The sequence below is a fragment of the Spea bombifrons genome, chromosome 2 (assembly GCF_027358695.1).
Source record: "Spea bombifrons isolate aSpeBom1 chromosome 2, aSpeBom1.2.pri, whole genome shotgun sequence".
Classification (NCBI taxonomy): Eukaryota; Metazoa; Chordata; class Amphibia; order Anura; family Pelobatidae; genus Spea; species Spea bombifrons.
In genome coordinates, this window is record NC_071088.1 from 92,659,464 (window position 1) to 92,731,552 (window position 72,089).

The 72,089-nt window shown below is 40.1% G+C and overlaps 2 protein-coding genes across 3 annotated transcripts in view; one reads left to right on the forward strand and one right to left on the reverse strand.

The window, feature by feature from the left end:
- Positions 1–6,758, forward strand: part of NIPA2 (NIPA magnesium transporter 2) — an 11,277-nt gene extending 4,519 nt beyond the window's left edge. The window contains exons 2-6 of the mRNA XM_053455193.1: positions 479–721; positions 1,691–1,747; positions 2,888–2,978; positions 3,507–3,667; positions 5,200–6,758. Coding sequence (XP_053311168.1) covers positions 583–721; positions 1,691–1,747; positions 2,888–2,978; positions 3,507–3,667; positions 5,200–5,840 — 1,089 coding nt within the window. The 5' untranslated portion in view covers positions 479–582 and the 3' untranslated portion in view covers positions 5,841–6,758. The remainder of the gene's footprint in view (positions 1–478; positions 722–1,690; positions 1,748–2,887; positions 2,979–3,506; positions 3,668–5,199) is intronic.
- A 3,561-nt stretch (positions 6,759–10,319) lies between these two features.
- Positions 10,320–56,432, reverse strand: CYFIP1 (cytoplasmic FMR1 interacting protein 1). Of its 2 annotated transcripts, none has more exons than XM_053455185.1 (31): positions 56,335–56,432; positions 48,722–48,845; positions 46,550–46,639; positions 45,948–46,025; positions 43,974–44,075; positions 43,354–43,535; positions 42,935–43,031; positions 42,128–42,256; positions 40,901–41,005; positions 39,910–40,001; positions 39,262–39,379; positions 38,432–38,554; positions 38,127–38,252; positions 37,057–37,223; positions 36,536–36,683; positions 34,836–34,989; positions 34,118–34,274; positions 33,838–33,934; positions 33,187–33,263; positions 33,001–33,109; positions 32,650–32,769; positions 31,130–31,329; positions 30,611–30,698; positions 20,536–20,679; positions 20,040–20,130; positions 16,000–16,130; positions 14,640–14,712; positions 12,730–12,824; positions 12,072–12,310; positions 11,490–11,637; positions 10,320–11,007 (listed from the first exon to the last, which is right to left on the reverse strand). In XM_053455185.1, exons 2-31 carry the CDS (start codon positions 48,836–48,838, stop codon positions 10,843–10,845), a joined length of 3,762 nt encoding a protein of 1,253 aa, XP_053311160.1. In that variant the 5' UTR covers positions 48,839–48,845; positions 56,335–56,432; the 3' UTR covers positions 10,320–10,842. The 2 variants fall into 2 exon arrangements, with proteins under 2 accessions (XP_053311160.1, XP_053311162.1); XM_053455187.1 differs by lacking the exon at positions 34,836–34,989 and adding an exon at positions 35,301–35,448.
- Positions 56,433–72,089: the final 15,657 nt, after the last annotated feature.

Genomic DNA, 72,089 nt, shown 5'->3' on the forward strand with positions numbered 1-72,089 from the left:
CTTGGAAAAAATCTCCAATGCTTTTTAAGTTATCCTGTAGCAGAAAATTTGGAAGTTATAATTCTCATTAAGTTGGGTCAAGCTCTTTGGTATTTAGGTGTTTAGATTTTCATTAAAGACGGCTTGATGTTTATCTGCTGGTGAGTGTCCTTCAGACATATACCGGCTACCAGGTTTGCACAATTCATGTATATTTTTAGCATGCTTTCTTCAACAATGGAACCGAAGAGTCAGATTGTAAAGTATGGCAGATGATGCAAGTGTGTATCAATGAACAGTGCTGGGCTGTCTAGCTTTACCTTGGACTTGGGACAATTTTAGACAAGCAACCAAAATGTGTGGCTTTTATTTTCTTTGTGTTTGCCATCAAACAGAATCTAATGATGAACAAACTAAAGAAGAACTAGTACAGATATGATATATTCTGGGTTTTTTTCTTGTCCAATACTATATATATATATATTGTTTGTTTTTGCAGCTATAAAGACGTACCCTACAAATGCTGGGATTTTTCTTGTAAAGCTAGTATTTTAGTCCAGATATAAATGTGACTGGATCAGTGGTCACAAAGAAACTTTCAAGATGTCTGAAGAACGAGGAAGGTATGACTTCTACATTGGGCTTGTGCTGGCCATCAGCTCAAGCCTTTTTATTGGTGGAAGCTTCATCTTAAAAAAGAAAGGACTTCTCCGACTGGCTAGGAAAGGCTCCATGAGAGCAGGTATGAACTGTGAATGTGATGTGAAACACTGCTTGCTCTTTAATAGTTCTACAACTTTGTTATGCTACCAGTGGGAATGAGAGTACAGATTTTTTTTCATTTTATTTTTTTACATGTAATTGCCAGCATTTGTGTGTGGTTTTTTTTGGTTTTTTTTTCTAGGCATAGTATTTTTGCCCTATAAAGTGACAAAATCAAAGTAATTGCTTTTGGCGTATGTTAAAAGTTTAAAAAGAAACTATTTATATGCACATGCATAAATATGTGTTTAAGAGATCCCCTTGATATGATCGTGACATTAATAGGTAGCCACTTTGACTGAGAAATGTGTGAGACAGGTTTTGGTTTTTAACTGCCGTTAAACTCAGCAGAGGATATTTCAGTGGTTTGCCAGATGAAGCCAATAAGTTGTTATTCCAGCCTAAAATATCTGATAGTAGTACTCCAGTCCACATGATGAATATGCTGATACTGATGCTGGCACTAGTTATATTCAGGGTGGATCAAAATCGATGACTTATTTTTGCTTTTAGTAAAATGTATTTTAATAAAATGCTTTTGGATGCAAAATCTATCTAAAGATAGTATTCTATTTAAGATACATTATAGTTCCAGTGGGTTTCAGCATGAAATAGAGCTTAGTTTTCTTTTTTTAAGATTATTTTATTTTACCACTCCAGTAAAAAAAAAAAAAAAAATGATGTTTAAGCAAGTACAAGAATATGCTTTATAATATTGTTTTACTTAAATCAATTGATGTAGTTCTCCAGATATGAGTGATTAACCTATTAAACTAAAATAAGTTCTGATATAGCTGTTTTACTAATGTGGCAGGTTATACTGCATGGAGACTGTAGTTTTACAGAAGCTAGATTTGCTGTTCTCCTTCCTCAATTTGGTTCTTAATAGCGCGTATGATAATAGGACTTTGTAACGGTGACTAATGTAAATTTTCCGTCTACGTCCTAGGTCAAGGAGGTCATGCATATCTCAAAGAAGGGTTGTGGTGGGCTGGACTTCTCTCAAGTATGTATCTTTAGCAATATATCTCTATAAAATATACTCAGTGGCAAGGAAGAGTAAAGGAACTGTTTTAAAGGAGTTACCTGGTTTTCTGCTTTAATTGTTCATAACATGTACTCTGATCTACATCTAAGTCTAAGTATAGACAAACACAATGTGCTTAAGCTAAGGACACAAACAATAATAACCTTTCATGTGTATATTGAACACACTCACTAAACACTTACAATGCTGGTGGAAAAAGTAAAGGAACCCTTGCATTTAATAACTGGTCGAACCTCCTTTGCTGGCAATAACCTCAATCAAACGCTTCCGGTAACTGCGGATCAGACCTGCACAATGTTCAGAAGGAGTTTTAAACCATTCTTCCTTACAGAACTACTTATGCTCAGCCATATTCTTTGGATGCCTGGTGTGAATGGCTCTTTTGAGGCCATTCCACACTATCTGTAATGGGTTAAGAAACCTCGATGATGGCACATCACCGAACAATTCAACTGTAGCTTCAGCAGTCACAAAACTTTCTCCCAGTGGTGTTGTTGAATACCAAGGTGCTCTTTGGCAAACCTCAGGCGAAAAGGGCTGTTGAATTGGAGAAGAGCAGCTTGCTCTGTGGTGTCCTGCCACTGACTCCACGCCCGTTCGATGTTGTTGCATATGTAGACTCATGAACAGAAGATGGTTCTGGAGAATAGCAAACTCAAAACGTTTGAGTGTTTGGGTTTTTTATGTCAGAGTAACTCTAAAACACACCTCCAATACCTTTTTCATTGATTGGACTAACTCAAAATTAGGTTTTAGTCTAGTGGTTTACTGATCCCACACTGAATGTTTCGACAATATTGACAAAATAATACAATCATAATTGTGTTATTAGTTAGAACAGATTGTGTTTGTTCATTATTGTTACTTAGAGGAAGGTCATATTTTAAGACAATTATTTCCATAAATGCTGGTAATTTAAAAGAATTCGCTTACTTTTTCTTGCCGCTGTATATGTGTGTCATTTTGTTACATTTTGGGTTTCTTATGGATTTTGCTAGAATCCCATGATATTTAAATGAAATAAAGTGTGGAAGCAACTACAAATAACTACATATGTTACAAGAAGCATGTATTAAACACACAATCTCTTTTTTTTAGTGGGTGCTGGAGAAGTTGCCAATTTTGCAGCATATGCCTTTGCCCCTGCTACACTAGTGACACCCCTGGGGGCTTTAAGTGTTCTAGTAAGGTAAGGGTTTTCATGTGTACAATATATTGGTATGGCACAGGTCTGTAGTGTTATTGATACACAGCATTATTATTCCACCTTGGAAGCTAATTTTGTAATACATTTACTAAGACTGATAAGCTGCAGAGCACTTGCACTGTGATCGAGTGGGTGTTAACATTGGCTACAGGAATTCATGCAGTGTATTCTGCCTGTAAAATCAGGGAGAGCTCAGAAGTGGTGTTTTGGCTACATTTACTATTCTCCAAATGCGAGTTGTTCAGTCTCGATTGAGCTCCTAAGTAGAAGTTTGTAACCCTAGAGTTGCAGAACTCTCGGAAACATGCCATTAGAATTGATTGCTCTCACCCTCTTTTTCCTCTTTTTCGCATGTGCAAGTTCAAGTAAAAATAATACTCGGTTAGCTTGTAACACATTGCAAGATACATTGTGAAAACAGTGGAATGGTGAAGAATTGTTTGATATTAGTTTTTGACAATCAGGATGACAGCTTTTCATGCGATCTAAAAAATGCATGTTCCCTTCTAGTGCCATCCTCTCATCATATTTCTTAAATGAAAAGCTTAATATCCATGGGAAAATTGGATGTTTGCTCAGTATACTGGGGTCAACAGTGATGGTCATTCACGCTCCCAAAGAAGAAGAGATTGAGAATTTGAATGCGATGTCAGTCAAGTTAGCTGATCCAGGTAAGGGCATTTGTGACAATTACTTGTGTTGGTGGTTTCTTCATGTATACTAATAGCAATTTAGGTTTGTATATACCTGCTTTTGGAGTCTGGCAAATTGCGTAATGTTAACAAACATCAGATTAACCCCTTAGTGCATGACCGGCAATTGTCATTAACATACAGTTAGTGACCATTGACATGTCTGGCCCCACCCCGGGGTGTCAACGTCCCGTTTTAAGAGTTTAGGAGGCAATCGTTGATCAATAGCAAGGCATTCAGCGACACCGAACAACACCCCTGCCCCCCCCCAGGACGCATTGCAACAGCTCTGGAGGGCGTCCTTTAAAAAAAATAAGAGCCAGCAAACTTTCCAAAAGGGGCTCTTCAGACCCTCCTGAGATCTCTGGCTCCACTTGCAGGTTGAATGCAGTACCTGCAAGTCAATGGAGCCCAGCTTTCTAATCAGAATGTGATTAGTAAAATAAATGTCAAAATAAATAAAAATAGTTTAAAAAAAAAAAATGGTATCGTAAAGATAATTTCTCACTGATGTCACCATCAGGGGAACCTTCCAGTTCCAAAAAAATACACACAGAAAAAATATTACTGTAAATTTTGACAAAGGCTGGTGGTAGAATTAGTGCATGGAAAGAGTTAAAATACTAGCATTTGAAATACCCTGGGGTGTCTAGTCTTCAAAAACATATGGTTTGATGGGGTAAATTGCATTGGCCGGCTTCGAAGAGACCCGAAATGGCACATGGGGGAAAAAATGGTTTTGAAATAGCAAAACGCTACTTGTATTTATTGCCCCATAACGTGCAGAAAAAAGCACACAAAAAAAAAACATTGGGTATTTCTAAACTCAGTACAAATAGTAGAATCTATTGGGCAGGTTTTTTATTAGCTTTTATAAATGAGTAAAATATTTTTCAAGTAAAAGTCAGAAAAAATCATTTTTTCTCAATTTTTCACCATACTATTTTATAGTAAATTATATGATAAAACCAAAATAATGACATCTAAAAAGAAAGAAAGAAAGCCCTTCTTGTCCTGGATAAAAAAAATTATAACTTGTGTGGGTCCAGTAAACGGGAAAGAAAAAAATTCCAGCTAAACACGAGCAGCTCAGAAATGTTAAAGCAGCCATTGTCACGAAGGGGTTAACCATTTTCTTTTTCTCCAGATTGTTCAACTTTAGGCTTGTGTGAGTTAGCAAAAAAGTATAGGGTAATATGTCTAAACAAATGAGCAGCTTAAATGTAGAGAAGTGCTAATGAGAATGCTTTATGCATTAAATAATGCCGATTATACACTACCTTCGTCAAAATCGTTGAGGCATCACTAATGTAAATTGTTCAGTGGCACGGATTTATCATTTAGAGAGAATAATTTTACTGAAAATGATCACAACTTGCAACTTTGTCAGTGGGATTGTGTATTCTATGGCTTAGTTTTTGGAGATGGGTCATCTTATATAGGTTCTTGACTATACTCAAGGAATGTCTGAGCTACTTCAGTAATTGTCATTTTTTTGTTTCCTCCCCTAGGCTTTTTGCTTTTCGCAACAGTAGTGGTCATCATATCTCTTATCCTGATTTTTGTTGTGGGACCTCGTCACGGACAGTCTAATATTTTGGTATATATTACAATTTGCTCAGTCATTGGGGCTCTGTCAGTCTCGTGTGTGAAAGGACTGGGTATTGCTATTAAAGGATTCTTTGCTGGGGAGCCAATTGTGAAAAATCCTGTATTTTGGATCCTGCTGATAAGCCTTGTAGTTTGTGTAAGCACTCAGATTAACTATCTAAACAGAGCCCTGGATATATTTAACACTTCACTAGTGACTCCCATTTATTATGTATTTTTCACCACCTCAGTACTGACATGCTCTGCAATCCTGTTCAAGGAATGGCAACATATGTCAGCCAATGACATGATCGGCACTTTCAGTGGTTTCCTAACCATCATTATTGGGATTTTCTTGTTGCACGCTTTCAAAGATGTCGCGTTCACACTATCAAACCTGCCCGTTTCATTACGAAAGGATGAGCGAGTATTAAATGGAAGTCTTTCTAGCACTATGTATGAACAACTCACCGGCGATGAGGAAAGCCAAATTTGTGACGATGAGCTACATTCGAACGAGACCCTGTCTTCTCGCAGGAACGGAAGTCTTGTATCCTTCTGAATGAAATCAATTTTTTTTTGCCAGCAAAAAGAAATGCGTACATAATCTAAATGTTTGATTCATTTTGTAAATATTCCTAATATAACATTTGTATTGCCTTTTGATACTTTAATACTTTGCGTTTTGGCTTCCAGCTGAACCAACACTGTGATATCATGGTGTTTCTATATGAAGTCCACTAGGCCTGATTGAATGAAACTTGTGGAGAGAGGTCCGTAGACAAAATGTCTGTAAAACAAGCAATGCTAAATTGGACAGATGTTCTGGTTGCCGAGGACAGTCTGCCAGCAATGCAGATATTTTCTGGCAGTTCTAGGGCATCTATGGTACGGATACACAATGCCAAAGGCTTATTATTGAATTGTGTATACTTTTGTATTGACACTAGTATCCTTTTATATTTGATTTCTGCTGCATAAGAGAGGGCGACGGTTCCACTACTAATGTACCATTCTGGGAAGTAGATACAGGAGCACATTTTAAGACAGTGTTTTTAATGCTCTAGTGGCCTGGTGACCGTGGTCTATATTCCTTGTCAGTTTATTGACTGCAAATGTGAATTCTTGTGGATGCAGTGACCTTTCGGGCCGCCCCAAGCTCGATCTAGATCAGACCCCCCTGTCGCCTCCACCTCTGTGCTCAATGTCCAGGTACAAAAATGGTGCTGTGCGAGCTTAAAAAAACGGAGCGCTGGCATATGATGTTTTAAAGGCCCCACGGCGCCTTTTAGTGAAGCCTATGGAGGCTAAGCTGAGCAGGCACAGCCTCCATAGCGTAAACAGGCCATTTGGGAAGGTCAAAGATCTCCCTTGTAAATGGTGCAGGGAACACCAAGGGGCTTGATCGCCCTAGTGAGTTCTGACCCACGATTTAGTACCATGGGGACTGCTGCCCCCTAGGCCAGGATATACGTCACTGTGTGGATGTGAATAAAATATGTATAGAGCTGTTATCTTGGGGCAGTTATTGACCACCTTGAGTTGTGCACTGAGCCTCATTTTAGAAAAAATCTGCTTGTCTCAAGTTGTAGAGATTTACTTATCAATGTATAGACAATCGTTCTTAGTTTGATTCTATTTGGACCAAGTTCACTGGGTTTTATTTTGCCTTACTGCTTTTTTTTTTTTTTTTTAAATCAAAAAAACTGTAATTACCTCAAATATATTTTGGGTTTGTTCTCCAATTCTTAATTTTAAGCATGTAAAACTGTAAATAAACTTTTAAATCGAATTCTAAAAATAAACACAAAATACTTGCACTTAAATGTACATCAAAATAAATCTCTGCTCTTTGAACTTATTGTATGGTATTGATCTCTTATTTGGTTGATCACTTGTGCTAATAGTGGTTAGCAAAGAGTTTTTGGCATAGGTTTGGCCTTATGTTACCTGTATGTGCATTAACTGTTAGCTTTATACGGTGCCCTCCACTAATAAGAATGCTGTGAAAAAATGTCTATTTAACCTTTTGATCTTTTCTTCACAAAAAAAGAACAAAAATACTCTACCATCAAATAATTTCAAAAATAACCCAGATTTATCATAAAATGTTAAATTTATGCGTGGCACAGTTTTGGGATTTAGTTAGTACTTTGTGACACCTCCTATAATGCCTTATGATATTGCAGAATACATGGCAAGGGATCTGAGACCATTCCTCTATACAGAATATCTCCAGTTCACCCCACAGGATTTCTATGGGGTTTAAAGTCAGAGGACTGGGATGGCCATGGTAGGACCTTGTTGTTCTGGTCAGTAAACCATTTTTGCGTGGGTTTACGTGTATGTTTTGGATCGTTGTCCTACTAGAAGATCCAGCCATGCACATTTTAAGCTTTCTGGGAGAGGCAGTCAGATGTTCATTTAATATATGTCGATAGCTGATTGGATGCAAAAAAAAACCCAGGTCCAATGGCAGAAAAACCTGCCAAGACATTAACCCCTTCAATCCCAGAGGTTTTTGGTACCTCAAGTCTAGGAGTAATTTTGCCATTTTTGCTGTGTCATTTCACTGATTATTCTCCTTTCCTGTGAATAGTGTACCCATGTGAACTCTATATTGTTTTTGCAAGGCAAGATAGAGCTTTCTTTTGATACCATATATAATTAGCTGAAGATTTTGGTTGAGAAATTAAGTAAAAACTAGCAAAAATTAGAACAATTTTCCCCTCCTCACAAAATTAAGTAAAGTGATGGAAAATCCCCTCCAAGTTTATCAATTCAGGTGTCCTGATTTCAGAAATACCTGTTATATAGGATTTCCATACTTTCCCAGCACTTATTGGGAACATACTGTAAGGTACATTATTTGTAGAATTTTTACATTAGGTATAATGGGATTGCAACTCTAATTTTAAATGTGTGTTTCTTGAGATGCGTTTTATGGATGTACCGGTACATCTACAGGGGACTGAAGGGTTTAAAGAGCCACCACCATATTTACCGTGGGCATGTGTGCCCCAAAGCCACCTCTGATGTTTATTGCCAAAAAGTTTTATTTTGGAAGCAAGACTGATGTTGGCCCCATCAAGGGTGGGTTGCTGCTTGGGTAAATAGTGGTGGGTGCCCTCTAGTGGTACCATGCAGAAACAAAAATGCTTTGACAAGTAAGCTGCTATATATTTAGGGCCAACAGAGGGCTGGAATGAGCACAAATAAAACATTTTTATGGGTGTATAATAAGTAAAACAAGGTTAGACTGTTTATGAACAGTTTCATAATATGGTTTACTTTGAGGTTCCTGTGGTTCTACATAAACTGGCAATCTACTATCCACATGCACAGAACACAGTGAGCTGTGGGGAAGTTATATTAACCAAACGGGCAACCCTAGAGTTTGTTGTGCAAGGCTGGCTACATTAGCCCTTAATGCACAACAAATTTTGCCATCTGTATTTACAGTAATTTTTTTAAATATATATTCTGTGGGGGTTTTAGCAATACACAATCTCAAGTGTTGTAAAGCACACCAGCACTGGACTCAGCAGCAGTGGAAGTGTGTTCTCTGGAGTGATAAATCAATATGAGAGTCTGATGGACGAATCTGGGATTTTGGTGGATGCCAGAAGAATATTACCTAATAAAATGCATGGTGCCAACTGCAAACTTTGGGTGAGGAACGATAATGCTCTGTGGCTTTTGTTCAGGGTTTGGGCTAGGCTCCTTACTTCTAGTAAAGGTTAATGGTAATGCTGTATCATGACAAGGCATTTTAGACAATTGCATGCTTCCACCTTTGTGGTAAGTTTCTGGAAGGTCATTTCCTATTCCAGCATGACTGTGCCCCAGTGCACAAACCAAGGTCCATAAAGACATGGTTGGATGAGTTTGGTGTGGAAGAACTTGACTGGACCACACAGAGCCCTGACATTAACCCCATTGAACACCTTTGGAATGACCTGTTGTTGGCTCTCTTTTCCAACATCAATGCCTGACCTCACATATGCTCTACTGAATGAATGGGGATAAATTCCTACAGAAACCCTCCAAAATCTTATGGAAAGCCTTCCCAGGCCAGTGGAAGTTGTTATACCCGCAAAGGAGGGACCAACTACAAAGGGTCTGAAGCTCAAAACAAAAACAATCCTGACCTCCATTACTATGTATTTGCTATCCTAAAAACACAACATAAGGTTTTATATGTAGCAGAGGATCCTAGGTATATGCATATGATCTACTCCTCTATACTGAATACACTGTAAATAAACTTTATAAAGATAAACTATATATACATTTTCTTATGCTAGTGGCCCTTTCAGAGCCAGTGTTAGAGTTCCTAGTCACTAAAAACCATCTGTACTAGAGCAATCATGTTTACATCAAAGGATCAGAAAGACCGTACCCTCTAACCTTACACAGTAGATACTGGGACTAGGGATTGACATTCCAGCCATTATATGCACTAATGTACATGACAACTAACTAACTGCAAAGGGGTAAAATGTTAAAGGGGACAAACGCATGGAGGAATTCATTAGAATTTCTCTATATGCATTGGCTCTCGTTTCCGTTATCCCATTGAATTCAACTAGCCAAATTATGTATATTGCTTTCAGAGTAATTTGGGATGCAATTCTTTGTTGGTGGGGCTGCATACGAGTCTGTGGATAATGGTCCGGGAGTTAGGTGCTTTGTAAAGAAAAAAATAAATAAAATCAATGATTTGTCGGAGTGAGAAGGGTTTTATCCCAGTGAATAAACAAGCATGTTCAAATGAAACATCTTCATTCTAGATGCTGAGCTCAAACATCTGGACAGATGATTCCCTGGTGGCAGAGATGATTCTGTTACTTTACCAATGATGTTATCCACAGGCAAGAATAACTTGGCAGGTTTTTTTTTTTTTACTGACATTACAGTAGTAATTACAAAAATACTTAACCCAGAAATCCAAAATACACATCATTTTACTGAACAAATTTTAAAAGACTGTTTACCTACTCAGATATATTATTGAGAAGACACACAAGGAACTGCAAAAGGCTTTTAATACGATTTTTATTGGAAACTCACCTTCAGAGAAAACAAGGCAACTGCTGGTTATTAGAGATTAAAATGTTATTTTGACAGTATTTGAAATTCATCTTCCTCCCAAAGTAAAAATGATTAAGGAAACAAAAATATGAAGTTTTGTTTTATAACTGCTAGTGTTACGCATATCATATCTAGTTTAATTACAATAACTTAGCCTCCAGTCACTAAACCCAAAAACAAAATGCTGCTACTACTGAGGTTTATTATAAGAATATAAAACGTCCCCATCAGGTTATTAGATATATTTCCCATAGGCCCAAAAGCAAAGAAAAGTTTGTGCTTACAAAAATAGGCTGCGCATGTACAACTCTATATATATATATTTAACAAAAACCGTCGTGTTACCGGTTGTTACGTTTGCCATATTTTAAAGACATAATGCTGAATATTTTGCACCTAAGAAAAAGTCAATTTACAGTGGCATTGCAGTGTGTATATGTTAAGACAGCAGGTAAAGGCAGCAGCAGCTCTCAGTTGCTAGCCAGTGATTGGTGGATGGGAGGCTGGAAGCATCTAACGTGTTCTACTGGTGTATTCTCTCCATCGCCTGACTTCAGGTACTTATCCAAGGTTGAAAAAATTTCATCATTCAAGATTTGGAATTTGCGGATGCGTTCTACCATTTTCTTCAAGGCCTACAAGGAACACATCAAACTGATATATTAAACATTGTATTGTAATTGCTTATTAAAATGAGTTGTGTAAAATCATGCAACACCATCAGTTCGAGTTTAGTGATATGCCCAAGCGTGATGTAACCTGTAACAAATAATATGTAGTAACCACACGTGGGCTGCGTCTGGGGCAGTCTGTTGCTGATTCCAAGACCATTTCCAACAACCTTAAGTCGTAGAAAGTAAAGTATTGAAATTCAGCTACTCCTCATTCATACAGAACTGGTCTGTTCAGAGAACGACTTACTGCTACTCAACCCAATGTAATACCTAAATAATTGCATTGTAGAAATGTTTTGCCTGCTTGTTGGGGATGCAGATAAGCTATTTATCTTGGTGCTTAACATGTACTAGAGGATGACAACTTTACCCGTCAAACATCTTGGATAAAAACAGAATGTTAAAACTGCAGTAGCAGCATTCAATCACAGTTGCATACGTACCACACTCTTGATTACTTCATCCTTGCCATCATGCTTTTGTACTTTCAGCAAATGGTAGCAGAAATCCAAGACATCAAATCGTCGTTCTTGGCCCAAAAGCACAATAATCATGCAACCTGCCCAGTGCAAGCCATCTCCAAAGCACTGCCTGAACAAGAAGCAAGACGCCCATGAAATGACATTTATTCAAGTATTGAAGTCATATGTCCCTGATATTACATTTCACACTAAAGTGCATCTGTAGCCCAGCTTAGAACTGTTCTCACAGAGACGCAGCAGACTATTGAATAGAATCTTTGAAAAGTGACCACAGAGAATATTAACACACTGACCTATTTTTTGTGTGGGTTCAAAAGACCCAGTAAACTGTTGAGGTGAATGGAAGAGGTTTGGTGTGATCATAACCAGACAAGGATTTGACCACTGACCACATCAGTATGTAACAGACAATGGCTTAGCATGATCACTTTTTTTTTTTTTTTTTTTTTTTAATGATCATGATAAAGTGGTCTTTTTTCATAGATATCTGATAATCAACCTCTGTGAGCCATTAGAAGTGGCTTATATGCTAGTGAAACTTACTCTACAGTGAACTCGTGGGTGCCCACAGGGATGCAGTAGACAAACTGCATGGCACTCCAGAGACGATGGAATTCCACACATTCGTCCACATGCATCACTCCATTACTAGGAAGCGGGCCACGCCAGATAGGATCATCCAGAAAGCTCCGAACCCGAGTCAGAATGACTTCAAACATGGACAGGCCACAACAAAGACGTTCCTTGGTCAGCAGGTCCCCTTCCCTTGCGATGGCAATTTGCTAAGGGCAAGAAAGAAACAACCAATTTGTTGAATGGCAAAACATGTACCACATCCAAGTACAAAATGTCAGCTTTTGAAAATGACATGGCAGTCATGAAGATTCGTGACTTTTAATATAAACACAGGATATTAATGTATAGCATTTACCTAATCTGCCTATTAAAACGTAAAAACAAAAAAAAAATTCTATACAGCTTAAGGCTTTCCAAAAATGCAAACCTTTAATGTCTTTCCAAACAATTGATAACATGTATTTACAGAACTACAGAAAGTCTAAAAAGCTTTGACTTCCCTGAGAGGATCCTGAAATGTAATATCAATAACACATCTTGAACTCAGACGGGATGGAAACATAATTCAATGGAAGCCCTACCGCTCCAGCAAACCATCAAAATCCGAAGCACTGAAGGGCATTACCTGCGGGGTACCCAGCCTCTCTATCAGAGGAACCAGGTGAAGAGGAGCATATTTAGACTCCAGCCTCTTCATCTTCGCTTCCAAGCGTTCGCCTTCTGAAAACGAAACCACAAAAGCAACGTGAATGCAAAAACCCAAGAAAGAAAACACCCCCCACCCAAAAAAAATAAAAAAAAAAAAATAAAAAAATAAAAAGATTCCTCATCGGGATAAAACCCACTAACATTATGGCTAAAGTGGTCAGACAACTAGCCGAATGAATCTAAAAACGCACTGTATGATTCTTTGGATCTTGATGACTTAACAGTCTACATTCATGTATTCAGATAAAATGCTTGCTTCGTCCAACCAGTCCAATCGCTCCTCACAACCTCCAACTCTATCCAATTATACTGTGGCATGAAATTACATAATACATATTGCAAGGAAGTTATCTTAAGTAAACATGAACAAATATACGATTACATCATATTAAAAACAGTACTGTGCAAAAATCCAAAAAAGCGACGCATCGTAGCATCTGCGTAGTTGGGCCAAGCTACTATTATCTTATTAGCTTTTTGTGCATCTATAACCTCTTCTCCTTTAGAATGCATCTTCCAGCAAATATACCGTATTTACTACTATAAGACATGCTCTGAAAATACCCCTCGTCTTATAATCAGTGTCATCTTATAATCAGACCTCAAATAGGTCTGACTATGAGACGACTAAGATCCAGATCCTCCGCAGAGCTGCAGGGCACCTGGATCCTCCTGTCTCCCCCCTCCGCCCCACTTACCGGTGCTTCTGAGTCCCTGGTGTGTAGCCGGGGTAGCATGTAGATGTCTACGCGATTCGCGTAGAGCTCTACACGCTGCCCTGACTAAGCACCGGGCAACGTGTAGAGCTTTACGCGATTCGCGTACACAACTTCCGCTGCAGACATGAGGAGGTGCGGCTAGCAGCGGGAGTTGTCTGCGTCCATCTCGCAGACCTTCCCCGGCTGTCAGAGATTAGAGTTCCCCGGACCGGTGCGGCAAATTCTCTCTGACAGTTGGGGAAGGTCTGCGCAATGGATGCAGACAACCCCCGCTGCTAGCCGCACCTCCTTCCGGCTGCAGCGGAAGTTGTCTACGCGAATCGCGTAGAGCTCTACACGCTGCCCCGGCTACATGACAGGGGACTCAGAAGCTCCGGTAAGTTGGGGGGGGCGGGGGAAGGGAGTGTTAAATGGGGGGCATAAGGCATTTCTGTAGGCAGAGTGCTCTGTGAAATGCCTTTTAACCCCCTTAATGCTGCTCTGCCTCCAGAAATGCCTTTTTAACCCTCTATACGCCACTCTGCCCCATAATATGCCTTTCAACCCTCTAAATGCCAGAGTGGCATATAGGGGTATAAGGCATTTCTGGAGGCAGAGTGGCACATAGGGAGTCAAAAGGCATATCATGGGGCACAGTGGCATATAGGGGTATAAGGCATTTCTGGGGCAGATGTGCATAACTGAGGGGCAGGTTGGAAAATAGAAGGAAATAAAACAGAAATATTTTTCTCAATCATAGCTTTTATTAAAAAAAATAGTTTATATGAATTAACATTTACTGGTAAAACTTTTTTCCTATAGGGTCGTCTTATATTCAAGCTTTTTTCCTAAATTAATATTCAGATTTGGGGGGGTCGTCTTATAATCGAGCAAATACGGTATATGTTCCAGTATATCAAAAGCGTGTACATATAATACTGGGGCTTATTATTATTATACTAAAATAGTACATAAAGCAGATGAAGGCTGCAGTTGACAGAGCTGGAAGGTTGCAGTGGCAGCGTAAAGGACTTTTTGTTACTGGAGAAGAACAATGGGTCCCAGATAAAGGGAGGCTTGTACAGGTTATTTAGACGACAACGTGCTTTCTTGCACCAACCAAACTTACCCTTAACATGGACCCTTGGGAGAATATTCTGGAACGGAGCGGCATGAAGCAAATCGCAGACCTCTTCTAGTGACTGAAAGAAAGTGAAATGGTCAGCTACACCACACACAATATTAACACGTTGCTTCTAAAATGGGAGATTTTGTTGCCTATGCTGCTCTCACAATACTCGACAAAAAGTCTAAATTCCCAGATTCCTATTAAAAAAACATTTTTATTTTTTTTAATGCTGAACTGCACAAAACAATTTAGAACAGCAACAACAAAAAATTGCACACAATTAGAGGGGGTAATGGCCTAGCTAAATGAAATAAAATTGCAGCACGCCAATTACTTGGTTAATGTGGTTGCTACGTTACACAGGCTTTTGAAAAGCTTGTGATTAGCCACTCATTTTTCTGGACCCTTTGGTCCCTGAATACTAAATCACAGTGTCTCCTGTAATCCCCACAGTGGTATTGCTCTTGGACGGTTAGGAAAGCAGAATAAAAGGGGACAGAGAGGGCTACTGCAAGGACACGTATAGCTCCATTCACAGGAATATCTGTCCAAGCACAACAGGCAAACGATCTAAAGTCAAGACCACTGTGTTATTCAGATCTTAATACTACAGATGTGTCTGTATTTAAAACGGCACATTTAATTGTCAATTGCTCTGGTCTGATCTATAACCTTATGCTGTTTAATTTCATCTCTTTATGAGCAATTATGTAGAACGATTACACTATAATAAAGTAAAAGCCTTTTTGTATTTGTGCATTAGTCACATTTATTTGCCATTATTACTCAGCTGGTCCCGTGATCACTGCATTTGGGTTTAAAAGAAAACTAAAAAAAAAAAAACAAAAAAAAAACAAAAAAAAAAAACAGGGTGAGCTTCTGCTGCAAGTAAAGGAACCGCCCTGTAGGAAGCCCGTAAAGCTGGTGACTTTCTGGATAGTCACCACACTGACTGAACAATACATTACCCAGGTACAGCTCAGCCACTATCGTTGAGAAATTTTCACACACTGAACCCAGGGAGCAGAAGCCTCAGCCCTCCTGCAACTTCCCACTTCAGCGAATAAGCCCCAAAGTTTGGGTGGAGAGCAGAGAAGGCTCCTTGCCCAATAATACATTAACAATCCATGTGAACATTCAAAAGATGCCCAATGAAGTAAAATATATCCATTATGGACATTATCTTGTGTACTATCCTTCCTGCCTGCCTGGAAACGCTTAGCTGTCAGATGTATTTTATACAATACATCAAGGATAATATTTCTATTACGTATCTAAAAATGGCCTTAAATTCATACAAACAAAGCAAAATTCCAAAGGGCTTGATTGGCTGTGGACTGTACATTTCTAAAGCACGTACCAGGCTCTGTTCAATGAGAAGGCAGAAGAGAAGAGCATTCCCCACTTCTCTCAGGTTCTGAAAGCACACGGTCTTCAACTCTGCATATTCTACAATGTCCTTCAGCTGGTGATGAAAAAACTCCAATATACCTAACATTGAAACAAATGAGAAAGCATGTCACAGAGAGAATGCAAACACTGGATGAGAATTTAATGTAATGCTTTACATTTAAACGCATGTTAACCGAGATGCTAACGAGGTCTTCTGATAAGAGGTTCTGTATATTTGATGTAAAATCATGGAAGTGAAATCTGAATGGCAACTGGCAATTAAAGGTGTCGCTCTACCTTTTACAACAAATTTCCAAGTACTATTGAACGCCTAAACCTTTCCCAGGCATAGACACTGAAAACATTAGAATGACATATCCACCAATATTCATTTGCTTAGCTGGAGAATTAATGTTGTGTCTAAGTGGAACAGCACCTTTAAAGGGGAAGCCCCATGGGGAAAAAAATGGGCATAAAATACAGGATTCCATTTATTTTTTTTATGAAAGGAAGACTTCTTCCTCATTTAACTCTTCCCCTGGAAGTGTACTTAAGTATGCTCATGCTTAACACTCCCATTGAGAGAGAGAGAAAAAAAAAACAGGTGGCAGCAAATCTATGACTCCCATTAACATACAAATTATTTGACAGCTTTCACAGTATTGCCTACAGCCAGGGGAAGAAACGATTCCTCTGAATACAGGTCCTTACAGCTAGATTTCCTGGGACCATACAGGCCATCATCCCAACAAAGTATTAGAGATGTATACAGATGCCTAGATTACTCTAACCTCAATTGATCCTAAAACATGGCACAAGATCTGTTGATGGCAGTCTCACAAGCCCTCTGCTGAATGTTCCATGCATTTGTGTCGTGTGCTAAGAAACGTTTCTGTTGTATATGAAATGTATCCAGTAACATGTACAGGATTAGTAGAAGGGATTAAGACCTCAGCCCTAGCTCCTCTTCACAAATCCCCTCTGAAGAGCTCACATGACAGATGACACATTTAGCTGTGTTATGGCTGCCTTGTTAAAACATAAAGGATACTTAGTACTGATACAGTAAAGTGTATATGGATGTGGCCATTTTCCTATCAGTATAGAAAAAGCAGCCAAAGCAACATTAGGGTTGGCTACTATAATTGCATAACCCCTAATACAGTAGCCCATTAGCACAAAAATAATAAAATAAATAATATTTGATAGCCCCCCCCCCATTCAGCTGGATGTTGTTTAAATTATTGTAACTTGATATAGGTTACCGTTCTCCATGAATTGAAACATTTTTTAGTTACTGGTCAATATGTAACATCAATCTTTTTCAAATATTTCCTGGCAGAACCCATGCCCAATGAAGCCTGTAAAGTGAATCATGTTGGATGCTGACACTGAGCCATGGCAGGAACATAATAAATAGATGGTCTTTCGATAGCACTTTATTCATCCCCCCCCCACTTTTTAAGTTATTTTTAATCCCTCCATACAAGTCTCCTGTTTTCTTCATCTTTACATTTTTTGTTTTTAGAATTATACACTTTACATCTTTTTCTATGTTGTCCCAGTGAAAAAAAAATTAAAAAAGCAAAAAAATGATTTATATTTATATATATATATATATATATATATATATATATATATATATATATATATATATATATATATAAAAAATAAAAATCACACTCTAAAGATTGTTCACATTTAAAGTACAGTGTATTTTTTTTTTCTTTTTTTTTTATTGTGGAGCACACCATTAACCCAACATGTAATTGTAGGACACAATGAATGCCTTCATTTATACAAGCCATTTGTTTTGCCACCTGCATTCGCTGCTCATATACGTCAAGCAAAAGTGCTCTGACCACCGAATGAATGAATGAATGAATGAATGAATAACCCAGGGAGAGGGAATATTGTAATTTGCAGGCGCAACGAGCCAGAAGCTTTCATACCTGCACTTAGAAAAGATGACAGCCTAGAAATCAAGGTTACCGTTTACATTGTATGTCATTGTGTTTGCAGCTGGGCTTCATCCTCAAATAAGAACATTACTGCTATTAAATCTGCACAGTTTGTTGAATGCTGCTTAATATATATGCACACAATTAGACATGTACATGACTGGAAGAAAAGGGGGGAAATCCCTTCTCCCCTAGTGAGACCATGATCCCTCCTGGTCAGAACCCAACCTTTTCTGCACGGTATGCAAGGAAATCAGTGTTGCAAAGTGTGTGGAAGAAAGTTTTTTTTTATTTATTATTTTTTACTGCCAACTTAAATTATATAGATGAATATGTGTTAAAAACAAAATCCCTACTGTGTGGGTACGCTGAATGAAAAAAAAAAAAAAAAAAGGAAATTAGACACGGACCAGTACATAGCAGAAATTATGAAAATGCGGTCTTCCAAAAATTGATTCTGGCAGAAAAAGGCAGAGTCTGTCAAATAAGTGGAGAAACTTGTTGTACCTTCATCCCAGATAATACAGGCCCCGACGGAAAAGTGACCGTGACTATTAAAAAGTTAAATTCTCTAGGAGACGAATTAAAGCACAACTCCGGAATCGACCATCCATGGGCCGAATGGTTTGGCTGGCTCAAAGGATGGAAACAAGCCCTGGTCCAGCTGGGAATAATTTTACTGATTATTGTGATTATTGTCGCTTTTATGCTTTTATGTGTAGTCCCTTGCCTTCGACGCCTATGCGATAAAATGCTTGCAGTAGGCGAGACTACCCCGTTAATGCTTTTTTTTTTTTTTTTTTTTTTTTTTTTAGAAGGGAACAAGCAATTTGCATAACATAGATCATTGTACAGGTAACTTAGCTTAAACTTACCCTATGGAAGGAGTGAAAAACACACAAGAGTTAAGCTGTCAGGGTGAACTATCATGATTTATCAATCTCAAACATGGAAGTTACAGGTAGAAAGGATAAATTCAGTCTTGGGAAAGTGTTTCAGAAACCTTATCTTCCTTTTTGGTTCTAACACACACGCTTACACCCACTAGTCTTCACAGTAAGCAAGCTCATTGACATTTCGGTTGGTGTAATACGTAACATCAAGGAGCAAAAGGTTAATATGGCGCTATTTTAGGAAGCTGTATATTGTGATAGGCAGCTCATCAGAGAAAAAAAAGGTTTCATAATGAGGATCATTTACTGAGCCGACACAGAAAATAAGCTGGATCTTTGTATCTGACAGGTACTCAGCTGTCAGGCATTCGAACTGACAAGTGCTAAAAGTGAAACAGAAGAGGATAGTGGAGAATAAAACAAGTCTGATAAGACTCTTTGTATAAAGAAACTGAACTCACTAAGGCCAGCTACATCCAAGCAGAGATCATTTTTACAGTCTGACGTCATGCCATCAAAGCAATAAGAATAAGCTCTAAACACAATTTCAGTAATTGCATAAAAACAATACAGGAAAAAAGGCTTTTCATTGTTTTCCACTGGGACAAAATGACTACTTGGAACATTTAGTCACAGTAAGCCAAGAAAGAATGTCAACCTGTGTGGCACCCACTGTGCAACACATTTTGTTTTTTGCCCATTGTCCCATCGCACACCACAAATCATTGAAACAGCTTGGCTCCCACATCAAAGTATGGACTAAAAATGGTTTCCTCAACTGTAGAGGAAAGGGGTGAATTATGATAATTCCTCTGAAAAATAGCTTAATTGACATTGCATTTGCTGTATTTCCATTCACACACTTTGATAAAGGAACAGAATGATAGCTACATATAAAACAATTTTGTTGTTCCAATGGCGAGTGCACCACTTTTACTACTTTTCTCCAGAATTTCACTTTAAGCAGAGTTCTGTTATTGTAACAGACTACCTGCATTTCTACAGAAACATAGAATAACAGATAAAACCATGCAGTTCATCAAGTCTGCACATTGTTCCCGACATACACCTTCCATGATTGTCAACAAGACACACTGAAGAGTAACAAGGCCCTTCCCAACAAACATACTATCTCTACTAAAAAGGAAACTTACCGGGGGAGCCATATTCATGCCTGGGTAGCCTGCAGATCTTGGGCATGACTTCCATCAGAGTTTTCACATATTGCAGAATCGTGCCTTGCAGCTACACAGAGAGCAGTAGTAAAAGAACATTTAAGGACAGCTTGACAACACACATATGTACGTTTTCAGAATAAACTGTGTTAATGAGATGCACACTATTAAAAAATAACTGAATAAAATCAGCTTTCTGAATGGTAATAAAGCGGAGTCATTTAAACACCATTTAACACCCAACACCTAAAAAGAGGGCTATAATTACATTTTACTATAAGAGATTACGTAACTATACCTTGCTCAAATTATTGCTTGGTGCCTACCTGCTCAGCAAATGCTACTTATGAGAACATAAGAAAAAAAGTCCTCCAACCAGATGAAGTAGCACTTTCATTAAGTTTTTAAGTTATCATAAAGGTAATTTGTATACAAAAAAAATAAAGCTTCCAGGTCACATGTGTTGTATACTCACCAGGCTCTTTACAACTTTCAGTAATTCCTCCATCACCACTGCAATGCCCTGGTACCCCAAAAGACGGCAGATCACTTTGAAGTGTGGAGGCCCTACAAAGTGTCGGTAGTAGCTGTAAATACTGTTGTAGGCCAAGTTCAAGTTCTGCGGAGACATAAGGTGAGATATTGCTGGAGGTGTATGAGAAGGTGTGGCTGTACCTAGGGCTTAGAGAAAACTATCTGCAGCTTACACGCATTAGTAAATAGGTATAAAAACCAGGAACAGAATTGTGTCAAATAGTAGGCCATAAAATTAGTCACACTGTACCTGTGGAATTTTATGCAGTCCTTTCATTGGCATTACGGTGTGGTTTTGACCACTATAAGTAACAGTGTGATTAATACACCCCATTGGAAATGAAAGATGTTTGGATTAGGGCTGCAACTAACGATTATTTTAATAATCGATTAATCGGCCGATTATTTTTTCGATTAATCGATTAATCGGATAAAAAAAACAATATGCAAATTTTTCGTTTATTTAAAAGAATTTAATGAACTGGATGTTAAAAAACAACTTAAAATTTACATTAACATTCTTATTTTGTTATGATGTAATAAAAAACAATATTTTCAAAGTACAAGAACCCAAACACAATATTTATGAAACAAAATAACCCCAAACATTCTGAAAAGAGGTGGACTATTACTGTTCAAGAAACTTTGCCCCAGCACTTTGCACTTTGCACCCAGCACTTTGCACCCAGCACTTTGCACCCAGCCCTGGCACTTTGCACCCAGCACTTTGCACCCAGCACTTTGCCCCAGCCCTGGCACTTTGCATCCAGCACTTTCCACCCAGCATTCAGCACTTTGCACCAGCACTTTGCACTTTGCACCCAGCCCTGGCACTTTGCACCCAGCACTTTGCACCCAGCCCTGGCACTTTGCACCCAGCACTGGCACTTTGCACCCAGCACTTTGCACTGTGCCCCTGCACCCAGTCTCTAACTCTGCCCTGCACCCAGCCCTGCCCCCACATTCTGCCCTGCCCCCACACTCACACTCTGCCCTGCACCCACTCTGCCCTGCACCCACACTCACACCCTGCCCTGCATCCCCACCCCCACTCTGCCCTGCATCCCCACCCCCACTCTGCCCTGCACCCAGTCTCCCACTCTGCTCTGCACCCACACTCACACCCTGCATCCCCACCCCCACTCTGCCCTGCACCCAGTCTCCTGCCCTGCACCCCCCACCCCCACTCTGCCCTGCACCCCCACCCCCACTCTGCCCTGCACCCCCACCCCCACTCTGCCCTGCACCCCCACCCCCACTCTGCCCTGCACCCACACTCACGAACCGCTCTGTGCGAATGGAGCCACTCGCACAGAGCGAACCGCTCTGTGCGAATGGAGCCACTCGCACAGAGCGAACCGCTCTGTGCGAATGGAGCCACTCGCACAGAGCGAACCGCTCTGTGCGAATGGAGCCACTCGCACAGAGCGAACCGCTCTGTGCGAATGGAGCCACTCGCACAGAGCGAACCGCTCTGTGCGAATGGAGCCACTCGCACAGAGCGAACCGCTCTGTGCGAATGGAGCCACTCGCACAGAGCGAACCGCTCTGTGCGAGTGGAGCCACTCGCACAGAGCGAACCGCTCTGTGCGAGTGGCTCCATTCGCACAGAGCGAACCGCTCTGTGCGAGTGGCTCTGTGCGATCCGTGCACATAGACATGAAGAATACTTACCTCCGGAACGCGTCACATCCGTCACGTAGCTAGAAGGCGGAGACTGCAGAGCGTGTAGCAGAAGCGGGGAACGCTCGCGGAGGTAAGTAAAAGGAGCCGAGTGCTCCAACAACGAATTGATCACTCGATTAATCGATAACGGAAATCGTTATCGATGATTTCCGTTATCGATTATTATCGATTTTATCGATTCGTTGTTTCAGCTCTAGTTTGGATGATATATTGATTTGCTTGGGAACAGAGAGACCCCGTGCCTGGCCCTTTATTTACCAAAGTCTAAGTGTTAGATTGTAATGTATAACAATAGGCTAACACTAACTGTGGAAAATGATATAGATTGCAAACCTATTAGACTGGTGGTGGGGCCCTAACAACAAGCTTTATTTTTCTGAATGTCAAGTTTGATTGTCAGAGTGCAACCTTCATGTACTGCTCATTCTTCCTCCGTACCATACTGTTTCTGTCAGGAGCACTACGCCGAAGATCACCTTTTCTCAGATGTGCACCTTAGTCTGCCTAACAGGTATCAATGCTTGTACATCCATGTGTGGTCAAGTGTTTTAGCGGAGTGAACCATTGATGGCTTGTTTCAACCAAGCCTAGCAGAAATGAGGCATAGCAACTCCAAAAGGGCCATTTGTATGGGCATAACAGTGAAAGTGAAAATTCAACAACGAAATCATGAAACTGCATTGATAAATGTACAAGGAGCAATGCCCACCATCACACACGTTTCACCAGCAGATTTACCATACAGCTTTTTGCCCGTGCCAAAGAATGGAAATGCTGGGAAGAGAAGTTCAGAGCTGCTAATCCCTTTTGCAACAACACTATTGCCTTGTCCAACAGGTGGCAGGCTTCACTCAAGTGTCGCACACACGGAAAAGGAGTGAAGAACCAAGGCTAATTTTTACAAAAGAACATAGAGGAGTGAGCAATTGAGCAGTTTTCTAGATTGTACTTTAATTTATCATGAACTGTTAATGCTGCAGATGCTGCACAGATTAAGCATGACCCTGTTCCGAAAAAGAGATTTGGCAAACTGTGCTTTGATTGTATTTAATTGAAAAATCATCATCTCAAAACTAACAGCTGCCTCATTTCCAAGGGGACGAACGACAAATGTTTAGGAACACTGTATAAATTGTCTGAATGTATAAAATTATTGGAGGACAATCATTGCCTGCACAAGTCCAAGACTCTCATTTAAACCAGGCCTGGACTGGTGTAATGGAGATTTAGGTTCTGTTAACTGGTGTGGTACATTTGTAGAGATGTTCTAATAAAGCCTGTAAAGTGCATTTTGATAAGAGATACTCTTAGGCTGTTCCACATACATGTGCGGTACAGTAGACCGAGAAAGGTAAATCTGTTCTTCATAATGTAGAGGTGACCACATACCATCAAAACGTCCAGAAGAGAATGTTGCCTGCTGACACTCAAGCACATAAGGTAATAAAAGAATTATGGCTATGATCATTGAGAAAATGTTAGAGGGTAATACAGAGGGACTCCTCTAACTACATTTTTTGTATGCAATCAAGTCCTACCCTTCCATGTATCTGCTTGAACTTAATCGCTACAATAGCTACTGACATTAAAATGGAGTGGGCTAGATGGAGTCATTTGTCCAGGCGTACAATAAGAACTGGCTTCTTGATTAAAACACTTATTTACTTATTGCATAGTTGGGTGTTTCGATTCTTGTTTTTAGAGGTTGGTTTCAGAAACAGAACGACGTATGTCTGCTATAAGATCGTGGGAGTAACATACACAGAACTGATCAGAATGTAGACTGTCGTCATTAAGAAGTTAAATCCCTGGCAGGTGCTACATTTATCAGTTCAGCAGTGGCTATAACTGCTACACCTGTTGCTTAGCTAGCCGAAGCAGTATGAAGGGAGCAAACTCCTACAAAATCATAAAGCTGCTCAATCAAGAACAGAGGGGGTACAGAAGTGTATACAATGGTTGGCATGATAAACAGGAGGAAGTATTGAGACTCCCAATAAGATAAGAGTGAATCAGAGAGGTCTTTATTGGTACCTGTAGCCAGGTTCCCTCTCTACATACAGGTCCAGCATCATAAAATAGAATTGCTCTTCTCCCCAGAATAATAATAATAACAGATTGCACAGGATAGCAAAAAGGCTGCAATACTTTCTATGCCCTAGATCTCTGATACGACTGGCAAAAAAGTGAAATCCCAGTGAGTGTGCCAGACTAGCTCCCATCTCTCTGCTGCATTGAGAGGATTGTGTTCGTTATCTCAGACAGAAGGACAGTGCCAGGAGTTCTCTGCTTCCCCATACAGAGAAGATCGAAGGCAACAGAGTGAGATCCAGAGGCTGCTGCAAAGGGGGAGGGTAAAGAAATCATCTTTTTATGTCTTTTAAAAACCAAGGCAACAGAGCACTTGGGGAGTATGCGTTCACACGTGAAATCATATAAGAGAGACAAAGAAGCAATTTCACCAGTGTCCTTGGAGAACGCATATAAGTGACAACCAAGGGATTTGAGGTGAAGGCTCATGTGCAAACCATAAACAAATCAGTTGAGCCCTTCAATTAACAGGACATCAGATCCCCTTTGGAAAATTGCCAAATAAAAGCAGGTAAGGACATTTTTTATCCTCGTGTTTTCTGATTCTCCATGGATGTCTATTTGTCTATTGTTGTGAATAAGAATATTATAATATGGTATATTCATGAATTGATAAGATTTGTTTATTACATATAACGTAACCTGAAATAGAAAACTTCTGGCTGTAGTTTATGGTGTGATAATGTACTATTAGCAGCTGTCCTACACTGGATTCCACCCATTAATTTATTTAAACTGCTGTATGTACAATGCTTCGATAGAATTGCCTGCAGGGGATTAAACATAGCGCTTACCTGAAGTTTGATTACATTTGCTTTGGATTTATTGCTCAGCAATAAGAAAATGAGTTTACAAAAGGCAAAGCAGACTGACTAGCTATATATCAAAAGGGTACCTGCTGGTAATTAATTTACTTCCAAGAAGCAGTGTCAGATTTACAGTCAATTCATCCACAAGTCTATTTTGCAAGTTTGCCACATTCTAGACGTGGTTATCATAGGACTGTGTAGCCCGTCTTTCACATAGCTTTAACATGGACAGTTGTTGGATGCCGGCAGCAACAACATTAATATTACAAAAATAAAAAGGTGGATTCGGGTCACATTGAAACTTGAGATCAGATGCTTAACTGCTTCACAACTGAATGGTGTGGGTTGTGTTTTCTGCACAATTCCCGGTATACTATTCCTTTACAATGCTATGCAGGTTTGTTTAAAGAAGGGACAGACAGACAAGAGTGTACAAATATAGGACATATAATATACAACTTAACACTAGGAGTTCCAGACAGCATAGCATGCACAGCACTGGGTACAGACGACTCATATTAAAAAAGCAGCGAAGAGGCTAGCAGCCCCCCCCCATATATTTTACATAGGGTGTAAAGTGTCAATATTACAACGAACACAGATAAATAATTTTTTCCCCAAGTGAACTAAATAGAATCAAATATTCTGCAGCGTAGAAACAAAAACCAAATATCAAGTTGCATAGACTATTATATTTTCAGCTTTTATATCACATTTATGGATAATGGTAAGAAAATATTGCTTGTAGAAAAACAAAAAAAAAAAATAGGGAAGCCTTTTTTTTATTATTTTTTTCCTTACTTGTATTTTTGACTTAATTAAATCACTGAATAATAATATCCAACATAATAACATTTTTTTTTTTTAAACAAAAAAAAAAAAAGAAGAAGGATAATGCAAAAATGTTGCTCATCAGAATTTATATGTTTCAAAATATAAGATTATATGATGCACATAGAAATCAAAACAAAATAAGGGGAGGGGATCTGGATAGCAATTCTTTGGGAGGTTTCTAAAATAAATTAAAAAAAAGGCAAAGATATAATCCAGAAATAACATTTTTGTGTAAAGTAATATCTGCAGCATAGTGCCATCTGCAAACAGAATGCCAGCCTTTACACATATCTATATTGAAACATAATACTGCCACTTCTGATGTGACAGTAAACGCTGTATAGTTTTGTAGCACTAGTTTATTATGGCATGATCATATGCCTTTTTTGGTCACAGATCTACTTTTCCGGATGAATGTTGCACAGGGCTGGGATCGCCAGATTCAGCCCAAGAGCATGTACAACCAATTGTCCCTAATAAAGGGAAGCAACCTCAGATTTTCATATAAGATCAGTCCTGGGGGGAAATGCTCCCTCTGCCAGCCCTTCTCTGATGTTACACTGCAGAAAAAATGTGTTGCATATTTGTTAATTGACCCCTATATGCTTTTCAAGACATTTCAGACAAGAGCAAGGACATAACCCATATAATACAAAAAGGCACCCACATTTTTGTGAAAATTTGCAATTAAATTATGCTTCTTGTATTACAGATTGTTTTCTTTACTAAACGTTCACAAGGGTAATTTCAATCCCACAACCTGGGAAGTACCTACAGACCCCACAACTCACAAAACATGGCGATCTCTGTCCAGAACATTACAGCAAACACTGCAATGGTCATTTGGCCATCAGTCTCCAGCTGTGCTGACAGCTTCTATAGCATCATGTATAAGTCTAACTGGAACACAATGCTGTCACAGTACTCCAAGAAGAACTTTCAGAAAGAAGAGAGAGTCCCGGCAAGCAGAACTTTCTTTACAGTTGAGAACCTGACACCACTCACTACCTATATCTTGTGTGTGACCTGCCAGTCTGCCAATCCTTCCAGCGACCAATGCAGAATCTTCCACACACCGGGTCAAGACCCATCATCGGTGAGCAGCAAGAAAAAGGACCTAGCCCTAGGCATCTGGCTGACCAGCAGCATCCTCCTCCTCATCATTGCCTGCATTTTGCTCTATGGCTGCTTACATATATGGTGGAGAAAACGTCAAGAAAGGGCTAGAAGAGAGAACCCAGTAAGCAAGGAGCAAGACACAAGAGAAGCTTGGAAAAAAAATGAAGAGCTGCTGGAAGAATATGACCAGCCAGCACCGCCTGACGACAACCAACATAAAGGCCACTGCACAGACATAAATCGCCAGGACGTCTCCAACCAAGAGTCTTTAGCCATGGGTGACACCAGTTATATCAATTCTACAGAAGAAGGGCAGATATCTGGGAATCTAACTGAAGTAAACTAGGCTTCTATGTTTCGGCCATTCTCGATTTCTCAATCAGCTAATAAAAAGGAACATTATCATGATTTAAAAGAAAACTTCATTCAAATTGGTAATAGATCAAGAAAGAAGAATGCATGATTTTATAAAAAAATTCAATGTCTTGTATCTCCTCTTCCCCAGATTTTATGCATTTGTTCTCACTTTCCTGCTGTAGACAAAGGAAAACGTGTGATTAATCTCTAACATCTCCCTACAGCCTAAAATGATTATTCAACACAGTTTGAATAACTCTTATTAAGTTAGATTTAGTTTATGTATGTTAAATGTTTCCTCCTAATTCATTTCTCGAATATGATTTCAAAATGGTATAAATAACAAAAAAAACATTCTCAGAGCTCAATGAATCTAATGAGGCACTGAAGTCTACCTCAAAAGGACTGATTCTAACCTGCAACTAACAGAAACACTACTTTCAACCAGGTTTTTCCTATTTTTCCATGAAAAAAAATGCTTTTTTTGTTTTATATCAGTTTTGCTGAATAGTAGCAATAGTCTCAAAATATTTGTAACAAGCTTTAACATTAGTAACACATTAAGGTGTATGAGTGCCTGATCAGCTACGTTATGCCATTAAAGTAGATCAAACTGTATACATTGTATATATTGTGATAGCTACTGCCACCCCCATTGATTTCACTGGGAGCGTTAACAAGGAAGAGCAGAAAGAATACTTAAATACACTTCATGGTTTCAGTAGAAGGGGGTCAGAGGAAATGTGAAAGAAGCATGCACCGACTGGAGTGCAGTATAATGTGCACTGGATCCAATGCATAAATGACAACGTGCATTAAAGATGGGGATTATACTGTTCCTTTAGGTGTACGAAACATTTTATAAGACCCCCTTTAACACTGGTTCCATGCAACCCAATTAGTTCAGCAACACATTCTGTATTTTATGTATAAATTTGTTAAAAACAAAAATTAAAAATGAAAAAAGGTTTCCATCTGATGAGTGCCTCCTGGCAAAACCTCCTCTAAACAACAGAAGTATTAAAAAAAAAAAAAAAAAAAAAAAAGAACAAATCTCAAACTAATCAAGCCAGAAGCTTATGGGCGATCTCACATTGCTTCATTTGATGAACTCGGTGGCAGATGCCGATATTGGCTTTTTAATCTCAGCAGAAAAACAAAATAAGATAAAAACTAAATACTACTGTTTGAAAATCAGTAAAGTAGTAGTTCTACTGGGAAGATCGTAAATGTTCTGGTTCCTTATTTAATACCCCTGCCAGCTGCTCTCTGTATGTTACAGTAAGGGTACTTAATCGATCATTTTTAGTTCTTGATTCGAAGTAGGAAGATGCATTAAAGGCCCATGTGTGACAAACGGTTGTGGTTTTTTTGGACAGCATTTTGATGTTGCAATTTAACAGTACTATTGATTTATGAGAGTGTGACTTAATACATATTTATAGTGGAGAAAGGAAACAGACCAACTCATGATACATTTTCCATATAAATAAAAATGTAAAAAGAGTATTAGCACAACCCCAGACTTGAATTATGGAAAAAATGCAGTTATGAATGGTTTTAAGCTTGCAGTTTCTGTGGTATTATTTTACATAAATGTAAAATGTGGTATTATTTTACATAAGCCATTACGGATAACGTAACTGAGCCGTGTGTGCATATATATTTGGTTTGTTCATGACCTGCTCAAAGCAGCACTCTCACGGAAAAAGTAAAACAAAAACAAAAAAACAAAAAAAGAGTTTTGTAAGCGTCGGCAGTAGATGTTTTATGAGACCCCTGCTATTAGAATTATTATTTATGGGATGATATAATGTAATATACACGCAAGGAATTATATTGAGGACAAACACGCACACCTCAAGGAGCACATTCCTCCACAGCAAAACGAAGACTTACATCAGGCATTTATCATGCACCATAGAAGGCCAATTTTAAGGGACAACCTTGTTAAGTAGATTGTACAGTGTTTCAACAATACGATGTTTTGCTTTTATCTGTGATGAGTCATAAATATTTTTGTGTGTCAGTGCAAATGAATACTATACATCTCACTTGGCATTCATGAGAAAGCTTATCCTTTCTATGAACCCGCAGCCCAGCTTATCCCTGAGAAAGTCAGAGGCAGAGTCACCAGCACCAAATCACAATTTCTCATTGCTTTTCTTGCCTTTTTTTAGTTGATATGACAAGATTTAGATAGATTAGTCTGTTAATCTGTACCCAAATCCAGTAAAATAATATATATGTGTCCATAAAATACAATATAAGCAGACACAGTTTAAGATTCTACTCTGCTGGTTCTAATAAAAACTCATGATGAGATTAAAGCCTTTTGCTAAAACCCATTAATTACAGGGAATGATGGACTAAGAGGCCTGGTGTTTTTATCCAAGTACATTGGATCAGATAAGTAAAGTGGATCTGCCACAATTCTCCTGGGTAAATTAAAATAATCTATGCGTATGCAACAAAAAATGTCTACAGAGTATAGGAAAGGGTCTGGATGCACGTGATTTTGCCTCCCATTATCTAACTTCGGTCCTGTTAATTTGTTGACTGTTTATTAAGTCAGGATACCTTTGTAAGGGTGACTAAGGAGAGGAGAAAATGTTGGGACAGGACTGCACCACAAGATACCCCCCAATGTCAATATCCCATGAAATGGCCTTTTAAAGTAAGCATCTCTAAACTAAATTTCACTTATCATATTAACGAGAATTAGTTTGGATTATGAGTGCCGAGTGCGTAGAACAAATTATACCAGCACAGAGATCAAACTTTCTTGTGTTCTGTCAAATGGCATTTCACTATCTGATGGACTTTAGTAAGTCAAAATCAGGACTCTCTTCCTGGGGAAAGGCCAGGAAGAGAGTAAAAATCTAAAAGATGTAATATGCCATTTGTGTGAAAGGTCAGTTTGGGAATGTTGTAGGCGATCAATTATCCCCCCCAAAAAGTTACACATTTCCAAGTCATCCTGCTATCTTATCACATGTCATTGTTTGATCTCTTTGCTGTTGCAATAAGCACTGGTTAACAAGCTCACTTAAACGGTGTTTTGCAAAACACAGCAAAGCATACCGAATAAGCCTAATTTATAAGAATGGACCAACAAACCTTGGAGCCATATAAATACTGTGGCTGGGCATTCGGCTGCTTGTCACGCTGAAATTCCTGAGAGAAGGGAAGCACGGTGCGCACAAACCTGGAGAAGTGAAATAAAGTACACCTTGTGAGTTACACATTCCAAAGGACACACTATTAGCAAATGCTCAGGAAAAGATCAATCAGGAATGGACCATGACAGCTCTCCTTTCATATTCTTGTTCATCATATCCTGCAAGCTGAGAACATACAGCTGGGGAAAAGGGTTATTGCGGCTTGACAAAAATATTGGTTTCCTCATTACACAGAATACAGACCGGATTGTTGTAAACTACAGCCTATGAAGTGTTTTAGGACTAAGCAATCAATTGCAAATTCCCTTTATAAGCATGCTTTTTGGACTGGACTGCAGCCTTTTAAAGGCACCAAGAAGGGCAACAGCTGACATTAATTTAACACAAAGTAAAATCGTGGCTACCCAGCTCCTGCATTATGACCGACCTGCATTGAACAACAGAAGGACCTTCTTACCTGTAGGTTGACCCATTGTAGCAGTAGTTAGGCAGAAAGTCATAGTTGAGCTCCCAGAAGACGTGGAGGGTGATCCTACCATAAGGAGCAGACACATTATGATTTGCCTCCCGAAACATGGCATCAAAACTGTCAAGGGTCAGGTATTTGCTCAACAGTTTGTGTGTCATTCGGTTTACTTCAATAAGACCATCCAGTTCCTACAACAACAAAAAATCAAGATTGCAAGTTGTCCAAGCTTTAAAAGTTAGTCTATAAATTTCACACAAACAAAACTTTGCATCCGCTCCCTACTCAACCATGGATATCCATGATCTCAACATGATAAAACAAACTTTACATTAAAGTATCGGCACTCTGTATAACCAAAGGAAAGTTTTCAAATACAATGATAGACACAAACAAAATTCAACTACTGAGGGATGCACAAAAGTTATCATACACATTAAAAAGAGTCCCAAGATCATTTATTGCATATTTCTTTTATTATTATTTTTTTGTCCCTGGGTACTGAATGATGCACACAGAAAGAAATACTCTGCAGCTGCCATGTCCACATACTGGGACACAAGGATTATAAAATGACAAGTGTCCAGTCCTAAAATTACAAGTGCTGCTAGAAAACTATTATTAAGTCACAAGCCTTGTAATATCAAAGATTACATTGCAGCAAATGTAACAGGGAAAACAGCTGCCGTGTAACCGAACCTTGAACATCACACAGTAAAGGAATGCTACACATGGACAACGCAATGTCCGAAGGACAGAAGCCCTATCATTTTAATGTAGACCAACTATTTTCATGGTCTTAAGCCATTTTAAAGAATGCTCACATTTCCATTGCAGTAGACGTGGACTAATTGCTTTTTTTTCCTGTCTGGGGATTAATAGAACAATCTTTATCCAACCTTATTAGAACACTTTGAGAATTCATGGCCCAAAACACAATACATGTTTCATTAACTCCACAAATCACGGGCTTAAATGAATATGAGTTTTCCCAGGAAAGAGTCTCAAGCACATTGAAATCATCAAAAACTATATGTCCCTTATTTAACTAATGTATACCCTGTTTTTATAATCATAAGACCAGATAGCTTCTCAGTGATCTATGTTTAGGGAATCAATGCCTGCTAGAGTAATACATACATATATATCTTTGATAACCAGTCACAAGTATAGCACTAAGAAAAATACTAGTCATCACAAATGTGTGTGTATATTAGGAGTGGTGGATATCCGAGGAGGTGAGAATAATGAAATTAAGTTAATGTAATGTAGATTTATGGGGAAATAGGAAATACAGAGATAGTGGTAATATAATTACATAAAACTGCTGACAGTTTGAAAGTCTCTAAATTTGATAAAGGACGTGTATGAAGCGAAAGGAAAAACATTTTGAATAAAATATACAATCGGCAAGTTATGAACAGACAGTTTATCATTTGCATCATAGGCACAAAAACTCGAACCTAAACAAAAGTAGGCTACTGTATGTACGACCATGCGCTGTGACTTACAACGATGGAAGTCAGGTCCTCACTCTCAAAGCGCCCAATGGCCAGCTCCAGCGACTTGTACATGGCTGCTGTAATCCTCTGAGTGATCAAACGATTCAGATCAATCGATCTACCTAAAAGCTAAAGTTACAGCACCGTGTTACCAATTAATGCAAATATAAAGTACAAAACATTAGGTAAAGTTTGATGCACAGGCTTTAACATTGAAAAACAAAGAAAATACTTTGCAGACAACATAAGGTGACAAAAAACGCATTTTTTCCACAATATTCATGGAACGTAAGGCAACATTTAGGCTAAACCCATTATTTCTTGCACCTTCTTATTCTTACAAGTTATTTAAACCCTCACCTGGACGTGCCGTTGCTTCAGCAATGTGTCGTAGCGATTGGATGTTGGCTGGGAGAGGTTGACTCCTTGGTTCTTACAATCTGCTCGTAATCTTTTATCTAGAAGGAGACTGCAAGATTGAAAGCAAGTCAGTCTGTAATCTCTGCAACTCGAGCGGGGCAGAATAACATTTATTGGGACACATACCTCCCGGCTACAGTTTTGAATTGGGCAAAGATCTGGTCAGCCAGCTTGTAGACAAACTGGTCAAAGCACAGATTGACCTAGAGAGGGTATAAAACAGCAAATTAAAAACAAACATGATATCAAATGCAGCTATTATGGTTTCTTGACTGTGTGTAGGACATACAGACTTTAATTATTTTAAATATTTATTCAAAAATCTTACCATTTTAAAGTATGACACACTTTAGTGGATTGATTATCTATGGGGGGGTGCTACAAGCATAATTAGATCGCCTAAATACAGATCAGGGAACATTTTTGAAGTTGGATGTTATTAACATGACATATTTGGATTACTTGGCCTGCTGCTTGGTGCATATTATTGGGTATTGTCTCTGTTTCAACATGTCTGGCCATGACATAACATGCACTGTAATTTGATCACTAAAAGACACCGTTGCCCCTGTTCTAAATCTTCTCATTTAAAAATGATACAGGAACACATTTTGGCTGATATTTTATCAGAGTAACTTGGATTTACCATAACTTTGGCGCATAGAGAATATACAAAATCCTCATCAACTGTACCGATACCTTAAATGCCTGGCGAGACAAGGGAGGTTTGTAAACCTTCCTTCCATACGTGTAACACCGCTCTCAAATCACATTTACCTCAGCCTCAATCTCATCGTAAAGGAACTGCTTCTTAAACTTTGTGAGGGCATAATTTGCACTGTCGTTGTACAGATCCAGTGAATATAGGACATATCTAGAAAAAAAAAATAAACCACGCTCAGAAAAGCTAACATTTTAAGTTAAATCTATGTAAAATATAGTACCGTACCAGCCATGATGATCTCATATAGACATATCATATGAAGTACTTTAAACGCTAGCATTTAGCGTGAGCAGAAAAGCGAACGCATTGAATGTATCATTTGCCAATTCTTACTCCATCATGGAGGCTTCCTTCGTCTCCAGAATATGATCAGTCAGTATCCAGGGCATGGACATCTCAATAGGAAACTGAATTCTGCGACCCATGGTTAGCTCCAGGAAGAACTCTCTAAACCACAGCTGGGACAGGTCACAACACTGCTGTAAGGTCTCTTCAAGAGGAGCAAGCAGAGGCAAGCATTAATCAGACAGGCATGAAGTCTCATTAGTGATTTTGTTTCATCTATTTATACATCAATTTTAGAATGCATAATGTGTTTAGAAAACTTAATGTATGACTTTTCTGTAGGAAACCTGTGAAACAGGTCCCTTTCTTTACTTTCCAGCTCTATGCATGCTACAGCTGGCATTACTTCTGCCCCAATTCTGGTATTAATAATATGACAGCATCATTTATCTTTATTCAATTCAGACTTTGCTTAAATAAATCTTTCGTTTTCCCGTCACAAAAACGACAGGAGGGAACTTTGAAGAGCACAATATGTCATGTAAAGAGGTTTTCAAAACTGCACCTAAATGTTGGTAAACTTATGTTTATTTAAATATCTCCTTAAATGTGCAAGCAGGTATATACTTTAGCAAAAAAGTTATATGCAATGTTTATGGAACAAAATGAAGAGCAACCATGTAACAGGCAGCATTTTCTGGATCGTGTAGTTAGCTGCGTTGGGCGGACGTACCAACGGCGCACACCGATCACGCCATAATCTTACCACTGAAGTTAAGCAAATGTGTGTAGAAGAAAGATTCGCGGTGGAATTTTTCTATGTCCAAAATGGTGGGACCTTCTAGGCTACTTCTCAGCGTTTTCTTGGAGCCACTTTTTTCAGCAATGAGTGACTCTAGCATGGTTCTCACCATGTAAAGCTGTGTCATTAAAAGGGAGAAGCATTCACAAGAGGGCAGATACAGAGAAAACGGACACCCCATATCAACGCCTGGCTTAGTAAACAAGGAGGCTGTCCAACTTTATACAATTCTTGTATGGATGTGATCTGCCAAAAAACATGCATAATGGCCATTTTTTGTACTTAACAAGCCTGGGAAAAGATACATCATAGAATGCATAATCTGCATACACATGTTTGTGTGCAGACACAAAAACACAGGGAATTTAAAAAGGTGGACAGCCGAGTCTCAAGCACACAATACAAGGGTAATACAGAATATCGTCTTACCACCAAAGTTTAAAAGAGTTGGATAGGAGTAGGACTCCCTCAGAAACTTTTTTACCACATGCAACAACTTTTCCATTCCAAGTGACTTGAGCTGTTTGAACAGCTCTGGGGAGTTCAAGGACTCCGCCATTGAGCGCACCATGAAGAGCTGAAAACCAAGGTGAAAGGAGAAATGGCAGGCGAGAGCATAGAATAAGAGAGAAAAGATAATGGAGAAGGAGGTGTTGGTAAAGAGGAGAAGACAAGAAAACATAAGTTAGTATATTAGGGGAAGCAGAGCAACATCTAGCGCGTCTTAAAATGTTTTCTGACAGGAACGGGGCAATTCCCTAAACTAATTTCTGTTAAAGACCCCTAAATATGTCTTTATCATGAGTATTTTTTATAGCTGCATCACTATAAAAAGTGTAGTTATATTTATGGTTGGAAACAAAGCTGTCTTTGTTGTTTGTCTTGACGGGTGCTTTAAAATGCTCTATTGTTCTAACTCTTTCGTTGGCACACATTGTCCTTTCTAGTGAAAAGAGAAGAGACAAGTTGCAGGAGGCACCTGTGTAGAATCGTATTAAAGGGATAATTAAGACGTTGATTACAAAATTCACAGAACGGAGATGTAGATTAAGTAAGGAAGCAGGGCTTAGTATAGTTACCAGAGCAACATAACACATGTGTCCTTAACAGGAAAGCAACACAACGAAGACTGCTGAACAGTATCCAAAGGATACAACACACCACTGCTAGCCATCACGAGCAAGCCAAAGAAAGACAGAGAGAGAGAAAAACATTGGTGGTAATCGATCCAGAACCCAGATTAAAACGCTTCAGTCCTTAAATTATTTGCTGAAGCAGATAAAAATAATTGAACCCCCCCATAACCCTCCATTTTCTTAAAGTTACACAATGCAATTAAGCACTACAAATTATAAAAAAAAGAAATCAAATTGTAATAAAATAATGAGGTGAAAATGCATGCATCAATTGATTTAACATGGAAACGGGGTTACACAGCCCTTTCTGAATTCTACTATATAGCCTCAATTCTAGTATTACAGGAGGACAACTCTTACACCACTGCTGGTTACATATCTACCTAGATAACACAATTGTATTAAAATACTTTAAGCGCCCTAGAGCCTGGCCGAGACTTATCTTCCGCTTAACGCGCACTACCCTTCTCATGAAGCACTAAGTAAATCTGCAGCAGAGAACGATGGGACGTGTTGGAGTAGAAGTACCTGGGTGCTGGAGGGTCCCACAGCACGTCTTGGAACTTTGATATCAAACCCAGTCTTGGGGTCTTTCTCTCCTTTGAGGGCAGGGTCATTAAAAGGCTCACGCCCTGCTCCCCAGTCACAAACAGTTTTCCTGATTGCCTGAAGAACACTACAAAGGGAATGAGGGAATGCGTTAGATCACGTTCAAGGGAAGTCCAGTTTTTCTAAGACAGTTTTGTTGTTAATCAATAAATCTTATAAATTTTATTATCTTTCATCAGCCAATTAGTGCAACAAAAACAGGATCATGGAGGGGGGCTTGCTCTGCATCTCTAGAGCTGCAGCTTCTCCTAAAATAATGCAATTTTACATAGTTGGTTTGTTTTACAGGTTGAACGATGCATACACTTGTATGCAAGATTGTACATCTTGTGGTTTATTTATGGATTTTTCATATATGTTTCTGGGGGATTTTTAAAAATATAAAATGGGTACTGGAAAACACTTATGAAATAACAGGATGTATGCTAGCCGATTCCCACCTCTGTATCACATTCTTCTTCTTCTTGATAGCTTGTCTCAGGGGTTCTCGTAATGTAACCTGAGCAAAGTCCTGAAGGGCAGCATATATAGTGTGCCTGATCGCATGGTTAAATACACTCTCCATTCGGCCCATGAGGACTTGAAGACCTTTAATCATTGCAATGACCTACAAAAAAAAGAGAACGTGTGCTACAAAGTAAATATCAAAGTCATATACCAGCCAAACCGTAGCTATATGGAATATGCAGAACCATTTGACTATTATAACAAATAGACACTAACGTTTAGTGTTAGAGAAAATCTAATATAGAGGGGGTAGTACAAACATTTTAAGGAAACCAGGAAATACAACTTTTTACAAAATTGGCAAGGCTCATTAAAACGCCCTGGGTGGGACACACATGGTCCACTTTTCTCTGTTTAATAGTAATTCAGATTGTTCCAGTGTAAACCCTAAAATAGAACCTCATTTCAGAGGTTAACAATGTGGCTAAACATGTCAGCTAGTTACACCCAAACCCTCTTAGTTGTTACTGATGTTCTTCTATTACTGTATTCCCGCTGGCTAGCAAATAATCTTGGAGGCCTCAATAACACCCATCCATTCCACATACTTTAGGATGTGTTCAGTATACACATTTGATACATTTTAGATTTAATTTCTGTAATAACCTTGAAGTTGGATGTTTCCAGAAATAAAAATTTCATATTTTAATATAAATAGTAAAACTGCCCTGAGGCTGTAATGTAGTTTTATTATGAGTAGAATTAGGGAAACAATGTAATACTCCAAATAGAAATTATTCTTCCCATGTACATTATATAAAGTCATTTTATCTCTCACATCATAAGGGATGAGGTTTCTTTCCAATACATTAAACTCCTAAAGTAGTACTGCAACAATCATCTCCTACGGCACAGAACCACTATTTATGCCCCAACTACGGAATAGGCTTTTAAGTTTTGCCAGCATCCCATAGTTGCTACAAGAACAGAAAACATGTTATTGATCCTGGCTTGTTTTAAGATCACACATATATTATGTCATTTAAATCATGAAGGAACATACTTCAACCAGAGCAAATTTCTCCTCGCTGGTGTAGTTGTACCGAGTGGCTCTCTCATATTCCTCGGCATTGTCTGGACAGTCTTTGTTAGAGTATTTGTCAGTTGGGTGCACAAGCTTCCATGAGTACTGTTTAATGTAAGAAACAGGAACATGTCACATAAAGCCACAAGGGTATATCATCTGTCTATTATTAACAAGCAGGCTTATCTAAAACGTTTGAGAGATCGGACATTGTGTGTTACTGAAATACGGTGCTTGTCAGCATAGCAAGATTCTAGGAGTTTCTTTTCTCCAAGAAGACGTACCACTTCCATGACATGAGCACTCCACTGGGACAGGAGCTGCAGTCCTTGAAGAGCCAAGTCAAACAGTTTCCGGTATTCTGCATCAGTCTTCTGGGCCTCTTGGCGGCCAGATCCAGTCACCACCTTGTTTTAATTAAGTCATGTAAAATATAGGATATCAGAACATTCTGTATTGTGTCAACATTAATTTATTGGACACATTATTTGGTACAGAACATGTAAAAATAGAAGTCGATCTGCACATCCAACAAGCAGATTCTGAGACAGACATCCACTGACGTCGTATTGGGAATATATACTCTATATTTAACCCATGACAGATAATTACTACTTGCCTAAGATCATTTTAAAACACACACACACCCTCCATCATATAACTTGGCTTCAAGCTACTCAGTAGTGAAGGAGTTACGGGCTTACATCTGGCTGCGGATGCCTACACAAACGCATGTTCTAGTGAAAACAACAAACAAACGTCAGCAGTTGAAGGTTTTCTCTACTGAACAGCTCTGGCTTTTGTTTGCCGATTGATTCAACCTCGCCAGTCTTCACTGCATCGCTAAATGCCACCAACAGAATGTGTTCCCATCAGTCACCTTGCAATCCAGTTACACATGTCGACCCCTCTCTCCTCGCAGTCCTTTTATACTTGTACGTATTTAAACAATGTCCTTGCTTCCAGGAACGTTTACATCTGACCTTACCACATTATAATAAATATGTTCTTCACAGCCACGCTAATTACTGAAACAGGTTGCCCAGTTCATTGTGATTAGGACAGGACATTATCAAGAAAACACGCTTAAGGGAGAAAGCAGAACAGAACAAACCTCACTATTGCTGTAACGGGCCAGCTCAGAGATAAAGCGCATGTGGTCTTCCCTGATCTGGATCATCTGCTCACAGATGTTGTACTGTGGACTGCTGCTAGAAGAGGTGCAAGTCCACCTGGTTAAAAACAAACAGCAAGATTTAATATGAAATATGAACATATATACATTTTTATTTTACATGTATGACATCTACATTGATGCAAAAAACACACTAATTTTGAATATCTGTTGCACATGTATAAAGCTAAGGACTTATACGTTAGGGATGGAGTATATATACATTGAACTGGACATCATAACAAGAGGCTAGTATATAAATTCAGGGTCAAAAGGATGATAACCGTAGTTAATGAGCTTCTACCACGGGATAGCTTATTATCATGGGGGTGTTAACAGCCAGGTGTAAAATGTCATCCAGGCAGTCGAATACAATAGACACAAAGCAAAACAAAAAAGAATTGTTAATATTTACCCAGGCATCGTTTTCTCCTGTTTAAAAGGGACTGCTTTATAATGTGTTCAATACACACTAAAAATGTAACAACTAAAAAAGTAGCACAACACAACACTGGTGTCTTTTAGTGAATGAAATGTGGTGGTTTAAACGAATAATCACAGTAAAGTCGTGTAACACAGCACACTCACCTCGACTTGTTCTCCTCGTAATGTGCACTGGTTTTAATGTATCTCGCCAGTTCGATCTGCATGTCTCCGAATAGCGGGACCACCTGCAGCTGCTATTTTCATAAATGGGGTGAAAACATGTTGGATGTTACTACTGAGAAGTGCACACCACGATGGTAGCAAGCTGGTTTGTCCTAGTAGCCCAAAAAACACAGATCCCAGCACTTTCAAATCAAATAGCCGGAAGCACTGTTCCACAGGATTATGCATATTATTCTGCGTCTACACCCTTGGCTACAGTGGGGTAGATTAGACTCTGCATTCATTGAGTGAAACTCTCCCTGTTACCTGCCAGATCCGAACAGACACTACATGAACTTACTGAATGCCCATGAGTGACTGGTACCTTCAAACAAATATATATGTGGCAGTAAAAATAGAGAACACCTGCATAGACATCAAACCAAACATTATTACATTGATCCTTTCCATTTAAAATCAAGTACTTGCTCTGGAGCAGGGGTACCCAAAAGGTCTCAATCTCAGTAGCTGATGTGGAGTCAAAAATAATGATGCCCAGCTAGCTTAGATGTGATTCATCATCACAGCAGTTCTTTTTTCATTTTAAGCAGAATCATATCAATATGCTTCAGCATGTTTAACCTTTTGAAAAGCAAAGCAATGCTCACTTCTTTTAGGTGAGGCATAAAAGCAAGCCCTCGCACCAGTTTGAGGTATATTCACTAAAGGGAGAGGTTACTGGGGAGTTGTACAATCAACTCTCGTTTTAATATTCACCATGAAGTTCCAACACTAGCAAGTTTTTCCCGCAAGAAGGACTGAACTGGTCCTGCGTAATTCAATAGATGGGGAGACTCTCTGATTTGTGTTAATTTCCTTTTAAACTAGTCTGGAATGGCGGAGAGGGGCGGTCAGGACTACATCTAAATTCTATATCACATTCTACATGAATGCAGAGTCTGCCACATTTCTTTGCTCCCAGAGGACATACCTTGAAGAACTTATCTATTTTGGAAAGGTTTATTCTCTTCTTGGCATCTAGCTTGTAAATATTGCTCACGTTTCCATCCATAAGGTACAATCCAAAGCCCATAACCTGGAAAACACAGAATAGATATACATTTGCACTACATTTTTGCAATACGTCAAGTGCTGCCTGATAGATGAATTACAACTGTTTGGAAATTTACCAAAGTTAGATAAATTTGGCAGTGCACAACTCAAACCAACCCAAAAAGAGATGTGTGTGTGCGCGCAACATAGTCATAAAAATACAGGGACTGGCTGACTCAATGGGTGAATTCTTGAACCAGGACAGAGAGCCTCAACTCCCCCCAGGGCTAGTCAGTCCCAGTTTTTTTTCAGGGTCAGGTGTTCAGAAAGGTACCATAACACGCTATTATGTAGCCCTGCAATAACCGAGCAGCTGGAGTGAAATCTGACAGGTAAGCTATTAAAATGAAGGGTTTTTGTTATCATAAGAAATTACTGAGTAACTGTATGTAAGACGTCGATGTAATACTGTATGCTTATTTGTGTTTTGTCTTCTGTTTTCTATTTTGTATCTCTTATATTTTTTATTAGTTATAAATAAATAAAAAGAATTAATAAAAAAAAAAAAAAAAAAAAATGAAGGGTTTTTGTGCATGGGGGTGCACTCAAGGCTGTCCTCTGGGCTTGGGGAGCTCTGGGCTCTTGCTGTCCCTCACGCTTATGGTCTCTGCATGTCCAAGTGATGCGGACTGCTGAGATATGGCATCATATCTGCTCCACTCAAGACATCCACAAATCACAAGCATGATGGACACCTCTAAGAAGCTGCACTGCAAGGACCAATGTGGAAGTCTTGCCTGCCCCTGCCAAATGGCACCCCTGGCCATATAAATGACAGAGCTGCACTGGTATTTTATACTATTGACGTTAATCTGCTCGACTCGCACTGCAAGCGGGGTGAAAAAAAGCTGTGTGGAAGCTGTCAAAGGGACAGGACAATATCTTTCTACTCCTTGCAAGTAACAAAGGATCCGCAACAAGAAGAAAAAAAAAAGCTATTAAGTGCTGTCACGAACAATGTTACCACAAGCTTGCAGATGAAAGCATAACATGGTAATTGCTACTTTCAGTCTTACCTTAGAGGCCTACCATACATTTACAGAAGTTAAACATCTTCCTCTAATTACCCACACAGAATGTGACGGCAGTCTGCATGAATGCTTACTTTTAGGAGCATGTGTTTCTCCCCAGGCGTCAGGTACATTTTATTGTCGTAGTAGTCAACACATAAGTTCACTATATCAGCAAGAAGCTCCTCGTAGCCTGGAATGACTTCCAGCTGCTGCTGCAGTGACTGTAATAACGATAATAATAATATTAATAATACACAGAGCAAGTTAGGTTAACTTTCTGAAAAGGAAGACAATCTGGAGATGAAACATAGCAGGGATCTAAGACAGCATCTTATACCCAAAGCTCAAAAAACGGATACTGAAGTCTGCATCCAAAAACTTTAACTTCAGTATCTCCATCACCATAGTTATTAACCAATCCATCCATCCATTTACAAAAAATAAAAACAGAGAAATGGTGATATCCTATTTCCCTACTTAATGACCAAGCAAAATTAACAAATCCTTGAATTTTTCGACCAAAGCAAAATGTAATACAGACTTGCGGAAGTAGCTCTTGACAAAATATAAGGGGAGGTTGTGGCATGAACTACCGGCAAAGCTGAAAACGCAACAAAACGTGTTGCCATATTGTAAAAATTTGAGGTGATCTGTTCTGGATCTCTTATAGCCTTAATCCCAACATTGATGCAGATAATATGTGATGCCGTTTATTAATCTGCATTATACTTTTGAGGAAGCTGACATTTTGATGTTAACTTTGCCATACAAAGAGTAATATGAAGCCACTGCCAAGTAGACCCACCAATGCTCGTGACTCTCTGATTTGCTCAATAAACAAACCAAAATAACAATTCTATATAAATGTACAGGTGTATGATAATGGGATATTAACTTACCTGCGTGATCTTGTTGTGGTTGGCAAGAAACATGGACAAATTCTGAGATTCTTGAATAGATTGAGGGTCTGCCATTTTTCTCAAAAACTGTGCTGCTCTGTTTTACAACAGTAAAAAATACTAACCATTATAACGGTTTCATTGCATTTATTGCACACAAAAATGTTTTGTTTTTAACGAAATCATTCTTATATTCTAAAAAGTAGCAGTTTCAGAATTGCCATTCCATCTCATGGAGCATATTCATTCTGTAATCGATAGTGACCTAAACTTTACTCATATACAAAGTGTACGGGGGGGGGGGGTGTACAACACCCCCCCAACAATTAACAAGTGCCACTTTAGACCATAAAAGTTAATACGTTCACATATGAAAATAGTAGACAATAGTTAACAATACAGACAACATATAAGCTAACCTCTTGTAGGCTGAATGGTCATTTTTCACACTGCACTTCATGTTTTTTAGCTCATCCAACACTGCAAACATATTGATGAACTTTCCAAGGGTGAGTAGGTAGGCTTCAGACACAAAGTCTTTCCTTCGTTCGGCATGACACAGTCGTTTGACCTCTGCACAGAACCGTTCAGTGGCGTTCCTCTGTTAAAGGAGGGTATGTGTGTAATATATATATTATATACATATAATATCAGTCTTGTATGGCACACAGGATGTTCAAACAAAGTGTTCTACAGAAGGCACAAGAAATTCTATATTATATAAATGTATACTGTGTAAGCAATCTGTGTGTGCAGAATAAATCCCCAAGCTAGTGAACTATTGTTCTGTTTTTCCAAGAATCATAACTGACTTTTAATTAAAAACAGTTCATATAAAAAAAGTATTCTGTCCACAACCCACTGCATGCTAGCCAAGAAGTTATTCACCTATATACATTTTATTAATCATTTAGATTTAAAAATTACAAAACAAAGATACTAGGAGGGCATTATATTAAGGGGGGGATTTACATGCGATATCCTGAGAGATAAGCAGTTTAGTGATGCAGGGCACACAGGCTAAAAACTGTGTGGGTACCTGAAAGTACATGAAGTTCATCAGCTTGGTAACTTCTGGTTCCAAAACCTCCACTGTCTTCTCATAGATTTCCACACGGTTCGGCTGCTCATTGCATTTAACCTAATAAGACAGACATATAACATTCAGCTGCTTGTCAATATTATTGCAGGTAATTGAACTGTTTGCTCCTGCAGTATGGCAGAAGACATCTAGCACTGCTGCAGGTACATGACAATTACATGGGTTTGGATTGCTGCTACGTATGTATGTACATATATTCATATATTCTAAACTGACTTTCTGTATGACATTACGAGAGGTCTCTTAACAGTAGTGAACCCAGGAATGTCTTTACCCTAAGAGACCAAAATGTCTTGGGCTGGCATGGAAAAGCAATAACGGTTTGGTATTGCACACACACAAAGGCTTGTCCATGGCCACACCAACAGCAAAGAAAGCACATATATAAATGACCACAGAGATGAGGCTTGTTAATTTTAATACACCTACACAACCCATATTAATAACTAAATTCCAGAAGTCCAGGTTCTCATTATGTTCTTGGGACCCTATTAAATCTAGGTAATACCATTTATGTTGCCATTGGAGCAATAGATGCTTACTAACCCCCAGCTTTACTTTTATAGTAAAACATTAGCGCTACTATGTGAAATAGAAGTAGTAGGTAGACACATAACTAAACAGTGAGCAAGTACAGTAAATTATGGTTTTCTGAAAGCAGAAGCTAAATTTGTCCCCACATCCTGAAAATAGCCGAATGAACATTTTCTATTGATGATCAGCAAGTACAAGATTGCATCACAAGTTCCAAAACCGCCACCACCCCAGCAGACTTCCTATCAGTTCTAGAAAGCTATATTCCTGTTTTGCCTGGATAAGTAGGCCTAATTAATAAAACAATAAGTAAAAACACACACACACACATATATATATATATATATATATATATATTACACACATATACATACAAAGCCTTCCCAGAAGAGTGGAAGCTGTTATAGCTGTAAAGGGATGGCCAACAACATATTAATGTCTATGTGTTTAGAATGTGATGTCATCAACCTGGGTCCCAATATGTTTGTCCTTATAATGTATATACTGTATATGCTCACACACTTGTATATTAGTAGGACTTGCCATCTTAATATTTTCTAAGGGTTTTCATTACTCTACTGTCTAGTTTTATTAACCCCTTTGAGGACCAATGATGCAAAAAATAAATCTTAAATTTGTAGGATATGTGTAAGTATGCTTTCGTAGGAAAGCCTTGCTTGTGTGGGTGTGAGTACACAAAATGAGAAAGTAGGACATAATGGTTGATGGAAGACACAGCAACACAACAATTGCTTTGGTCCTGTGGGTGTTAATTATCTATGGTGCTTAGGAGGTTAAGTTACTGCTCTTCTTTCATAGAACCTAGTTTGATCTGCCCGCTTTTATCAAGGCAGGGTGAAAAGAAGAGAAAAAAAAAAAAAAAAAAAAAAAAAAAAAGAACCAGGGCCGGGACATATTTCTTAAGTGCCGTGCACTTGTTGGTATATTTCCGCTTGTCTCAAGTAAATAAATGTTTTTTTTAGAATGTATATTTTTACACAGTGTAAATCGCCAATATAACCAAGTGGGTATGCTATGAATATGTTAACTAAAGGAACCAAGAACAGAGGTAAAATACAGTTATTTGCCTTATCATACAAAACAAAAAGGTTAACTGAAAAATGTATGAATGCTGTACACGGGGAACAGAAAGGGTATATTGTCAAAGGATGATCTTCACACATACAACAAGCAAAACAGCACAAAAAAAATTCTCCAGCCGTGTGGTGTATGAAACTAGTTCAAAAAAGGGAAGTGAAAATGTTACAAGCTGCAAGCCAGTAAATGTGGTCTGAAATAGCACATTTTGGCTTGTAACCTGCTTACGCATGGAATAGCTTGTTTTTTTTTTCTTCAGCAGAGATCCTAGAACATTACCTGTGGTATGGCCCTGGAGCAGCTTCTCCATGTGTACAGCATGACTGCGTATTCTTGTCCTTCTTCCAGCATCACATTCTGTGTTAGAAAAGTCAAGGGCTCTAGTTAGAATATGTTCTCATATACCTTACTGGATAACTTAGACTGCACACTAATCACTTAATGTAATCACTTTAAGTAATAGCACTGTGGTGGTATAGAAAACAAGACACCAAAAACTCATGACACTAAGCCAGCACGATCCTGCGTAGCAAAAAGGTAAGCTTCAAAGCGATACAATTAGGAAGAGACCGGATTGTAAGCACCTTCTCATCCTTCATATAAAAAGTGTTTTATTAGATGGCAAATTAACACTACAAAATGACAATGCCCAATGGATCCTTGGGGGAATCAGATAAATGATAGCCCAGTAGAAGTATAATCATGGGGATTCTTTCCCTTCAGTGAAGCAACTTGCTTATGTATTATTCAGTATAAACTACAGTTTCTCGGCTACATACACCTGCATGAGCCAAGCGAAGGTATGGGTTATCTCACATGCCATTTCACAGGCGTGCTCACCAGCCACAAGTGCCTCCAGACTGCCCTGAGGGTTTTCTTACCATGCTGGAGTGGACAGTAGCCTGCTCGATGTATCTTGCAATGCCAGTGACAAAGGCATTCCGGTCTTCAAAATTAGTGTTAAAATTAGGCTAAAAAAAAAAAAAGAAAGATATGTCATAGGTTTAAAATCGCATGTCTCACTGGAAAGCACATACAAATAAAAAAAAAACAAAAAAACAAAAAAACAAAACATCCACAAAATAACAGTCTTGTGTTTAACCCCTTAAGGACAATAGGGGTTATTACTCGTAGTATATTGTGGGACAATGGCTATTTTAACATTTTTCGGTGTTCCTGTTTAGCTGTGATTTTCTTCTTTCTCATTTCGTGCTCCCACACATATTATATATTGGTTTTTTCAGGACAAACAGGGCTTTCTTTAGATACCATTAATTTTATCATATCATCTAATTTACTATAAAAAAAAATGATAAAATATGGGGATTTTTTGTTAAAAAATTACTTTTTCTCACTTTTTAAACAAAAAACTTTTACTCATCTGCAAAAACGAATGAAAAAACCTGCTAAATAGATTCTACTATTTGTCCTGAGTTTAGAAATACCCAATGTTTTTATGTTTTTTTGCTTTTTTCTGCACGTTATGGGGCAATAAGTACAGGTAGCGTTTTGCTATTTCAAAACCTTTTTTTCCAAATCTGGTAATTCTTCCCCCCATGTGCCATTTCGGGTATCTTTGAAGCCGGCCAATGCAATTTACCCCATCAAGTCATATATTTTTAAAAACTAGACACCCCAAGGTATTTCACATGCTGGTAATTTAACCCTTTCCATGCACTAATTTTACCACCAGCCTTTGTGAAACTTTATGGTAGTAAATTTTTTTGTATTTCTTTCACACACGTTGTACTTCAGGTATAAATTTATCGCTCCTGGTATATGTCCCTGTCAAACAACACCCCAATATGTGTTCAGTAACATCTCCTGAGCGCAGTGATACCCCACATGCATGGGTTTGTTGGGTTATTTGGGAGGTAAAAGGCCGCCTTTGTGAGGTGTGTATTTTTTTGCCATTTAGACATCTGATCCTACTGCCCCCATGTCCCATATTTGGGACACCTTTGAACCCGGCCAATTCAATTTATCCCATCCACTCATGCATTTTTTAATACGAGACACCCTATGGGCATTTGTAATGCCAATATTTTAACTCTTTCCATGCTGGAATTTTTGTAAAGATAAAGAATTTTAGGACTTGCTTATTAATTTTTTTTTTTTTTTTTTTGGTGACAGTGGGGATTTTTATATGTTACCATATTATTTTTTTTAAACATTTTTTTAATTTTTTTTTGTAAATTTATTTTTAATTTTTTTTTTTTTTTTTTTTACTAATGACTCATTAGTGAGCTGGGCTCCATTGACCTTGCATGGTTGGATGCAGTACCTGCATTCAACCTGCAGGAGGAGCTCGAGAGTTCTCAAGAGGGTCTGGATAGACCCTCTGTGAACTCATTTCTATTGTTAATGCCATCCTGTGAATGACGGCAACGTCATTTACAGGATGGCACTTGTGGTTGCTCTTCGGAGCAATCACAAGGCGATCAGGGTAGGGGGCTAGTGTTGCTGATATGCCTCGATATCGAGGCATGTCAGTAACACCATTTATGCTTAGGAAGCGATTCAGATCGCTTCCTAAGCTGTTTTAGCCGGGCGCCGCCGCGATCTTTCATGATCGGTGCGGCGGCGGCCATTTTTCTTCCGGGGAGGGCTGCCGAGGGCTGCCCTCCCCGGATCCACGGTCAGCCTCACTTGGGAGGCTTCCGTGGATGCTGCAAAGCCGCCGATCGCGGCGAAAACGCCGCAACCGCGGCGATGCAGCTATTTAACGGCAGCCCGTACATGTACGGGCATTGTCGTTAACCCGTTGCACGGCAACCCCGTACATGTACGTGGATTGTCGTTAAGGGGTTAAATAACATCACTTTGTCTGCACAAAATATGTTTTTTCCTTCTGGAGACATAAAAAGCAACAAGTGAACATTTCCCGATGTGATTGCGGTGTCAGAAACACTAATTCTAAAGTATTTTCAGGTAGCTAATGAGGCCTGCATGGTACTCATTTCACTGCCTTTAGGATGGGAACTCTAATCAAAGAAGAGGCACATACGATTCCAGTTCAGTTACACAGCGCAGCTAAAGGCTAAATACAGTACCTGGTACAAAAGCGAAGATGGCGGAGGTTCGATACAGGGCTGCTGGTCAGGTAGTGGCAGTTCTTCTAACAGGTCTACATTGGACAGAGCGTCCTCCAGCGTCACTTGGGTCGTCATTGTAAACCTGTACAGAAAACAGAAATACTCATATTATCCATATCTGAAATGGTATGGGCTCTCTATAACATTGCTACAAGGGATGAAAGGATTGGATTCATGTGGATTTCCCCTTTATGTGCTACCGCTCTATTCTTGTCATGGAAATGTATAAAAAGGAGTATGCCATCTTTAGCTGGCGCACTAGCTCTCGTTCACACCCTGCGTATGAGATAAGGGAACGGAACCAGAAATTTCCTGTTATATGTAAACGTGTGTGTCATGTTTACAGTCTGTAAGCAGAAGCTTTACCATAGTGAAACAGCACAGATAACGGACTGTATAAAGAAATACAGTTCACAAATAACCTGTTTCAGGATTCTAGGTCTGTAAAATCATTTGTTTTCAAGCGAAAATATTAGCACAGCAGAAATGTTTACGTTGACCCTGTAACTCCAGGTACATCGGCCATCAAACTTGGATACATATTAATGACTAGAATAACACCTAATGAAAAATGTGTGAGAGTGATCAATAAAAACCAAAAGGTGCGTCATCAAAAAGCAGGGGTAGTTCAACATCTTTCATGATGTTGAACCCCCAGAAAAAGGAGCATACTTAGGACTGCCTAAGATACATGGCTGTAGCTCCACAAGAGCAGTAGGAGCACCCTGCAGGTGACTCCTCAACTAACAAACCACCATTGACACCACAAGTCACACCGAGATTACTCCTCCACTCATTTAATATAAATACACAATCTGTCACTACCCCCCATCAAACGAAACAACAACAGCCACCAAAGGAAGTCACTCTTAGACTACCCACTGTGGTCAGAATCACAAGCACTTGCCAGCTGTACATACACGTGGTTTCAGAGTAGACTAGGTGTTCTATCGCCACAAGCGGTTACATGCTGGAAACCGTGGTAGCTGAAAGTAGGCCACAATCAAAACTTTTCATTGGGAATAGGTAGGCACATTTACAGGTTTAATTTTAAATATCAATCAAGTAATCAGGGTATTTATGCAATTCATGTCATGTGGGTTCACACACAAACACAGGAACTTAGAAACATTAAAGGGGTGAAATCAGTTCCATACATCAAACTACAGGGTCTTCACTAAGAGGACTTCATGATGCCATTATACATTCGAAACCGTCCAACGCCAGTGAGCTTTTGTTGCAGGTAGAGATTGGTTGACCCTATTTAATGTATTGTTAAATATCAGAAATTTCTTCAGTCTTATATTGCATTGATTTATGCATTACGTAGGGCCAGCTCAACATTAAACCGCACGTCACTCTAAGCTCCTACGGCATTATAGAGTACTTTGCGAGGGAAGTGTGGTAGGAAAACATTGAGGCCCATAATATATTTTTGTGAGGTGCTCAAGACAAGGTGAAGCCTATGGTTGTTGCTTCCACATACAACCATATAGTAATACTCAGAGGTCGAGAGTTGGGAAATGACCTGGGTAATTCTTTGGATTGTACTCATCACTTTAAAAAAAAGGAAGTTTAAAAAACCAGAACAGCAGTCGCTCAAGTTTCCCTTTGTATCTGTACCGCTGAGAGCAGAGTGCGGTATTGCATAAATTGTCAAATACAAATATGAGAAAATATATTAAAAGGGACACTCCAACCATCATATGCACACATGGCCCCTTTAAGATTTTCATGGTGTCCCTTTGCAAATACACGACTCTACTTCCACTACCCTGGTTATTTCAGTGCAGGAGATGCGTTCTGCCCAACACACATCTACCTGCATATGATATACTCGGCTCGGCTCTGTTCAGAACCCCGTGCTCGCACCTGGCAAGAGCTTCCCTGCCACTGACTGGCTGCTTCAAGCAACCAATCAGTGCCAACAAATGGCAGACACAAACACACACATACACTCAAGTGTCAGACAACGGCGGAGGAGGAGGGCAGCTGCTGCAGAAGGGCTGCAACTTCAAGGTCAGGTAAGTGCCTTCTTTGTCTTTTTATTATTATTATTTTGGAAAAATGCATATTAAAAAATACTCTAACATGCATTCTTCTTTAGCGAGGATGTCAGGAGCATTACACAGTCTCTCTATAACTTCTGAAACTAGGCAGTGCTACGTTTTACAGCTGCACAGATTTTTTTTTTTTTTTTTTTTTTTTTTTAGAGAAAGTAAAGAGTATTTGAGATAAGCAAAACGAAATATCACCTCTGCTCTCTAGGCACGACACTAGACAGGGAAGTCAATTAAAAAAAACACACAAACCGATAAATAATCATTCCCAAACTGCTATCCTTATGCACTGTCCAGCATGCACCCAAAATTTATCATTAAACCTCTCCAGCATGGGAACGATATTTAGCAGTGCCACTCAAGCTAGGTCTAGACAGCGAGCTGGTTATCCTACATAGGTAGGCCTCCTATCTTTAATGTATTCCAGTCTGGAGGAGCCATGATAAATTGATACAATGTATGAATTGGGTCAGGTTCCTTGCTAGTTCTTCATCTAGTATAGGGTTTTAGTTATTTTGTAATTAAAGTTTTATGCATAGTTTTCGAGATTATCAAGTGACAGACAGAAGCCACAGGAGAGAAATTAAAAACTTAATTGGTCAGGTTTTCAGAGAAAATTACTACAACTAGAACACCAGGGTCTAGGTCATTACAACAAAGCCTACATTGGGAGGGCAGTTTAGGGGCTCATTGTTGATTGCCACTGTATGGATGTAGGGCATTAAGTACAAGCGTAGCCATGAACAATGCCAATCCACTAGCTCTACAGAATGTAACATTCAATCCATTGAATGTTTTATTCATTATCTTCCACACAACCGGGACTACATAGAAAGAAAGCGATTCTGGTGTAGTTTGGAACGTGGCCACCATGCAAAGTTTAAATGACCCTGTTGACTGGATCATACCAGTAGTTTAGCAAATTTCTTCGTTTTCCCTCAATGATATAATAGAAGGGCTGGGCTTGCAACAATCATACACTCAAACACAAAGTACATTAAGGCGTAGTCACAATAAGCGTTTATTTTGATCACACTGCAAGCTATTTAGGTTGTCTGAAAAAATGTTTCAGGGAAGCTGCAGCACATAAGCCCCTGATAGATCCGGGGGGGGGGGGTTACTTGTCCTGCCTGGTCTGGAGAATATATAAGTCTAGCTAAACAGAACATAAAAACATAGCAATGTTGCTGGATGGTTTTATCTCAGGCATGGAAGTTCTTCTATAATGTACCAGGGTATGCCTGTTCTTTTCCTCCACACCTCAGTTATCTGCAAAGGTTTCATGATAAGGCCAAAAGGAGCACAGATATTTCTAAGCTTTTTTCATGCTACAAAAAATGAATGGGACTTTAATGCATATGATGGGCATCTGGTTCCTTTTTGCAAATGCAAGAGGGGTTTCTGCAGAATCCCCCCAAATGCATTTGTCCCTTTCTTCATCTCCCAGATAGACACCCTGCGGGGGATGCATTCAGCAGGATACATCTACCTGTACGTGATGTACTCACCTCCAGCACTGGCTCTGGAGAACGCTGCATGCCAGTGAGCATGTCTGAAGTTCTCCTATTGATATCAATGCGAGCATAAATGTCGGATTATGGTGGTAGACGGAACATTTAGCAATATGGCTGCAAATTTTTTCTCAGGTAAGCGCCCTAATAATCATTCTTCCAAACCAAGTACTGAGTTTAAGGCAGGTGTTTATCATCATTGAAAGTGAACGAACAGAAGAAAAACCTAAATCAAATCAATATTTGGTGTGACCACCCCTTACCTTCAAAATACTTTCAATTGCACAAAGTGTGGGATCTGTAGGCATATAGGTCAGTGTATGATTATACCAAACAGGTATTAATGATCATCAATTTAATATGTAAGTTGAACACACAAACAGTTGTGTAGGAGGAATAAAACTGGGCGAGAAACAGTCAAACTCACTAGCAAGAAGAGGTTGCTGAATGCAATTTAATGTCAAAAGTCATATGCCATAGCAAGACTGAGCACAGAAACAGGACACAAGGTACTTATACTACATCACCAAGGTCTCTTTCATGCAGAAAAGTCAAGGCAGACAGGGGTTTCCAGATGTTCTTTCAAAGCCCTTTTGAAGAACGCAAAAAAGGGGCAATGTTGAAGACCGCAGACACAGTGGTCGGCCAAGGAAACATAATGCAGCAGATGAAAGACACTTCATGCTTGGCAATAAGATAATATTCAGCAGTACCATCAGCTCGGCATTGGCAGAAAACAGCATGAACTGGGGTGCAAAAAATTTGCAGCAGGTGGTTTGGACTAATGAGTCAAAATTTTAAATATTTTGCTGTAGCAGAAGGCAGCTTGTTTGCTGAAGGGCTGGAGAGCAAATGAGTGTTTGAAGGCAACAGTGAAGGCTGGTGGGTTTTCACTGCATGTTTGGAGCTGCATTTCTGCAAATGGGGTTGGGGATTTGGTCAGAATTAACGGTTTCTTCAATGCTGAGAAGTACAGGCGGATTCTTATCCATCATGCGATATCATCACGGAGGTGCGTGATTTTATTATTGTTTCATCATTTAATTTATAAGGAACTATCTCCAGAGTAAAGAAGAACAAGGAGTCCTGGAAGTGAAAGTGTGGCTCCCACAGAGCCCTGAGCTCAACATCCTTGAGTCTGTCTGGGATTACATGAAGAGAGAGAAGCAACTGAGGCTGCCTAAGACCAGTAGAACTGTGGTTAGTTGTCCAAGATGTTTGGAACAGCCTACCTGCTGAGGTTCTTAAAAAAGAGAGTGCAATCGTACCTATAAGAACTCATGCTATTTTGAAAGTAAAGGTTGTTCACACCAAATATTGATTTTTCTTCTCTTTACTCGCTTTGCATTTTTGTTAACTGATAAAAAGAAACTAACGTTAACATATTTGCGAACGCATTCTTACTTTACAACATTGGTTTATACGGGAGTGCTTTTCTGCGTGTAGTATACTTGAGTATCAGTCACCGCATTCCCAACCACTGGACACTACTTGGTACCGAAATGCACTGTTCTGCCTTTTATTGCCATACAAAAGTCTCTAATAATAACAACCAGGTTGTTTTGATCTAGTTAGCTCAGACATTATGACTAAAAAGTGATTCTGGGGCAAAGTTTGACAAGATGTTCTAATTACCATATTTACCAAAAGAATAGTCCTGGTAATTCCATTTGTTGCTATGATTAATAAACCGTGTTAAGACATTTTGCCACAGTCACTTTCCATACATAACCCCCACAGACATAAAATAAATGTGTATCAGCAGAGATGCCTTATACAGGATGATTTGGTCTAGAAGATACTCCTGATCAAGATCAGTTTGGATCCAAGTCTTGGTGAGAAAAGTTACTACCACCCAAAACAAGGAATTCCGCATCCCTCCTCCTTCCCTGCAGCTGTGCTAGGTGCACTCTGGGAATTTAACACATTCCATTCCTCTCACACTGCAAAGGTAAACCATGGGGCAGGAAAAAACGACTTATACAGAAGAAATCCTGAAACATCAATGTGACTGTAAATCATCCAATCAGTATGAGTCAGTGTAAGCATCATTCATAAACACTCTTTTACTGAATTTCTTGCACAAAAAAAATATAGTATATATAAACACCGACACACAATTAACCGTAGCAAACATAAAACTTAAAGGGTCTCCCATTCAGCGTCACCAGCAAACAATGTATATTAAGAAGACATAAGGATACCCTAGGTTTTCCACCAACGGGGAAAAAATGGTGGGCATTTTTAAATCCAAAGTTTTTTTAATTCTGTTTTAATATATTTACACTATTTTAAAGGGGGGGAATTTTTTTTTAATATTATTTTAAAAAGATTTAAAATATTGCGTTTTAGGCCTTTAAAAAAATACAATGATTTTAAAAGCTGTAGAAGCTTAGTGCTGCCACGTGGTACCTGGGGAAGGTAGAGTGACCCTAACGTCACATGACCACTTACAACGGCAACCTACAGAAGGGTTATCAGAACAAAATCAAGCAGAACTCCCAACATGGAGGCAAATATTTACTTCCTCATGAGACTTCCCATTTAAGGGATGTCCCACAGGCCTCTTACAGGAAACAAGTTCCAAATCAATTCACTAAAAAGGACAAGAATGATTAAAATTCCGAAATAGTTTCTTACTGGCAGAACGTGACCTTAGAAAAGAAGAAGCCTCAGGCACCAGGACTTAACACCGAGAGAGCAGATAGAATAACAAAAAGAGAAGAAGCGAGATGTGGACCTTCTGGCTTTCCATGGCTACACTTAGGTCTTCATCCTAGGACTACTCTTTACATATAACCCATAATGCACCAGAACGGTTCAAGCTTCCTTAAGCTCAAGAACACCAGACAACCCATTTAAATAGATGTTAAAGATTCACTTTGACGTGATATGTTTGGCTTTTATGAGTGACACCCCATTAAGTGACAAAAGCCACCATTTGTTGTTATTTTTGGGGGAAGGTGGGATGGAGAGTTACCAGTTTAGTCTGGTTTCTGTGTCATAAACCAAACACAACATTGATGACAATAAGCGCCCATACTATGCCACAGAGGTAATATACCACAGAGTAATAATGATGAATGAATAAGAAACACAGAGGTAATATTAGATACCACAGAGTAACAAGGAATGAATAAGAAAGAGGTAATATACCACAGAGTAATAACGAGGAATGAATAAGAAACAGAGGTAATATACCACAGAATAATAATGAATAAGAAATACAGAGGTAATATATGAGAGCAATAACGAGGAATGAATAAGAAACAGAGGTAATATAGATACCACAGAGTAATAACGATGAATGAATAAGAAACAAAGGTGAAATACCACAGAGTAATAATGATGAATGAATAAGACATACAGAGGTAATATATGAGAGTAATAACAAGGTATGAATAAGAAACAGAGATAATATACCAGAGTAATAACGAGGAATGAATAAGAAACACAGAGGTAATATACCACAGAGTAATAATGATGAATACTGAGAAGAATAAGAAACAAAAAGCTTCATAAACACCTTCAAAAAACATCTAGAATAGCGGGGCGGCGGGTTGCATATTCAAGAGAATAAAAACAAACACTCTGCACTGCCAACGAATCAGAGGCTATGCTTTTTGAATTCACTAACAAAGTGGTAGTTAAGTGGAACAGCCTTCCAACAGAAGTGGTAGTTGGAACTCAAACATGCATGTGACTGGCATAGGCTGTCCTTAATGCATTATATTTCTTTTGCACAACTTACAATGCCCCGCACTTAACCCTTTACACCAGGGGGCAAGATGAGTGGCCCCAGGAAAGGGTAACATTCTTTACATATAGGGGGATCACAGGAAGTGAGAGTTAAACACAGTGATTAGAGAAGGTAAACATGCGACCCCCTGCCATTCTATAGAGCCCCTCGCTAAGCCGGGGATGGCTAAGAGTCATGGGAGTTACTGCCCGAGAACGGCAGGAGGGCCGTCGTTTGGCTGCAGAGAAGTGTCAGTCTCACCCTGTGCGTCCGGGAGTTCTCCGGCCCGGCCGGTAGTTTACGGTCTCCTTGTCGGTGCGCTGTCGGCTCTGCCCTCCTTACACCCAGCACGGGAGCAGACAGTACGGGGCGCAGGCAGTTTTACAGGGCTATGGCTATGGCGTCCTTTCCCCTCACTTTTACCCCAGCCCGAAACTCCAGGGCAGCAGCAACTTCCTATCGACAGGGAACAAGTCAGAAGAGGAAACACCCTTCCTCCCAGGCCAGAGTGGGCAGGCACCGAGCTCCAGCAGGGGCGGCTCCGGCTCCTGATCCCAGGCCGCTTTAAACCACTCCTTCGCTGCGTTACCGTAGCGCCTCCCGGGGCCGCGGCCTCAAAGACTTGTTTCCATGTGCCATTCTTATTGTATATATCACGCTTTAGAGAAGTTGCACCCGAGGGGTAAGATCAGTGTACGGGGTACCCTCTGTCCCTTCCGTAGGCTGCAGGTCTATATTCACTAAACAGTGAGCTGTGGGAAGTGGGACATACTAAAACGAATGACAAAATGGAATGCCCATAGACTTTAATGGGGAGGAATGCCCATAGACTATAATGGGGATGAATGCCCATAGACTATAATGGGGATGAATGCCCATAGACTATAATGGGGAGGAATGCCCATAGACTATAATGGGGAGAAATGCCCATAGACTATAATGGGGAGGAATGCCCATAGACTATAATGGGGAGGAATGCCCATAGACTATAATGGGGAGGAATGCCCATAGACTATAATGGGGAGAAATGCCCATAGACTATAATGGGGAGAAATGCCCATAGACTATAATGGGGAGGAATGCCCATAGACTATAATGGGGAGGAATGCCCATAGACTATAATGGGGAGGAATGCCCATAGACTATAATGGGGAGGAATGCCCATAGACTATAATGGGGAGGAATGCCCATTGACTATAATGGAAGGTAAAAAAATAATTGATTTTGAATTTAAAACATATCATTTAGATCTTTGGCACACATTCTCCCCTAGCACAGACACAGGATCTAAAACTCAGATTATGTGGGATTATAGCTACTTTCTATGGAATGACAGGTGAATGACAGTTTTGAGTGAATGCCCATAGGATATAATGGGAGAAAAATTAAACTTGTTTTTTAGAGAAAACCATCTTAAATATCATATAGATCTTTGTCATGTATACTCCCCTAGTATAGTTATAGGTTCTAAACCTCATATTAAGTGGAATTATAGCTGTGTTCTATGGAATGACAGGTGAATGACAGTATTGATGGAATGCCCATAGGATAATGTTATCTCTATGTTTAATGCTGTGACGGAACCCTCCATCACTGGGACCACTGGAGAAGCCTGACTGCCAGCCTCCTCCCTATTGACTATGGGCCCTGGGTTTGTAAAGACTTCTGTGGCTACCCCCAGCAGTATCATCTCATCACTTGCTGAGGGGATTATCTCCAGCAGACAGCCAGGATCTGCAACCAGGGAGTGACTGCCATTGTTTCAGTTTAATGTTGTATAAATCAGTCTCCCCCCCATTGTATTGTTAATCTCGTTACTGCCCCTGTTGTCTCTGGGAGGCAGATTAAGGGGGGCGGTTTGTGTCCCAATATCTTATTTTATGTAAATGTGTGTTTTGATGGACATATCCAGCCCTGTGTGTCCAAAATAAATCAGTCTTCTTTTGGTTTTACCCTACACTGAGTCTCGGCGAGTGACTGGGGAAAGTGTTGTCCCAGGCTAAGGGAGCACAAGACAGCGGAGGTAGTCGGTCGGACCAGCCAGCCCCGTGACATTGGTGGCAAGCGGCGGGATTTGCTTCTTAGTCTGAGGGACACTTACTTTCTACCGGGATTAACCGACAGGACGACAGACTTCGGTCGCCTTGACGAACACATGGATGTGGTATCAGAATTCCAGGGGCTGCTGCGGGTCATCCTCTCCTGCTACACCACTACTCTGCCTACAGAACAATACCAGAATCTGAGGCAACTGGTTCGACGGTCACTATGGCAGAGGGCTGTTATATGCCGGGGTCAGTGTCTTCCAAGCTCCGAACAAAATATTAGAGACCAGCGGGAACTACGGATGCCATTCCCTTAGTGCAGAGAATTACATCACATGCCGTTTCCAGTCTCTTAAATTCTATTAAGGTTTGGGGACCAGGGCATTTTTATTTTTGTAACGGTTATAAGTTGCACCTGCAACCTGTAGCTATCAACTGCTCGCAAAAATATATTTCTTTCCCCAGGTAACTAGAGTTAATAAATAATAGTTCCTTTTTTACACTTGAAGTATAACATTGCATAGCCTATATTGGTGTTAATACAGGTATTTTATTTTTGTATCTCTCATGTGGTACATAGTTGGAATTAAAATTAATACTACTAAAATAGACTGTCCCAAACATGACATGTCGGAATGGAAATGTAGGTGTATTTTGGCTTTTATGAAATGTTTTGTGCATCTTGCTATAAACTTGTGCACCGAAAAATGCACCTGCCCCTTAAGCCCGCCGCAACTGCGACCGGGTCCGCCACTCAAAGGGGCCGGGAAGCCCCCGCCAGGGCCGGCCTTACAGGTGTGCGTCCGCACAGGGTTTAAATTAAAACATCGGGGGGGGGTTGTTTTTTTTTTACTTTATTTAAAATCCTTCATGTTAAATAAAGTTTTTTTCTTAAGAGGATGTTAAATAAAGTTAAAACAAAAAAAACGGTGTTTTAATTTAAGTCCCGGGTCGCTCGTGAAGTTTTCAGCGACCGCTTGGCGCCCTTCACTCTCCGAGACTCCGTCGGGGTGCCGGCGTTTCATGCTGAGCGCTGGAATTATGCCACACCGCGGCAGAGCGGGAAGACGGCTCCCATCGCAGGACTCCGGCAACAAGGTAATTAAGGATAGGGAGAGGGGGCTAGATAGTGAAAAGGGGCAGAGGGGGGAAGGCAGTGAGAAGGGGCAGAGGTGGTAGATAGTGAGAAGGGGCAGAGGGGGGAGATTTTTTTCCTTTCTTTTTTTGGGGGATGGGGGGCGCCAGAGGAGTAGTCCGCACAGGGCGCCAGAACACTTAAGGCCGGCTCTGTCTCTGTGTGTAGTGCTATGTCCGTGTGTAATGTTATCTCCTTGCGTAATGCTGTGTCCATGTGCAATGCTATGCCCATGTGTAATGCTATGCCCATGCTTAATGCTATTTCCATTTTTAACGCTATCTCCATGTGTAATGCTATCTCCATGTTTAATGCTATGTCCATGATTAATGCTATCAACATGTTTAATGCTATCTGCTATACACAAAACAAAGCAAGAATTCAGCGCATAACCAGTAAATATCATTCAAAAAAACCTAAAGAATATATATTGGGGATTTCTTTATACTATATGGCTATATCTAAGGCTGGTTAGACAGACACGTCCAACTCGGGGTATTTTGATGTAGTGGCAACTGAGCGTTATATAGCCATATAGTGTGATGTAACCCCCAATACTTACTCCTCAGATCAGTGATTGATATTCGTTGAATATGCGCGGAATTCTTCTATTGTTTTATGTTAGTGTGTGTGCAGGCATGTTATGACTTTGTGTGCAGGCATGTTATTACTGTGTGTGTCTGGGTATGATATTGTCTATGTGTGTCTCTCTGGGTATGATAGCATGCATTTGTGCTAGTTTAAGTGTCTGTGCATGTGTGTTAATGTATGGGCCTTGTTGTGTTAGTGTGAGTGTCTGTGTGTGTATTAGTGCTGAGTGTCTGGTTGTGTTAGTGTCAGGCTGTGTGTTAATGTATGGGTCTGGTTGTGTTAGTGTGAGTGTCTGTGTGTGTATTAGTGCTGATTGTCTGGTTGTGTTAGTGTCAGGGTGTGTGTTAATGTATGGGTCTGGTTGTGTTAGTGTGAATGTCTGGGTGTGTGTATTAGTGCTGATTGTCTGGTTGTGTTAGTGTCTGGGTGTGTGTTAATGTATGGGTCTGGTTGTGTTAGTGTGAATGTCTGGGTGTGTGTATTAGTGCTGATTGTCTGGTTGTGTTAGTGTCTGGGTGTGTGTTAATGTATAGGTCTGGTTGTGTTAGTCTGAATGTCTGGGTGTGTGTATTAGTGCTGATTGTCTGGTTGTGTTAGTGTCAGGGTGTGTGTTAATGTATGGGTCTGGTTGTGTTAGTGTGAGTGTCTGTGTGTGTATTAGTGCTGATTGGTTGTGTTAGTGTCAGGGTGTGTGTTAATGTATGGGTCTGGTTGTGTTAGTGTGAATGTCTGGGTGTGTGTATTAGTGCTGATTGTCTGGTTGTGTTAGTGTCTGGGTGTGTGTTAATGTATGGGTCTGGTTGTGTTAGTGTGAATGTCTGGGTGTGTGTGTATTAGTGGTGATTGTCTGGTTGTGTTAGTGTGAGTCCCTGGGTGTGTGTGCTTTAGTAAAAAGATTGTGAGGAGAACCGGTGTGCCCCAAAAATAGTGTGTGCTAAATAAGTAAATCTCTTAAAAATACTTCCCTTTTGTTTTCTCACAGCTGCCTCCTTAAAAACAACTCTCTCCAGGTGTTGTAAAGTATAGGTTCAATTTCAATAGGGGGCGCTCATGTAAGAAAAACAAACGAAACAACAATAGTGTAGACTGTTCAGACGATACGGTGTTAATTATATTACGTTAGTTGCACTCACAATAGTGCTGAAGATTTGTGTCTGTTTCTCATTCCCCTCTCATAGCAGCTTGTGAAAAAGGTAGTAAATGGTTGCAATCACGGGATCCAATGCACGTAAAATTATGTGCAAGGTGCGCTCAGGGAGGGGGGTAGGGGAAGACCACGGTGTCCAGGATCTCTTCTCCAAATGTCATGGAATTTTAGGTCCAATCCCCCGAACGCTGTGATACAGTGCGGCAACTTCTTCCAGCCAGGGAGCGGGAAAACCACCCCCAGAGAATAAACAATTGCTGCTTATATTTAAAAATATAGGTTTATTATGGGAATATGCCTTTAAAATAATGTTATTTAAATTTTAAAAAAAGTACTTTAAGATATATAAAATATAAATATGTAAAAGTCAAATGATTAAGTTAAATAAAAAGTCTTTCCTCAACGCGTTTCGGCTTTAATGGCTTCCTCAGGAAAAAAAATGGATTTGATCGCTTCTTCCACTCTTTTTGTATGTGTGTTAATTCGTTGTATTTTCTTCTATATACGCTAGATGGCGGTGTAACGTTGTTTCCCAGAACATGAGGACGTGTTGTACGCACATGTACACTAGGTGGCGCTGTTACGTCATTCCACAATACGTGAGGACGTATTGGAGGCTGGATGTGCGTACTGGCGTCATTCTGTTTATACGCGTCCCCATAGAAACGGCTTGTCCTTCTCCGTAGGGCTGTCTCTTTTCTTGGTGTTGCATCGGCTCCTAGTGTCCTGCTGTGCTGTGCAGTGCAGATGTTAAGAAATGACATTTGAAGACGGATTAACATGAACGCTAAGTATAAACGCTATAGGATGTAAACGTTTAAGGATGTGATTGCATTAAACGTGGATATATGAACTATAACTAAACATACTATGGGTTTTGTTTATACATAAATGTCTATATGAATCCACGGAAAAGAGAGCAATAAGGGTGGAAAAGTGCCAAACAATAATACAAAATATGAAATATTGGAATTGTGTATAGTAAAAAGTAATATTGAAGAAGCCATGAATGAATAAGTAGTCTGTGTCTATTTATTTCAAATGGGGGTTAGGATCCCTTAGGTGAAAGCGTGAATATCCAAGTTTATGTTCAAGCCTCCTTTTTTTATATGTTCCTAATTTAAAGATCCACTTAGTTTCCTTTCTTGAAATGTTTTCTGCACTATTTCCTCCTCTCCAATTTGGGGGTACAATGTCTATTCCCATGATTCAAAATTGATTAATTGAGAAAACAGGACATGAATTACAGTATCGCGGGACACTGTGTTTAATGCTTGAATTCATAATGTTCCCAAGATGTTCCTAAATTCTTCCTTTAAGTGGTCTGGTTGTTCTTCCCCCATACTGTGCACCACATGGACATTGTAATAAATAAATTACAGATTTGGTGGTGCAGGTGATGAATTTCTTAATTTCGTATGTAGTCCCTGTCCTATTACTGATAAAACTGTTTGTTTTCCTTGGTAGGTAAGTGCACATCTTGCACCTACCGCATGGGAAAAAAACAATGGGTTTCTTGCCCAGAAAGGTATTAAAATTAATTTCTGTTTTCTTTGTTGGGAGGAAAATGTTTTTCAAATTATTTGTTTTTTTTGTATACGATTTGAGGTTTTTCCGGTAAGAGGGGTCCTAAAATGTCATCGCTCTTCAGGACATGCCAGATCGTAAATATGGGTCCCTAGGGTGGAGCAATTGGAGAGCAGGGTGGGCCAATGCTCCGTTTTCCCATGCTGTGGAAATTCCATGCCGAGTTTTCCAGGAGGCAAGAAATCTGCAGGATCCGGTCCGGGATGCCAATGGGGCCAGCATCAGGCACAGGTGCTGGACATTAAAAACCCCTGGAGCTTGATACTCAGAGAGACTGTTGGGGGAAGAGGAAGTTCCCTGTGCTCCCAGGGCAAGGAGAGGCCCTGAAGAAGACAATCCCTGCCTGGACGTTTTGTGTGTTGTCTGGGGGAGGTTTTCCAGAGCCTGGCGTAGCTGGGTCTGGCTGGGAGGTTGAGGTAGTGGGTGATTAGGCTGGTCAGTCTGCACCAGCATAGTTCAGTTAGAGAGGGCTCCAATTGGGAGCTAGGTTTTCTTTTGCAGGTTTCACAAATATGCAATACTTTTATCCAGCAAAAAGAAACTTCACGTCCGGATCATCAATAAGTCGTCACAAACACATCAAGGCCATCCTCCATAAGCATATGTATTTCAGCCAGCAATACACAAGGGCACATACCATGCAACAGTCAAACAGTGGTTTTTGGGGTTTAAGCGGTTAAAATAAGGAGGAAAAAAAAAACGAAAAAAAAAAAAAAAAATGAGCTGCTGTTCCTGGCTCTAATTGCCCTAGAGGACTTAGGTGCTTAGGACCCCTAAAAGTGACATGTATGGCCCTCATGCTATAGGGTTTGTCACATATGGTGGAGGATGCGGGCAAAGCACTGCTATGGTCTGTGGGCAGAAAGCAGGAACCAAAAAAAATAAAAAATGAGCTGCTGTTCCTGGCTCTAATTGCCCTAGAGGACTTAGGTGCTTAGGACCCCTAAAAGTGACATGTATGGCCCTCATGCTATAGGGTTTGTCACATATGGTGGAGGATGCGGGCAAAGCACTGCTATGGTCTGTGGGCAGAAAGCAGGAACCAAAAAAAATAAAAAATGAGCTGCTGTTCCTGGCTCTAATTGCCCTAGAGGACTTAGGTGCTTAGGACCCCTAAAAGTGACATGTATGGCCCTCATGCTATAGGGTTTGTCACATATGGTGGAGGATGCGGGCAAATCACTGCTATGGTCTGTGGGCAGAAAGCAGGAACCAAAAAAAAAAGAAAAAAGAGAGAGAGAGAAAAAAAAAATGTGCTTTATTTTAACCGCTTAAACCCCAAAAACCACTGTTTGACTGTTGCATGGTATGTGCCCTTGTGTATTGCTGGCTGAAATACATATGCTTATGGAGGATGGCCTTGATGTGTTTGTGTTGACTTATTGATGATCCGGACGTGAAGTTTCTTTTTGCTGGATAAAAGTATTGCATATTTGTGAAACCTGCAAAAGAAAACCTAGCTCCCAATTGGAGCCCTCTCTAACTGAACTATGCTGGTCCAGACTGACCAGCCTAATCACCCACTACCTCAACCTCCCAGCCAGACCCAGCTACGCCAGACTCTGGAAAACCTCCCCCAGACAACACACAAAACGTCCAGGCAGGTATTGCCTCACTTGGCTCAGGGATTGTCTTCTTCAGGGCCTCTCCTTGCCCTAGGAGCACAGGGAACTTCCTCTTCCCCCAACAGTCTCTCTGAGTATCAAGCTCCAGGGGCTTTTAATGTCCAGCACCTGTGCCTGATGCCGGCCCCATAGGAATCCCGGACCGGATCCTGCAGATTTCTTGCCTCCTGGAAAACTCGGCATGGAATTTCCACAGCATGGGGAAACGGAGCATTGGCCCACCCTGCTCTCCAATTGCTCCACCCCAGGGACCCATATTTACGATCTGGATAGCACCTGTACCCAAATGCCACACTAAGCATCTCCCTGGGGTTTACACTGTCACAAATGCTATGTCCATGTTTAATGCTTTATCCATGTGTAAGGCAGTGTCAGTGTTTAATGCTATCTCCATGTTTAATGTTATCTCTATGTGCAATGCTATGTCCATGTTTAATGCTATGGCAGGAACCACTTTTTCGCTGCCTGAACCATGGCATTTTTTATACAAGTGGTGTTTAAATCTGCTACCACTAGTGGCCGGCCCGGCCGGTAGTTTACGGTCTCCTTGTCGGTGCGCTGTCGGCTCTGCCCTCCTTACACCCAGCACGGGAGCAGACAGTACGGGGCGCAGGCAGTTTTACAGGGCTATGGCTATGGCGTCCTTTCCCCTCACTTTTACCCCAGCCCGAAACTCCAGGGCAGCAGCAACTTCCTATCGTCAGGGAAAAAGTCAGAAGAGGAAACACCCTTCCTCCCAGGCCAGAGTGGGCAGGCACCGAGCTCCAGCAGGGGCGGCTCCGGCTCCTGATCACAGGCCGCTTTAAACCACTCCTTCGCTGCGTTACCGTAGCGCCTCCCGGGGCCGCGGCCTCAAAGACTTGTTTCCATGTGCCATTCTTATTGTATATATCACGCTTTAGAGAAGTTGCACCCGAGGGGTAAGATCAGTGTACGGGGTACCCTCTGCCCCTTCCGTCGGCTGCAGGTCTATATTCACTAAACAGTGAGCTGTGGGAAGTGGGACATACTAAAACGAATGACAAAATGGAATGCCCATAGACTTTAATGGGGAGGAATGCCCATAGACTATAATGGGGATGAATGCCCATAGACTATAATGGGGATGAATGCCCATAGACTATAATGGGGATGAATGCCCATAGACTATAATGGGGAGGAATGCCCATAGACTATAATGGGGAGGAATGCCCATAGACTATAATGGGGAGGAATGCCCATAGACTATAATGGGGAGGAATGCCCATAGACTATAATGGGGAGGAATGCCCATAGACTATAATGGGGAGGAATGCCCATAGACTATAATGGGGAGGAATGCCCATAGACTATAATGGGGAGAAATGCCCATAGACTATAATGGGGAGAAATGCCCATTGACTATAATGGAAGGTAAAAAAATAATTGATTTTGAATTTAAAACATATCATTTAGATCTTTGGCACACATTCTCCCCTAGCACAGACACAGGATCTAAAACTCAGATTATGTGGGATTATAGCTACTTTCTATGGAATGACAGGTGAATGACAGTTTTGAGTGAATGCCCATAGGATATAATGGGAGAAAAATTAAACTTGTTTTTTAGAGAAAACCATCTTAAATATCATATAGATCTTTGTCATGTATACTCCCCTAGTATAGTTATAGGTTCTAAACCTCATATTAAGTGGAATTATAGCTGTGTTCTATGGAATGACAGGTGAATGACAGTATTGATGGAATGCCCATAGGATAATGTTATCTCTATGTTTAATGCTGTGACGGAACCCTCCATCACTGGGACCACTGGAGAAGCCTGACTGCCACCCTCCTCCCTATTGACTATGGGCCCTGGGTTTGTAAAGACTTCTGTGGCTACCCCCAGCAGTATCATCTCATCACTTGCTGAGGGGATTATCTCCAGCAGACAGCCAGGATCTGCAACCAGGGAGTGACTGCCATTGTTTCAGTTTAATGTTGTATAAATCAGTCTCCCCCCCCATTGTATTGTTAATCTCGTTACTGCCCCTGTTGTCTCTGGGAGGCAGATTAAGGGGGGCGGTTTGTGTCCCAATATCTTATTTTATGTAAATGTGTGTTTTGATGGACATATCCAGCCCTGTGTGTCCAAAATAAATCAGTCTTCTTTTGGTTTTACCCTACACTGAGTCTCGGCGAGTGACTGGGGAAAGTGTTGTCCCAGGCTAAGGGAGCACAAGACAGCGGAGGTAGTCGGTCGGACCAGCCAGCCCCGTGACATTGGTGGCAAGCGGCGGGATTTGCTTCTTAGTCTGAGGGACACTTACTTTCTACCGGGATTAACCGACAGGACGACAGACTTCGGTCGCCTTGACGAACACATGGATGTGGTATCAGAATTCCAGGGGCTGCTGCGGGTCATCCTCTCCTGCTACACCACTACTCTGCCTACAGAACAATACCAGAATCTGAGGCAACTGGTTCGACGGTCACTATGGCAGAGGGCTGTTATATGCCGGGGTCAGTGTCTTCCAAGCTCCGAACAAAATATTAGAGACCAGCGGGAACTACGGATGCCATTCCCTTAGTGCAGAGAATTACATCACATGGCGTTTCCAGTCTCTTAAATTCTATTAAGGTTTGGGGACCAGGGCATTTTTATTTTTGTAACGGTTATAAGTTGCACCTGCAACCTGTAGCTTTCCTATCAACTGCTCGCAAAAATATATTTCTTTCCCCAGGTAACTAGAGTTAATAAATAATAGTTCCTTTTTTACACTTGAAGTATAACATTGCATAGCCTATAATGGTGTTAATACAGGTATTTTATTTTTGTATCTCTCATGTGGTACATAGTTGGAATTAAAATTAATACTACTAAAATAGACTGTCCCAAACATGACATGCCGGAATGGAAATGTAGGTGTATTTTGGCTTTTATGAAATGTTTTGTGCATCTTGCTATAAACTTGTGCACCGAAAAATGCACCTGCCCCTTAAGCCCGCCGCAACTGCGACCGGGTCCGCCACTCAAAGGGGCCGGGAAGCCCCCGCCAGGGCCGGCCTTACAGGTGTGCGTCCGCACAGGGTTTAAATTAAAACATCGGGGGGGGGTTGTTTTTTTTTTACTTTATTTAAAATCCTTCATGTTAAATAAAGTTTTTTTCTTAAGAGGATGTTAAATAAAGTTAAAACAAAAAAAACGGTGTTTTAATTTAAGTCCCGGGTCGCTCGTGAAGTTTTCAGCGACCGCTTGGCGCCCTTCACTCTCCGAGACTCCGTCGGGGTGCCGGCGTTTCATGCTGAGCGCTGGAATTATGCCACACCGCGGCAGAGCGGGAAGACGGCTCCCATCGCAGGACTCCGGCAACAAGGTAATTAAGGATAGGGAGAGGGGGCTAGATAGTGAAAAGGGGCAGAGGGGGGAAGGCAGTGAGAAGGGGCAGAGGTGGTAGATAGTGAGAAGGGGCAGAGGGGGGAGATTTTTTTCCTTTCTTTTTTTGGGGTATGGGGGGCGCCAGAGGAGTAGTCCGCACAGGGCGCCAGAACACTTAAGGCCGGCTCTGTCTCTGTGTGTAGTGCTATGTCCGTGTGTAATGTTATCTCCTTGCGTAATGCTGTGTCCATGTGCAATGCTATGCCCATGTGTAATGCTATGCCCATGCTTAATGCTATTTCCATTTTTAACGCTATCTCCATGTGTAATGCTATCTCCATGTTTAATGCTATGTCCATGATTAATGCTATCAACATGTTTAATGCTATCTGCTATACACAAAACAAAGCAAGAATTCAGCGCATACCCAGTAAATATCATTCAAAAAAACCTAAAGAATATATATTGGGGATTTCTTTATACTATATGGCTATATCTAAGGCTGGTTAGACAGACACGTCCAACTCGGGGTATTTTGATGTAGTGGCAACTGAGCGTTATATAGCCATATAGTGTGATGTAACCCCCAATACTTACTCCTCAGATCAGTGATTGATATTCGCTGAATATGCGCGGAATTCTTCTATTGTTTTATGTTAGTGTGTGTGCAGGCATGTTATGACTTTGTGTGCAGGCATGTTATTACTGTGTGTGTCTGGGTATGATATTGTCTATGTGTGTCTCTCTGGGTATGATAGCATGCATTTGTGCTAGTTTAAGTGTCTGTGCATGTGTGTTAATGTATGGGCCTTGTTGTGTTAGTGTGAGTGTCTGTGTGTGTATTAGTGCTGATTGTCTGGTTGTGTTAGTGTCAGGCTGTGTGTTAATGTATGGGTCTGATTGTGTTAGTGTGAGTGTCTGTGTGTGTATTAGTGCTGATTGTCTGGTTGTGTTAGTGTCAGGGTGTGTGTTAATGTATGGGTCTGGTTGTGTTAGTGTGAATGTCTGGGTGTGTGTATTAGTGCCGATTGTCTGGTTGTGTTAGTGTCTGGGTGTGTGTTAATGTATGGGTCTGGTTGTGTTAGTGTGAATGTCTGGGTGTGTGTATTAGTGCTGATTGGTTGTGTTAGTGTCTGGGTGTGTGTTAATGTATGGGTCTGGTTGTGTTAGTGTGAATGTCTGGGTGTGTGTATTAGTGCTGATTGTCTGGTTGTGTTAGTGTCAGGGTGTGTGTTAATGTATGGGTCTGGTTGTGTTAGTGTGAGTGTCTGTGTGTGTATTAGTGCTGATTGGTTGTGTTAGTGTCAGGGTGTGTGTTAATGTATGGGTCTGGTTGTGTTAGTGTGAATGTCTGGGTGTGTGTATTAGTGCTGATTGTCTGGCTGTGTTAGTGTCTGGGTGTGTGTTAATGTATGGGTCTGGTTGTGTTAGTGTGAATGTCTGGGTGTGTGTGTATTAGTGGTGATTGTCTGGTTGTGTTAGTGTGAGTCCCTGGGTGTGTGTGCTTTAGTAAAAAGATTGTGAGGAGAACCGGTGTGCCCCAAAAATAGTGTGTGCTAAATAAGTAAATCTCTTAAAAATACTTCCCTTTTGTTTTCTCACAGCTGCCTCCTTAAAAACAACTCTCTCCAGGTGTTGTAAAGTATAGGTTCAATTTCAATAGGGGGCGCTCATGTAAGAAAAACAAAGGAAACAACAATAGTGTAGACTGTTCAGACGATACGGTGTTAATTATATTACGTTAGTTGCACTCACAATAGTGCTGAAGATTTGTGTCTGTTTCTCATTCCCCTCTCATAGCAGCTTGTGAAAAAGGTAGTAAATGGTTGCAATCACGGGATCCAATGCACATAAAATTATGTGCAAGGTGCGCTCAGGGAGGGGGGTAGGGGAAGACCACGGTGTCCAGGATCTCTTCTCCAAATGTCATGGAATTTCAGGTCCAATCCCCCGAACGCTGTGATACAGTGCGGCAACTTCTTCCAGCCAGGGAGCGGGAAAACCACCCCCAGAGAATAAACAATTGCTGCTTATATTTAAAAATATAGGTTTATTATGGGAATATGCCTTTAAAATAATGTTATTTAAATTTTTAAAGTACTTTAAGATATATAAAATATAAATATGTAAAAGTCAAATGATTAAGTTAAATAAAAAGTCTTTACTCAACGCGTTTCGGCTTTAATGGCTTCCTCAGGAAAAAAAATGGATTTGATCGCTTCTTCCACTCTTTTTGTATGTGTGTTAATTCGTTGTATTTTCTTCTATATACGCTAGATGGCGGTGTAACGTTGTTTCCCAGAACATGAGGACGTGTTGTACGCACATGTACACTAGGTGGCGCTGTTACGTCATTCCACAATACGTGAGGACGTATTGGAGGCTGGATGTGCGTACTGGCGTCATTCTGTTTATACGCGTCCCCATAGAAACGGCTTCTCCTTCTCCGTAGGGCTGTCTCTTTTCTTGGTGTTGCATCGGCTCCTAGTGTCCTGCTGTGCTGTGCAGTGCAGATGTTAAGAAATGACATTTGAAGACGGATTAACATGAACGCTAAGTATAAACGCTATAGGATGTAAACGTTTAAGGATGTGATTGCATTAAACGTGGATATATGAACTATAACTAAACATACTATGAGTTTTGTTTATACATAAATGTCTATATGAATCCACGGAAAAGAGAGCAATAAGGGTGGAAAAGTGCCAAACAATAATACAAAATATGAAATATTGGAATTGTGTATAGTAAAAAGTAATATTGAAGAAGCCATGAATGAATAAGTAGTCTGTGTCTATTTATTTCAAATGGGGGTTAGGATCCCTTAGGTGAAAGCGTGAATATCCAAGTTTATGTTCAAGCCTCCTTTTTTTTATATGTTCCTAATTTAAAGATCCACTTAGTTTCCTTTCTTGAAATGTTTTCTGCACTATTTCCTCCTCTCCAATTTGGGGGTACAATGTCTATTCCCATGATTCAAAATTGATTAATTGAGAAAACAGGACATGAATTACAGTATCGCGGGACACCGTGTTTAATGCTTGAATTCATAATGTTCCCAAGATGTTCCTAAATTCTTCCTTTAAGTGGTCTGGTTGTTCTTCCCCCATACTGTGCACCACATGGACATTGTAATAAATAAATTACAGATTTGGTGGTGCAGGTGATGAATTTGTTAATTTCGTATGTAGTCCCTGTCCTATTACTGATAAAACTGTTTGTTTTCCTTGGTAGGTAAGTGCACATCTTGCACCTACCGCATGGGAAAAAAACAATGGGTTTCTTGCCCAGAAAGGTATTAAAATTAATTTCTGTTTTCTTTGTTGGGAGGAAAATGTTTTTCAAATTATTTGTTTTTTTTGTATACGATTTGAGGTTTTTCCGGTAAGAGGGGTCCTAAAATGTCATTGCTCTTCAGGACATGCCAGATCGTAAATATGGGTCCCTAGGGTGGAGCAATTGGAGAGCAGGGTGAGCCAATGCTCCGTTTCCCCATGCTGTGGAAATTCCATGCCGAGTTTTCCAGGAGGCAAGAAATCTGCAGGATCCGGTCCGGGATGCCAATGGGGCCGGCATCAGGCACAGGTGCTGGACATTAAAAACCCCTGGAGCTTGATACTCAGAGAGACTGTTGGGGGAAGAGGAAGTTCCCTGTGCTCCCAGGGCAAGGAGAGGCCCTGAAGAAGACAATCCCTGCCTGGACGTTTTGTGTGTTGTCTGGGGGAGGTTTTCCAGAGCCTGGCGTAGCTGGGTCTGGCTGGGAGGTTGAGGTAGTGGGTGATTAGGCTGGTCAGTCTGCACCAGCATAGTTCAGTTAGAGAGGGCTCCAATTGGGAGCTAGGTTTTCTTTTGCAGGTTTCACAAATATGCAATACTTTTATCCAGCAAAAAGAAACTTCACGTCCGGATCATCAATAAGTCGTCACAAACACATCAAGGCCATCCTCCATAAGCATATGTATTTCAGCCAGCAATACACAAGGGCACATACCATGCAACAGTCAAACAGTGGTTTTTGGGGTTTAAGCGGTTAAAATAAGGAGGAAAAAAAAACGAAAAAAAAAAAACAAAAAAAAAAAATGAGCTGCTGTTCCTGGCTCTAATTGCCCTAGACGACTTAGGTGCTTAGGACCCCTAAAAGTGACATGTATGGCCCTCATGCTATAGGGTTTGTCACATATGGTGGAGGATGCGGGCAAAGCACTGCTATGGTCTGTGGGCAGAAAGCAGGAACCAAAAAAAATAAAAAATGAGCTGCTGTTCCTGGCTCTAATTGCCCTAGAGGACTTAGGTGCTTAGGACCCCTAAAAGTGACATGTATGGCCCTCATGCTATAGGGTTTGTCACATATGGTGGAGGATGCGGGCAAAGCACTGCTATGGTCTGTGGGCAGAAAGCAGGAACCAAAAAAAAAAAAAAAGAGAGAGAGAGAAAAAAATGTGCTTTATTTTAACCGCTTAAACCCCAAAAACCACTGTTTGACTGTTGCATGGTATGTGCCCTTGTGTATTGCTGGCTGAAATAGATATGCTTATGGAGGATGGCCTTG

Excerpts from the sequence above, each read along its gene's own strand:
- CYFIP1 (XM_053455185.1), bottom strand. The coding sequence starts at position 48,838 with ATGACGACCCAAGTGACGCTGGAGGACGCTCTGTCCAATGTAGACCTG. Across the intron at positions 43,536-43,973 it reads TGAACTTCATGTACTTTCAG|AGGAACGCCACTGAACGGTT; the intron begins GTACCCACACAG and ends CTCCTTTAACAG. Across the intron at positions 33,264-33,837 it reads ACGATGAGATTGAGGCTGAG|GTCAATCTGTGCTTTGACCA; the intron begins GTAAATGTGATT and ends TACCCTCTCTAG.